This window comes from Lottia gigantea, assembly GCF_000327385.1.
Source record: "Lottia gigantea unplaced genomic scaffold LOTGIsca_61, whole genome shotgun sequence".
NCBI classification, from domain to species: Eukaryota; Metazoa; Mollusca; class Gastropoda; family Lottiidae; genus Lottia; species Lottia gigantea.
In genome coordinates this window covers 193475-260879 of record NW_008710086.1, presented here as the reverse complement: position 1 = coordinate 260879, position 67405 = coordinate 193475, and the positions used below count along the sequence as shown (strand labels likewise).

Genomic DNA, 67405 nt, shown 5'->3' with positions numbered 1-67405 from the left:
AAGTAAGATATTTATAGTAAGGGTATGTAGCAAGTCGAGTAAGATATTTATAGTAAAGGTATGTAGCTAGTCGAGTAAGATATTTATAGTAAGGGTATGTAGCTAGTCGAGTAAGATATTTATAGTAAGGGTATGTAGCTAGTCGAGTAAGATATTTATAGTAAGGGTATGTAGCAAGTCGAGTAAGATATGTATAGTAAGGGTATGTAGCTAGTCGAGTAAGATATGTATAGTAAGGGTATGTAGCTAGTCGAGTAAGATATTTATAGTAAGGGTATGTAGCAAGTCGAGTAAGATATGTATAGTAAGGGTATGTAGCTAGTCGAGTAAGATATGTATAGTAAGGGTATGTAGCTAGTCGAGTAAGATATTTATAGTAAGGGTATGTAGCAAGTCGAGTAAGATATGTATAGTAAGGGTATGAAGCAAGTCGAGTAAGATATTTATAGTAAGGGTATGTAGCTAGTCGAGTAAGATATGTATAGTAAGGGTATGTAGCTAGTCGAGTAAGATATGTATAGTAAGGGTATGTAGCAAGTCGAGTAAGATAACGGAGCTAGGGGACTTGAAGGGTATGTAGCAAGTCGAGTAAGATATTTATAGTAAGGGTATGTAGCAAGTCGAGTAAGATATTTATAGTAAGGGTATGTAGCAAGTCGAGTAAGATATTTATAGTAAGGGTATGTAGCAAGTCGAGTAAGATATGTATAGTAAGGGTATGTAGCTAGTCGAGTAAGATATGTATAGTAAGGGTATGTAGCAAGTCGAGTAAGATATGTATAGTAAGGGTATGTAGCAAGTCGAGTAAGATATTTATAGTAAGGGTATGTAGCAAGTCGAGTAAGATATTTATAGTAAGGGAATGTAGCAAGTCGAGTAAGATATGTATAGTAAGGGTATGTAGCTAGTCGAGTAAGATATGTATAGTAAGGGTATGTAGCAAGTCGAGTAAGATATGTATAGTAAGGGTATGTAGCAAGTCGAGTAAGATATTTATAGTAAGGGTATGTAGCAAGTCGAGTAAGATATTTATAGTAAGGGAATGTAGCAAGTCGAGTAAGATATGTATAGTAAGGGTATGTATAGAAGATATGAATGAAGTAACTAGAATGTTTATCAAGATAGAGTATGAATACGTTACATAATATAATATCAACTAGTTTTTATCATAACGGCCTTGTAATCCGATCTTACCTTCATAATCCATCTCACAGCATGTTAATTCAGTCCGTTGTTCAACTACAGGTATTTGAAATTTCCCAAATGTATTGTTACTACGTATTGCGTAGCCGCTCAGTACGTCTATAGGAAGATAGTTTTTTATTAGAGTGATATGGCCTATTGGGTGGCAATGCATTTTGTAGTTAATACATTTGGGGAATTTCCGATACCTCTGGTTCAAACTGAGTCCCAATTATGAAACTTCACATAAAATAATTATAATATTCTCTTTATCTAATTGGCCATTTACATAACAATATTGTCAAAAATCTGGATTTCATCGAAAATAAGCCCCCAACTGTCTTCTAGACAGTATTATTTCCGTCTTCAAGCTCATAGAGTTCAAAGGTTATTAGCTTGATATCCATAATAATAATTCGTAAGGCATGATAGTTAGAAATAGCATCAATATAAGGAGGCATTTGTTCGAGGCTCACAGGCTCTTCGACGGATTATTTTGAGAATGGCGAGAAAGGAATCAGCTTGAAAAATAACATACTCTTTAAGGTGCGGAATATCTCATTGAGATTTCAATTTCAATGACAACGTATTTAAAGTTTATGTCTATGAACGAGTAGTCCCCTTACAAACCGACAACGGATCTCTGTAAAAAAAAAGAGAATCAAAAAGACAAGCCTATAGTCTGGTATGATAGCCAGGTAAGATACAGTAGAAGGACCGCACGTGGCCTGTCTGGTTGATATAAACTAAGATCTCAGTTAACAGTCTGGTTACATCACGCTATCTCTATCACTGACAACACTAACGGGTTATATTTCTTCACTTTTCATTATAGAGAAGACGAGTTGAAATATTCACCAATATTAACACATTCAATATAACAACTACCATAGTTCACAGGCCTCCATCCCAAAATACAAAGTTAAAAAAAAAATGTAACAAAGTATAGAGTTATTATCAAACTAAGAGAGACTGAAAATCATTAACTTGTCCATTAAAATGTATTATAAAGGTGTCTCGGAATTCAGGATAACATACGATCAAAAACTTCCAGGGGACGGGGGGAGGGGGGACGGGCACTCATCTTGTTGAGCCACTGAAAAATAACATTTATATCAATGTTTACATTCAGTAGACAGTTGAAAAAAATCTATAGAGAGTACCTGCAGTCCACTCATCTTACAAAATTTCCATTATTGTACACTGCATGCCGTTGCCCGTCTTCAGTATAAATCTATTTCATCTCCACGTGCTATATGTCTGGTTATTAGAGACTATTATAACAGGTGTGTGGTTATCAAGATATAACAATAAGATATGTGTTTGTGTGTGTTGATAATACGGTATATTTCTACTGTCCGACACGCACCTGTTCGTTCAATAATATCAATAGCCTTCCATACCTCTCATTAGGTTAACTCGCTTTTCTTCTCGCTAATTTACCTCTTTGACCACTGCATGGCGTTGCCTGTCTCGACATTATATATAAAAATCTGCACAAGCAAGACAAATCAGTCAATAGAATGACAAAATCGAGAGTACTTGCTTTGTATTTTTACTTAGGTCGAAGTTTTCGAAGGAACTTTTGTGGTGCGATTGTGGAGAAAATATGATATTTTCTATGCTGAAATAAGTTGTATGTTCGAAGCTAACTAAGATATTTTATTCTGAAGCTTGAAACTTCTCTTGGTCAAGTACGGAGTAAAGTTTTTTTGCTGTCGTTACTTTCAGAATAGAGAATATAAAATGAATCTTACTATTATGCACCTATGCACCTTATCGGACTCGAGGTGGTTATCGGATTTAGTCGCATGTTGTTGTACGTCTACGTCGAAGCAAATTTAAGGAACGCTTGCGCCATTTTTTGGGCCAATCATTCGGAACTCAAAATCCTAATGCCACTGTCCTTATACAATTTCGCCCACCGCACAATTCGTGGCGTTGCCCGTCTTCGTTTTTCCAATCAGGTGGTGAAATTTCATTTCGCAAACAAGTAGGTAGGTAGATGACGAGTTAACGTTCTTTCCAGCGGATGCTGATATCGCAAACTATGTAGTTGTTGGTAGTCGTGGTAGTTGGTTGTTGGATTGGTTCAAATTGGATGATGTTGGTTTGGTAGTTGATAACATTTCGTTAACAGTATAGTGTCGTATTTTATACTCTACGGTGTATGACTGTTCACTACCTACCGGTAAATCATTGGTTGAACAGAGTAATAGTTGTCTCACCGTTTTAATTCACCAGCCAGTGAACTCATTAAACTCTAGTTAATACATATTGATAAGACGTTACTTGTTCTCACCCCCAGTCAGGATCACCCCGTCCCAGACCACCTCATGAATATTCAATAGGATAAACTCTAGTCACGTGATAGTAGGATATCTCTGGTGTGAATTCTATTATAACTGATTATTGTAAAAGAACAGTGAATCATTAACTACAGATTCTCGACAACAACTAATAAATAGTTAAATATCGTACGGAATCAGTCGGACATGTGATTATTATTTAAAGGAATTTGGGATTTGATTTAAACGCTAGTGGTTGAATGACGGTGAGTTATGTTCAGTAAGGGAGGGCTAACTTTTAAACATGTTTACTCGTGTGAAATTATACACCTTACTACAGAAAAATGATACACTTTAAATTCATCTTCTTTCTATTTTAAAAGAAAATTTCTTTATACTTTGTGATTTGAATTTTAAGTGAAAAATTAAAATCTGTTTTGGTGAAAATCGGTGTGTGTTTGCATCGATGAATTCGTGAATTGTGGATAGAGTGAGAGAAGGATATTAAAGGAATAAATGATGTAGTGTTCATTCATCCATTCTATTATTCTGTCAATCCACTATGTATAAGTGGGGTGTGTTTTGTATATTATGTATTTATTGCTTTACTGTGATGGGCCATTGTCAAGCCACGAGGGTCAGTCTCTCGGATATCGACGGCAAGGTAAGAACACTTTTCATTAATTTAAATCATCAGAACTTTACCGTTTATATATCTTATTATATTAGTATGATCTACTATAATCATCTCTCATACAAAACCATTTAATATGTACCCCATATCTTTGATTCCGAAAATGGAATTCCGTTTTGGAGAATCATTCTGTTATTGTCATCTAGATAATTATGTTTTCCAGGGGTATATTCCATTTAAAAGAAGGCGTGGGGGATAAGATGGATTGGACTAGCCACACTGATCTATAACTATGTACTCAGTGACGTGGAAAGCTTGTGGTTCTTGGGGGTTAATAAACTGTGTTATTAAATTGTTATTCAGTTAAATCCATCATAAGTTATAACAGGAACAGGCCGATAAGATGTAAAACTCCATTCATTTCATTAGTCCAATAAGATTCAGAACAGTTGGATATAAAACTATATTTCATTTCATTAGTTCAATAAGATACAGAACAGTAGGATATAAAACTCTATTTCATTTCATTAGTCTAATAAGATACAGAACAGTAGGATATAAAACTCTATTTCATTTCATTAGTCTAATAAGATACAGACCAGTAGGATATAAACTCCATTTCATTTCATTAGTTCAATAAGATATAAAAGGATATAAAACTCTATTTCATTTCATTAGTCCAATAAGATACAGAACAGTAGGATATAAAACTCTATTTCATTTCATTAGTCCAATAAGATACAGAACAGTAGGATATAAAACTCCATTTCATTTCATTAGTCCAATAAGATACAGAACAGTAGGATATAAAACTCTATTTCATTTCATTAGTTCAATAAGGTACAGAACAGTAGGATATAAAACTATATTTCATTTCATTAGTTCAATAAGATACAGAACAGTAGGATATAAAACTCTATTTCATTTCATTAGTCCAATAAGATACAGAACAGTAGGGTATAAAACTCCATTTCATTTCATTAGTTCAATAAGATACAGAACAGTAGGATATAAAACTCTACTTCATTTCATTAGTTCAATAAGATACAGAACAGTAGGGTATAAAACTCCATTTCATTTCATTAGTCCAATAAGGTACAGAACAGTAGGATATAAAACTATATTTCATTTCATTAGTCTAATAAGGTACAGAACAGTAGGATATAAAACTATATTTCATTTCATTAGTCCAATAAGATACAGAACAGTAGGATATAAAACTCTATTTCATTTCATTAGTTCAATAAGGTACAGAACAGTAGGATATAAAACTACATTTCATTTCATTAACCCAATAAGATGCCAATCTTTCATAAATTCTAAGGTGCAGAAAAACAAGACGTAAAACATTCTATCATTTCATCTAATAAAATTCATTTCAAGATTTATCTGTATGCAGTGAATAAATTTATCTATATTATAAAAGTTGTGCTGTCAATCTGTCCGGTAGATCTCAACAACTGATAGTATTTGTGGGTTTCAAGCTTATTACAACTATTGAGAGATTACACTTACTGACTCGCTATTACTGTTTCATCTATCCTCGACATCTAGGATAGAATCTTAATGGTTTTACAGTTAAAAAGAGAGAAATGAATGTTAGAATATTATATTAACTGATAAGATACAGGAGTCCAAGTCAGATACAAGCCCTGTTTCATTTTAAAATATGATTTATGTCCAATTTATGAAGATTTTTGATGATGTGCCAGAGGAAAATTTAATGGCATTAAAAAAAAGGGTTTGCTGTAATATAATGAAAAATGTTTAGATTTGTAATTTTCCATTGCCCAGCTTTTAGTAAAATATAAAGGTATTATAAGTATTACTGTTAATATTTGAGTTTAATCTAGTTTTTATGCTTATAATGAATATTAGAATTAATTTTCTTACGAGTCTATAGAAATATTGAGGGTTTTTCTACAAAAAATTCCAAATGAACACGAATATGAAAATTTCTATCTGGTAAATCATTTAATTCATTCACTCTTTTCGAAACTCCTGATGGCACTTCTCTTTTGAGGAGTCCACTTCTAAACAAAATTTACTCTCGATTTTGTCATACTCTGGACGAGATTTTGATTAACTCAATTGTCTTGCTTGTATGGATTTTTATTCCAGAATTATCCGCGTTTGAATGTTAAAAAGATGAGTCGTCTTTTCTTATGACACTGCAATATATAGAAAAGACATCTATAGCAATAGGAAAAAAAATTCTTATTTTAAGATATTTTTGAAGGAATTATGCGTTTTTCGTACATTTCTAAAACTTCTGAAGACTATTTACATACCCGAAAATAGAGCACTTGTCCCTTTAAGTATTGACCAATCAGATGACTGGAACTAAAAGCATCTTAAGTTAGGTTTTGGAGAATAAGGCGTCTGTATTGTAAGACTGCTTTTAGTTTCGACGGTTCATTTCAAGTTCTTTATTAATTACTACAGACTATACTGGGCTATTTATATACTAAATATATATACTAACTCATTAATGATAATGAAGACAATGTGTTTAATAATAAACACCGGGTGTTATTAATTGAGGTAAGGTGTGTTAACACTGACCACCTGGAGTGTTATAATTATTGGTTTATCTTATCATTTAGATTGTATAAAAGATAGAAAGTGTTCATATTATCTGTTAATCGAATCAACCAGTTCACCGTGATGAGAAACACATTAACTTTCTCTTTTCTTTCTCTATTTTATCTTGAAATGATGAAACCACTTGTAAACTACTGTTTTCCTACTTTTCATAGTAAATCGAAAGTAAATAATCATTCCTCTGTAAATTGGAAAAACAGCTTTAAAATAGGAATTGATATACACAAAGAGATAAAACAATATGCTATATTACAATGTATTATCTTTTAGTTGTCTGGAACCTTTGAAAGGGTTGTTTCTGCTCCTGGTTTGGCTCGTGAAAACGTTTTTTAAACAGAAGTCTATAACATTCATAACAATTATGATAGAATGATATATATTATCATATTGTTACAGGTATTCAGATGAGTTAGTGATAAAAGAATAGAGAGAATTATTTATAAACTTTAATTCTAGTTTTATATTATGATATTTTTTCATCGTCTATGATATATCATCTCGACTGTTGACGTGGATATCAGATAGTATAGATTAATTACAGAACTCAACGTAGTCGTAGAAACACACCAGGAGGCATTTGGCAGTAGCAAACCGAACTCCTCAATGGTTCGAGGTTGACAGACTGTTCACCTGCACGACTCTCAGATGTAATCTTACCTGGATGAGGATTCGAGCCCATGGCACCTACCAGCGTTCAAAAACTAGTTACTTCAGGGAAAGCACTGATGCCTTTTGTAATAAAAAAACATTATATAGATGCTGGCCTTTGTTATTTTGGGTAGGCTAATGTATATCACCAGGAAGGTGCCCACGACTTTAGCCCTATCCCCCTCCCACCCTCGCCCTTCCGCTCCCTACCCCCCCCCCCCCCCTTTACACACACAAACAAACGCCCCTATCTACCAACCCACACTACAACTCACTAAATATGACAAGTTTTATTTCACCTCACTATAACAATATTCATCTCTCTTGGCTAGACAATCCGCACCCCCCGGGGTAGTTAGAATGTAGACTTGTTAGCAACCCCCTACCCTGTAACCTTTCTATTCAAACTCACTGATACAGATAACACAGTGTATGTATATAAATGATAAATAAACAATTATAATAAAACCTCGATATCAGATTGCTATAAACTAGGCTGACATACAAGCTTGCTTTACATCTAATGTAATAACGACAAAAAGCATATTCATTCAAAAGTGCAGCTCATACGACTGTCCTGTAGTTTATATATGATTAAACCTAGTAAGTAAACGCAAGTCTATCAATGACACGCATACGACTGTCCTGTAGTTATATATGATTAAACTCTGTAAGTAAACGCAAGTATATCAATGACACGCATACGACTGTCCTGTACTTTATATCTCGTATATGATTAAACTTTATACGTAATCGCAAGTACATGTATATCAATGACACGCATACGACTCATTACTAACAGTTAGTTGTTACTAAAAAACACCTTATGATAATCTGTTACCTCTGTTTTGTGACCTAGGCCAGTGCTTTTATTGGGATTTTTAAATCTCAATCTCACTCTAACACTGTCCTGTAAAGTGGCGAGAATGGTTGTAACAATGCCCTAAATATTACGAAAGAACTGGCACATGATTGGGTTATACACTGTATATCGATGAGATTCGACTCGATTTTCTAATTTCTCTCCCGATATCAATAGTTCTTGTATTTCCAGAAAAATTAAACCAGATTACGACTTAAAAATCCCAAAACCACCTTCTTGAATACTGTATTTTAAATTCTGTTAATACTATTTCAATTTCCCTACCGATATCTAGTGTTTATACCATTCAGAAAATTGATCAGATTATGACATCACTCTTACAACAACAATTCACGCCAAAAATTTGAATTTTCAGATACGCATACAATGATTAGAAAATCCTTTTTTACTATTTTAACAACGTCGACCTCCAGCGACTACTCTATATATTGGGTTACCATTGATTGACAAAAACCCACCATGGACCGCTGACATTTACTGTTTATATATTTTCTCATGATGTAATAATACCCTGACAACTACGATTCTGTTTGATATCAAATAATTGAATTGTTATACATCAAATATAGGGTCCAAGACCCAAGTAGATACATATTTGGGTCAATTTTTCCATGTTTTTCAAGACTATTCTCGTCGATACCTCGCTCCTGATCTGTGAGTTCGCTTAGTGTAAGAAAATGCCCAAATTCCTAATAATGCACATATAACCCAATTCTCTACGCCGACAGATTCTTGGTGGAGGTGCAACAGATTTGATTAAGTGTTGTAACACTGTACTGTATATTCTCGTTTTTGACTTTTCACCTCTGCGCTGCGACCTCTATAACTGTGTGCGAACGTTTTAGTCCAAAAACATTTATCCTGATGAGGTTTTTATGTCCGAAACACGTGTCGGCAGTATGACATGAGATGTTGTCGATTATATTTACAGCTGTCTGGAATCTGGTGGAATGGTTTGGCACTAACCAGACCGCCACGTGTTATTCTGGCATTTATATCTTTAATTCCACAACATTTGGTTTTCTTCTACGCTTTTTTCTAGCCTGGATGTTTGGCACATTTCTGACACTTGTTTCAGGTGGCCACCAGTTCGACATATTTCTGTTGCGTCTACCGGCTTTATCTTGTATTTCATACCAACAGTTAACAATATACACCAACAGAAAACACGTACTTCTAAACGTAAATCATGATTTTGCTCACAGCTTACCTCTGCGTAGTAGCAGAGTGTGCCGTCAAAGTGTCACATATTTGACGATTTGTAAAGACTAAATAAGGCGATTCAGATATCGATTGCAATTGCAATAGATCAATATTTTGCTTGTCATATTCACATATTCATATATGCTAGTTGGATGGGTGTATGCAAGTTGGATGTTCTCCTAGTGATTAGGCCGGTAATTGAAGTATAACAGACAGACATACCTACTGTGTTTCTAGAATCTGAACTTAAAGAGATATTGATGACGAGACCTGGAACAGAACCTTGGCACGTGGCGTGATTCTGTCTTTCATTTACTTCCAGACATCGATACTGTTTTTATTCAGATTCACCTGACACTCTCGTACTTCCATTCTTTTTTTTTATTTATGGTTGATGTCTGGTGGTTGTGGTTCTGTGAGTTAGACGCCTGTTGGCTTAATCCATTGTTCAAAATAGTAGCCTACATTCCATCATGAACACATCTTCACGATGTAAGGAACTTCCATCTTTACAATATAGGGTACCTCTAAAGGTGGTTCAGTGAGTTTGAGGTTTGTTTGCTATCTTAGAAATCCAGGGCTTCGTCGCGGCATTGGTGTCAACATGGTACATTCCATCATGAATATGATTTGTACATTGTACCTGATTTTGGCGAACGGCCCCCAATAACATTCCATATTATCATAGTGCGTACTCATACAGCAATGGTGGCGAAACAATTCCAGTGTTGTTAACTTGACCTTGACGATATTTCTAGTCTGTATGTAAACAGGTTTATAAATTTAAAATGTTAAAAATCAAAACAGACATAATTATTTCACCAGTACCTTGTACTTGTACCAGGGTTCAATCCTTCTGTTTTATAATTAATCTGATTTTATATTCTATATATCATTAACAGCCACCCTACCTAGTTTAACATATGACTTATCTTTACATCTGTTTCGTCTGTCTTACAACACTAGTACACCATGGTTGGTGTAAATTCTTCTTACTGCCTAGTGGTGGTTCAGTCGGTTGAACGCCTGCTCGTCCGAGGCGTTTGATCTCGACTTAAAGGTGCGATTAGTCAATGCATGATTTTAGATGCAGATTTATCGATCTTCTATATCAATCAATAATCTATCACCGTATACCAACTTACCTTGTTTTTTCCAGCCTAGATTGACTATCGCAAGTTGTAAGGCTGTTTCGCGCGTTAAATAACCCCTTGACAATTAGAAATGGTAAAGAAGTGGGCACTTTGTTTTGATTGTGATTACAGATTTAGCGGTTAAGATTTGTTGCATTAATTTCGTTTGTTTAAATTTCGGGCAGATTACGCCAACCGAGCGACGATTTTACCAGAAAATGTTATTATGTTTGATGGATCGGTTCCAAACACCACGTGTTATCCGTGTGTTGAACAGACAACTTGGTTTCCCGCCATGTTTACAACATTAAACAATCTGGCACGTGCTCTGTAGAATAATTTCAGATGGCGAGTAAAAAAACACTCGTCTACCTGTTTTTAATAGTTGTACTTCGGCAAAACAAAACTAATTTACATCATCCACCTTCAGACAAATCTGCACTCGAACTTAACATCTTCTATCAGATTTATTGCATTGTGAAGCCTGTAAGAGTATATACCTGCATCTCTTGTAGTATCAGAGATTACTGTTATTATACCTACATAATGCTTTCCAGCTAGCCTAAACGTGTAATAATGTAAAACATTGTCTAGTCTGTATTTAAACGTAGGGATATCGGATGTTGTCTGGAGCTAACGAAGCGATTGTAACCCACAATTATAACACCATAGTCGTTTATTTGATACGCCACGCCCCTGTACTCTTCTTTATACCTAGTCTAACACTTTTACTTAAAGCCAAGGCAATTTATATAACTTCATATGAAATGATGAAATCGAATTTAATGTCGTCTTCAATTTACCTGTCCGTGCATCGTATCACGAATACAGGTTTTGACATGATCGTGTTGGACGTGGTTTGGACACGATGCTGTCAGTGATGCGGTCTGGGCGGTGAAATGACAGGTTATGCCATGTCGAGTCGAGCTAGCTAGTGGCATAATGTCAGTTTTCTGTGATAAAGTAGCGTTTAGATACAAGAAACCATTTTGGCCTGCGTATTCTGCATGTTGACAGTTGGAAATCGAAAAAGGGTGAACCATGGTCAATATTTGGCCCAATTCCCTCATGTACGATATATAACATGGTCTGTCCTTAATCGATCATCAACTCTGTATCACATTGGTTGTTCTTGATCTATATACAAAGCGTAACCCGTTTTTGTGGGTTCGATATTGACCTTGATCGTGAAGCGAAAGCGATAACGCACAGGTACATTGCTTTTTATTACAGTCTTATTATAAAATCTTCATCTGTATAAATTATTATCAAAATTGATCTGTCGTACGTAGGTAAAGCCGTAAGGTATATATTTTTAAACGTCTATATTGACATCAATTCGTACGAGACGAAATTCCATTTTTCTCTGTTGCTCGATTCTGTTGAATTCTGTAGCAACACGACTTTGTTATGAATGTTGAGATCCTCGTGGAATTTGGTTCATTTGACACTGCAAAGAGTTGTTCATCTTACTTATCTCGATTCTGAGAAAGAACAATTGGACATCAAACTTAATTTCATTTCATTAGTTCAATAAAATACAGAACAGTAGGATATAAAACTATATTTCATTTCATTAGTCCAATAAGATACAGAACAGTAGGACATAAAACTCTATTTCATTTCATTAGCTCAATAAGATACAGAACAGTAGGATATAAAACTTCATTTCATTTCATTAGTCCAATAAGATACAGAACAGTAGGATATAAAACTCTATTTCATTTCATTAGTCCAATAAGATACAGAACAGTAGGATATAAAACTTATTTCATTTCATTAGTCTAATAAGATACAGAACAGTAGGATATAAAACTCTATTTCATTTCATTAGTCCAATAAGATACAGAACAGTAGGATATAAAACTCTATTTCATTTCATTAGTCCAATAAGATACAGAACAGTAGGATATAAAACTACATTTCATTTCATTAGTTCAATAAGATATAGAACAGTAGGATATAAAACTTCATTTCATTTCATTAGTCCAATAAGATACAGAACAGTAGGATATAAAACTCTATTTCATTTCATTAGTCCAATAAGATACAGAACAGTAGGATATAAAACTCTATTTCATTTCATGTGCCAATAAGGCACAGAACAGTAGGATATAAAACTCCATTTCATTTCATTAGTCCAATAAGATACAGAACAGTAGGATATAAAACTCCATTTCATTTCATTAGTCCAATAAGATACAGAACAGTAGGATATAAAACTATATTTCATTTCATTAGTTCAATAAGATACAGAACAGTAGGATATAAAACTCTATTTCATTTCATGTGCCAATAAGGTACAGAGCAGTAGGATATAAAACTCCATTTCATTTCATTAGTCCAATAAGATACAGAACAGTAGGATATAAAACTCTATTTCATTTCATTAGTCCAATAAGATACAGAACATTAGGGTATAAAACTCTATTTCATTTCATCAGTCTAAATTGAAGCAGAAAAGTAGGGCTTTAAACAGCGTTCATTTCATAACAGCTTAATATGACTGACTTCATTTTTATTTCTATAGACGATTTAAAACCGTATAAAAACTAGAGGAAGAAAGTATTGTATTTTATAAATGATGAGAGTGATATGAGATTAATGATAAATAACATCGTTTAGTGACAACTGACTGATTTCACCAGAACGAACGATTTTATCAATAAAACCTCGATTTGGAGATAAAAATATACAGATCAGTAGATAATTAGTATCCAGGTGTTCTACCAGGTGTTGATATAGTCCGAGACTACTAGCCAGCAGGGGTGCATTCCTAATTTGAACGATGGCCCCTGATCTTGCAGCCCCCAATCTCATGGCGACCCAGATTACATGACACCCCTGATCTAACGGCGACCCAGATTACATGACACCTCTGATCTCATGGCGACCCAGATTACGTGACGCCCCTGATCTCACGACGCCCTACTGACCCAGTGAAGAGACACGACTCTTAATTGAAAACTCTATAAAAATGGAAATCACTTTGAATTTTAACTTTTGACATAGATCTTAATCTATTTAAACATTTTATTTTAAGAAAAAATCTTCTGAAATGGCGATGGTAAGTCTTTAGAAGTTCAGTTGAGGATTTAAATTCGTTTATCTTTGGTTCTGATGTGTTTTTCGTGTTTTGGGGGCTTTTCGTCAGAAAGATTCTAACTTGTGGGTATCTTTATTTAACATCATCTATAGTAATTAACTACTAAAGGTAGTCCAATTACAGCACATTCTATTTTGTAGTCCCAATAATATGATGATCGATAATGATCGATTACAATGTAGATGAAAACTTCATTTTGTGAAACTGAATTAAGAAGTTAAATATTCGCTTTAATAAGATTGTTGAAAATCGATCATAAAATTTAGATTATTTCTGACGATCAGCCCCCTGGTTTAATTTAATGTTTTTAAGTTTAACACATAGTTTATAAGTATTTTACAATTTTTATTTGTTCATCTAATTAAGCACACATCGCACTCTGTTAAAATACCCAGCACTTTATTTAAGTTCAATGATATTTTTATGTTATAATCCTTAAACGATATTTAGAGACAGAGATCACATTAAATAACAGATCACAATTGTATGGTATACTAGTCTTGAATTTACATGTACATCACGTTTCAGTAATTTACATTGTCATCAGTAGCTGAAAAAACACCTGGTGATGACAATGTAAATTGTTGAAACATTGTGTACAGTAAAACTCAGGAGTAGTATACCATATAAACTGATAATGACAATGTAAATTGTTGAAACGATGTGTACAATAAAACTCAGGAGTAGTATACTATATAAACTGATGATGACAATGTAAATTGTTGAAACGTTGTATACAGTAAAACTCAGGAGTAGTATATCATATAAACTGATAATGACAATGTAAATTGTTGAGACGATGTGTACAATAAAACCAAAGAGTTCTGTTATTTATTAAATTATGTCTGTTGAAAGCTAATATAAAACATTGTTCTAGAATAATTGTTTAATTTGCCCTATTGCCAAGGATCTCAAATCATTTGCATTTTGATTTTGACACTTTTCTTCTGTTTTATGTTGAAAAACATGCAAATTAAATCGATTTCGTAAATCAAACAGTATCAAATTTCTACTTCAGCGTAAAATTAGACTTGTGTAATTAGAATATAAAGATGTCAAGGGAATTTATTTTCTTGGAGATCTTCTTGTCATCAAAATAGTGAAATATACTGATTTTATTTTCAGAGCTTATTCCGATCTTTACGAGCGTCGACCTGTAAAGAGGATTGCAGCAATGCTAAATTTAGACCTGTGTGCGGTACGGACGGAATGACCTACAATTCAAGGTGTGAGCTGAAGAAAGCTAAGAAATGTGACGGTCGCAAGGTGAAGGTCAGAATGAAAGGACCTTGCCCAGGAGGTAGGTTAAAAATTTTTTTTCATTCGCTCTTGTACATAAATTCGGAATATTAATCAACATTTCCAATTCTTCCTGATATTTTGTGATATCAGCATCCACTGGAACTTTTACTTGTCATTTACCGATCGACCTTTCTTTCTGAGGTTTTAGAAATACGTGTAAGCAGCATGAGGGAGATCTATTAAATTAAGTAATAAAACCAATATCCCAAACCTCGAACAAAACATAACTATTTTTGTTATTCAACTCTCATGCCGCCATCATTTAGCCCACCAATAGATGGTAATACTTCCGGACGCGGTGAAGAGACGATGCTGAAACATCAAAAGTCTAAAATGTCTGCCCACACTAAGCAAGAAATATACAAACACTTGTATTGAAATGAGGTAATAAGATAACGGTGTACTGCAGGGCGCCGCTATTTGTCCTCTGTCATTATGCTATTGTATTAATGTATCTGTAATTTTCAAACAGTAATTTGTTTAATACATTTCTAGAAAGAACACGCGAAGCCCAATATTCCAAATCATCGTATAAACCTATTTCCAGCTGTCCCGGTGAGGTTTTCAATTTCATTTTAACTTAGATTATAATATGGCCCTAGCTAGGTGGACGATTTCATTCGATAAAACCATTAATAATTGAGGATTTTATTGTTTACCAGGTAATCTGATTGGTCAATCAATAAAATTGATTTTTATAATCCAATCAGATTACTGTACTTCATAAAATCAGAAGTTTATCTGAGAAAACCCAGGTGGACGAAAAACTATTCATAATCGACGATTTCGTTGTATAACTTGGACAGTTTACCAGGTCATCTGATTCGTCAGTCACTAGAAAATTGATTTTAAATTTAGTTTCATTATCCAATCAGTCATTTTATCGGGTAGACCATTATATTTGGAATAACTATTAATGATTGAGGATTTCATTGTTAAACGTAGACAGTTTAGCAGGACATATTCTCGGACTATATTGGAGTATGCACACCTGTGTTCCAGTAAATAAATACACAAAACTTTACAATGATTTAAATTGACTGACAACAATAACAACCTTCATCTACAAATACCACTTCAACTCTTCATATTCTCAATAGCTTTATTTCTAGTACCCTTCAACCACTACAAGTCTTTCCTTATCATTCCCGCATTTCTTAACAATTTCAACTTTTAAATTGGGTGTCAAAAACTAACTTGCTGTCATGAACATCACTTCAAACATTCTGAATGCAGCAAAAATTAAATTAGTTTTTGATTTGTCATTCCAAGTAACAAATACAGCAATTAAATTATAATTATATTATATTTTTTTATAAATCGAAATGTTTTTTGTTCGTTTATAAAAAATACTTTGATCCACTTGACATTCAGCTATCTCTGACATTTCCTTCTTCAAATATTTCTTTATGACCTAATTCGAATTGAAGCATACGAAGGCTCATAACCGCCATGCATAGGAGGACGTGCCACTCTGTAATTGCGAATGTGAATGTCCCACTCTTTCGAAGTTTATTATGTATATGGGTTTGACATCTATATATTCTTTCCGAACGTCTTAATAGTTACCGAAAGATACAACTGTCGTATTGACTGCATTCTCATCCAGTATGTTGCACCGAACACTGTATTTCATTTAGTTACATATCACTGATGCGGCTCTCTTTTGAAAGGTTACTTCATCTCTTTCAGTGGTATAACGCCCCCCGTCCCCCACACTTTGTCATAAACACACCAAAAAGTCTTAAATTTTGGATAATTGAGTCCATTGTTAGATTAATGACAGACTTCATAGCGACACAAGTTAAATCTTTTCACAGTATCGGTGATGGTAATTAAAAGTTTTACTTTCCGAGTCACTGAACGAGCAGAATAACACTCACTTGTATTGAAATGTTGTAAAATGATAACGGTGTACTGCAGGGCGCCGCTATTTGTCCTCTGTCATTATGCTATTGTATAAATGTATCTGTAATTTACAACCAGTAAACAACTTTGATTCGTTTTAAATGGTGTACACGAGGTCAATGTATCACCCCGTTTCCAATAAGCTGTCCTGATGAGGATTGTTTATCCGAAACGTATGTCGTCAGCATACATTAGCTCTCGTCAATTCAATAAAGATCAACATTATGGTACTTAAGGGAACTACGAGACTTTAATCGAAAGATTTCTTTTGTAACGCAAATGTACACAGAGATTTGTACATTTTTTTTCTTTCTCGGTACATTGTCATGTTAAGGTTTTACAAATTTGCAAAAAAGAAACCTCGCATCACGTTTGTTGTAATCACAGTCCTCCTACGACATCCAGATATTACGATATCGTGTGCAGCAGGCTTTAGGCAGGAGATATTTCACGCTGAAGAAAGAACAGATGTAATAGTTTGTTTTAATCTTTATTCACACCTGAAGTAGGTTTACCTGGAGATTAACACCTATTTGTAGTACTTACATAGCGGATTAGTCTCACTTCTTCACGACGGTAAATACACCCAGATGTTGTGTCGCTCAGGACGGCCAAATGTTAACTCTCTCGTACTCATATCCAGACCGAGTTGGCTTATGTAATGAGGTGGAGTGGAATTCTCAATACTTTCTGGCAAAAAAAATTAATGGAGTTTTAGGTTCTAAAGTTCTGAAATGAAAGGAACCTTTCTGATTGAAATTATATCTTGTGGAGTTCAAGCCTGTTATTCCTGTGCGTTTATGATATTGAATTAAATCTAATTCATTCTTTTTGTCTTTTATGTAAATCTATGTGGTCCCAGCAATACTACTTTCCACTTGTTACTTTTAGTAAATAACGATAAGAATTTCTTCTAGCATCTACCCAAGTCCTCATATTTAATGGTATTTTCCTTGGTATAACGTTTTAAATTATAATTGTATATCACAAAATTACCTCGTTGGATGTGCTTTTCGACAAATATTCAGATATCTTTTTCTGTAACAATATGTTCGGTATGTATCTCTGATATATTTAAATAAATACTGTTATCTGATACGAGAGGAATATATTATTTTTAAAACTTGGGTTCTACGTGCAGATATCTTACATATTTTACAGAGGCGAATAAAACTTTTAAAAATACCCTCTCTAGTTTGGTATTCGAGAAGAAAAGCTAAACGTGTGACAACTTTGAATGAGAAAAAAAATCGAGTCTGAAGACGCAGGTGCGACACTCAATGTCAATGTTTGGTCGCGTGCACGTGTTCGTTATGTAGGACTGGATATGGTGATAAGGGGCTAGTGGAAGCCACTCTATACATATAATATGTAGACTGTGGCCAGGGTGTATTGAGATATACAAATACTGTCAACTAGCAATGATGGTAATATATCGCCTTATCTTCATACAAAATACAACAGGTGCTTTCTATTAGTTATTCTTTATTTTACAGTCCGAGATACCGACTTCAATGAGAACCTGTATGTTCATAGTTTTATTGTCAAATCTGATAACCATCCCTAAACCATGACCCTACCTCTCTGCAGCACCAGGAAACTCTTTATTTGTCAGTCCGAGACTGGACTAACAGGCTAGACTGGACAACGATAACGAGATATTAATTTGACTTGGAGCTTATGATTCGATATTCAAATTTCCTTCTCAAGACGACAAATCCCCTTCTGCCCTTGTACTGTCTCAGGAATCCATTTGATACAAATAAATAATATTTTTGGGAATAACCATGCTCATGAGTTTAAGTCCCTCCATCTATGACTCCAAAAAAGGACGTAAAACTCCATTCATTTCATCCCCATCTATGACTACTGAGACACAACAAATAAACAACATGTACGTTCCAATTTGTTTTTCGATATTGATTCAACTTTTCTTGTATATCATTGAAGTCTTAATATTTATCGACTCAAAACAGTGTGTTAATTTCTTAATCTAATTTTAGATCCAACTGGTGGCTCTAAATGTCTGCGAGAGAAAGCCGAAGCCCTGGCGGCAATTGAACGGAAGAAAAATGACGAAGTTTTTGTACCAGCTTGTAATGATGACGGAACATTCGCTGAAGTCCAGTGCCATTCTGAAACCGGTTATTGTTGGTGTTTTACCAAAGATGGTCGACATATTCCAGGAACTTCTGTCAGTGGAAAAAGACCTAGATGCAGAGGTAGGCCAAAAATGAAAAAAAAATGATATCACACATTTACGTATTTCAATGACTAGACCTTTGGCCTAACTTCAAGGAGGATAACAAATAGGGATCAAACGGATCCTGTCTAACACCCAAAACCAAAACCTCAAGGCAATGATTTCATACATATAACAATAGGTTTTCGAGGATCAAATCTAACTGATTTAACCAGATTCAACGTTCCCATTTCAAGCTGAGTCGACTGAAATCTATCAATTTTCAAATCTTTTATCATTTTGCAACTGATTGACCTTGACAACCACGATACAGATTACAACAGTGCTGTGGTCAACTGTCATAGGGACTTGTTGAACACAGTCCACCGAGGACCCGTCACCTCCCAAAAATGAACAACAGGCATTTAATTGACTTACAGACGGGTCTCAGAATACAGGAGACCATATGTAAAAAAAAGGGACTTTCCCAGTGGAGGGCCCCCAACTCTAGTTGAACCACTGGCGACAACCGTTATACAGCTGATCATAGTGTTGATTCAATGGGACTGTATATCAGTCTTGCACATCTTGTTTTCATAAAACTCTTCAGACACAATGATATCAAAATGTGGTGATGTTCTAATCAGCTCGCCACAGGGAACAAATTACCAGATGCACGATTTGATTGTATCGTGGGTGTTAATGTCCATTTTAACCACAGAAACTGAGCTGAAATAAATGATCGCTACTTCTGGCACTTTGTACCTTATCAAGTTTTCATTTTATCTGACAATCTTCTCCATTCAAGAGGGGCGTTATCAACTGTAGCCACTTGTAATAGGCGTTAAAACTCGACATTGTGTACTATTTAATGCTCTGTTGGAATTTAACACTGAATGATAAACACATACTACACCTTTCTTATCCTCACTGATCAGAGAGTAACACAAAGGGCGATAATAGCTTCAGGTCATGTCGATCTTTCTGATTACAGACAACAATGGTTTGATTAAAATAAATAGCATTAGATACAATGAAAACAAGTCGTAATGTCAGATTGTTATCTAAATGGAAAAGTTACAATTTGTACAGTTTTATTCTTATCGAGTCTGTTAATCTAAAAACATGTTTTTGTGATACAAATGGTGAAATAGATCGAGTCTATGAATCTAAAACTATTTTTTGAGTTTCAGATTTTAAGATAGATGACATGGTTTATAGCTGGTTGACCTCGTATATCAAATTCTTTGCCAAAATGAAAGCAATTTGATTAAAATGCATATCAAGATTACTTCTTTCGTTCTTTCATACTTGGCTCTTCATTCGCCATTGAGTTTCATATAAATCGGAATGCCAAAAAAGAAGAAGAAAATCATTTTTAGATTTGCACAAGGTCAGACTGTGTTGTACCAATTAATGTGAATTGAGACTCAACCCCAGTCCGACCAGATTTTTCACAAACCGTATATCTCCAATCGTCTCTGGGTTGATGAAAATGATATATTTGTGATCAATTGCTCACAACCAGAGAAGTCGTTTAGTGTCCCTTTCTTTCCAAGCCGTTGTCTGACATAAATTAAGATTTTTAACTTGGCCTCTCCCTCATATTTTTGCACTATCAAGAATTACTGATATTGTTTATGTAATTTACAGGTAGAAAGAAAAGAAAACAGAAAGGTCGCTCCAGAAAAAGAAAAGGTAAAGTAAGAAAAAGTATGTTTACTAGACCACACCTTTAACCCCCCCCCCCCACCCTTCCCCTCTCACCCCTCACTCACTTAAAATACTTTTGACGATAATATAACCCGGCTAGTTCTCTGATCCATTACCAATAGCCTTGAAGGATCTCGAGCCATCACGAGAAATATCAATTTTTGCCCTACCTCTAAGTCTCTAACAAACAAGTTTATATGATTATAGCAATGTAGAAATATTAAAACAGAACGCTCTACAATTGTATATAGAATTAATTTAAACAGTGAAGCAATGGCAGAGCCAGGTTTACGTCCGCGGGGGCGGTGGGGGGGGGGGGGGATTTTAGCCCGAAAAACTTGCTTTCGGGGCCACGATGGGGAGGCGGGCGACTGCCCCCTCTGCTCCCCCCCTTTTGGCTCCGCCACTGCAGTGAAAATATTTTATAACTGATTATAGAAATGTATATTATATGTTCATGTTACTTAGACAATGTTGTGTTTTTCAGCATGTAACAGATCAGATAGACAGTCGTTTAACAGTGATCTAGTTCGTGTGTTCAGTGACGAGTACCGAAGGTGGACCAGTGTTCAGACGACAGTACCACCTTCTAGTGAGTATATATCTGAATCCTCGACCTGTACTGTTGTGAATAACACCTCTTGTGAGTTTAAAATTCAAAGATCTCTACAGGACATCACCTTTCTGATCCCCTTTTCTCCGTCAAAATCATTGCGAGGAAGAATTCGTCCAACTGACCTTAAACTGGTTTTCGGTGGGTTTACCTCAAATTCACCTTTTCATTAAGCCAAATCGATAAAGAAAAGTAAGACATTAACCTCCATTTCAACATGATTATTTCCAGAGGACGATAAGGGAGACACTGTCAACATTCAGAAGCAAATTGTCGACTGGAAATTCTCAGAACTGGACAGAAACAATGATGGATTACTGAGATTTAAAGAAATACGATCGTTTGCACGGATGGTTCGCAAACTGATCAAACCTCGTTCCTGTGCCAAAAGATTCTTAAAATATTGTGATTCTGATGGAAATAAAAGGATTGAGAAGAAAGAATGGACTCTGTGTCTCGGCGTTGATCTTAAATGTAGGTATAAACCATCTTTCATTTTTATTTCAAATCTGGGTCTTGTTTTCAAAACCTTACAATTTTCTTGTCTAGTTAACTTCTAGACATCTGATTGGACAATGGTATCACTCAATCAACCAATCAGAGTTCTTGTATGTATTTCTCAATTGTAATGGTTCTGAAAAAACAAGTAGAAATCTGATTGGACAATGGTATCACTGAAAATAATATCAACCAATCAGAGTTCTTGTATGTATTTCTCAATCGTAATGGTTCTGAAAATAGTCTAGAAATCTGATTGGTCAATGGTATCACTGTATTAAACATCAACCAATCAAAGTTCTTGTATGTTTATCTCAATCTTAATGGTTCTGAAAATAGCTCGAAATCTGATTGGTCAATATGTACAATCAGTGATAATTAGTTATAAAGATATTCATGTCCAAACAACTTAATCAGAAAGACAATATCATGATATCCAAACGTACCATATTGTTTAACTGTTTAACGCTTTGTGCTTCGTGCTTTGGCTGTATCCTAGCTTTCTGTATGATGTCTTGAACCCAATATATCCCTGCTCTGCTGGCTGAAAACTTGCAAACTGTAATAATTGTTATCTGAGAATCATCGTTGTGGAAGATCTACTCGTAACTCTTGAGAACTGTAGATGTTTCAGTCGCAGGCTGTGCTGTCAATGTGATCACTTGTTATTGATTCTGCTTTTTGGTAACGGGCACCTGTTTCTATAATAATATAATGCTTTTTTTCTAAGACCTTCATTTCTTGCTAACAAAATACAAGGCTTGTCTACACTGTCTAATTTTAATCTTAAAAATAAGTTTAGATAGCTCATCTGAAACCTGAAAACTGAAAACTTTGCGATCCTGAATATTGTTCATTTGGATTTTGTCCTTGTCGTCCCTTTCAGAGAATTCGAAAAACTATGAATACCAATATACTTTGAAAAAATGTTACTTCATGGTGATTTACCTTACGATTTATAACTGACAAGCTATCCTTTTATATCAGAACCGACAGAATGTAAAAATCTCAGAGTAGACAAGCCTTCTCATTTCTTCTCCTTCATCAGAATTAAATTACAATATCACAGGGACTCGATTATAACATCACAGGGACTTGATACAATCTCGAGGTCACTGTTCAGGGGAGATAACTGGTGTTGCTGTGAGTTCAGCTACTTCCGGTAGTTAGTAAGTGTAGTATATATCTTCTATAGTTATCTTTTTTTAAACGTGCTTCTCATATCAACTTTCGCTTTCGATTTATCTACCTTGCCTCTCCTATTATACAAAACTTTGGCTATGGTGGTTGGACCTTTGGCTTTTCTCTCGAGCTTCTTGAAGCCTCTTTCTCTGAGCCTTAATCTACATACTCAATACTTTCGTAGTGAAATATATAGGCTAGTAACTGCTATATATTCTGTATTGCGCTAACAGTCAAGCTATAGAGTACATTATACAGAAGTGATTAACTTCATGAGCTGAATAGCTGACAACGTTGATATCATATTGGTCCTACAAGCCCAAATTTTGAGGATGCAAAAAACCAAGCATCTTTATAAGCCAAATTAAGATATGTTGCTGGTAGTACATACTGCATTTCCACGTCATAGATCACGTGATATAAAAGATAACTGACAGAAGATATATGCTCAATCTATTTATAGTTTCATTTCAATTGTTCGTCTCTCTGAACTCAGATGGCCAGGCGGAAGATTCACCGTTAGATGTCGTGGGAAGAAATGAAGGTACTTCCGGTTTGTTGCTTTACTTTCATTTTATTGAATTGTGCTGAAAGTTTGCTGTGGCCTTCCCTCGGTCAGAATACTGGCCTCGTTTCCCCAAAGTCTGAAATTAAGAAAACTTTTTTGTTTTAAACGGGGTTCAGTTTCTAAAATGCTCACGAAAACTATGACCGGGGAGTAAATCGGTTATACTCTTACTTTGACGACAGTAGTCACCATCGTAATGATAAATGTACACCAGAATATAATAACCGAAATGGTTCTATGTTGTATTTAACTTTCATCACAATTCATCGTGCATGTGACCTTGATATTCCCTCGGACCCCGTTTCTCAAAATATCGTAGATTAACATACGAGCATAAACGTTATACCTCAATGAGTTGATAACTTAAAAAATAACGCTTTTTCTTGACTTAACGTGTAAGTTTAGTCGTACGGACTTTTGAGAAAAGGGGTCCTGATATCCCAATCAGCTTTGATTGATTCTTGTTGCATTTTGTTGGAGTATCTGTTGTATTCATTGACTTTGTTTGTTTCTTGTAATGCTGATTGTTACTCTACCATACGCCTTCTAGGAATACCTACCCCAAATCCCTACCCTGCATGCATGAAATTACCCTTATTCCAGCATCTGGTATTAAAACTCAGCCATTATCAACAGGAAGTAAAACTGTATTTCACCTTGTTCAGAATTAGATCCATTACACCAAAATGTTATGGTCTTGTCTAATATTCATTTGTATGGACCACAAATTTGCATACAACAGACTCAATAGTATAATTATAATAGCTGTCGTCAAAATTGTAATGTCAAAGGTCAAAGGTCAAAAATCGAAATTTTATTATTTTGACTTCTTTTGTTTAAAGACAAAATCTTACCATTTGTAATACAATTTTTCGCGCCAATTGTGAACTTCCGGTATTGTCGTTGTATTATCACCAGTCAAAACATCCCTTCACCAAAAATAGAACTGCACCATCGAACATTAGTCGTTTGATCATGGATTCGGAGAATGCACATGTACGTGTGATCTGAATTGTTGCATTACATAGAAAACTTCGCACCAACCCTAGTTTGTTAGCAGCTTTTTTTTTGCTTGGAAGATGGTTGCACAATCTAACTTCCCAGCACGATCATTTACACGTTCATTTCATGCATGATGGTGTTTGCATGAACTATTTTTGAACTATTTGTGTGCATGTATAAGCCCGCAGCTGCATGTTTGCTGTAGAATGGAACTATAGTCAATATGACTGACAAATTTTGAAGCAAAGTGCCTATTGTACCAGGAGCCCTGGCTGGATTGAAGAAAGCTTTTGTAATTGTGTATGCAATAATCGAGAATTCATTTGCATCATCGTACATAACTCGGTAAAGCTCATCAAAGTTCAGTGAAAGAAGAAAACTAATTATTATAATGTCGCATCGTAAAATTTAAATCAACATCGAATAAGGAACTTTGTAGACGCTGTAGAAATAGGATAATACAAACCGAGAGTTTAATTCATTGATACAAGCATGATAATATTTCAAAGGCGGGTAAGGGTGGGTCAAAAATTTGGGTGAGATAAAATTGTAATAAAGTAGAGAATATCTTGCTTTAGGAGAGTCCACATTTGCTTATGCCTTAAGGGTAATGAAGTGGTATGGTTCTGGTATCGACAGCCGTTTACTTGTAGTGATTTGTGCTTGTGCTTCGTAATGGAAAAGGTTATTTTATATGATTAGCAAATAGAGTGCTGAATGCTTCTAGAGTCTAGTTGGTTATATCGCTGACTATGATGCGTGTATACGGTATTGAATTAAAATTTGTCATGGAAGAACGTCGACGAGCATTTTAAGAAAAAGTAAAAGTAATTATCCACCCCCCGAATTATATCAACGCAATAACAATCTGTTCACAAGATTAAAAACTAAACTGAATTTATTTCTCTTGTAATCAAAGTTGATGCATTACGTCTACCATGGAAATCTTCACTTCCGTCAGCCTCGCTGACTCATTCGACGCCATCACGAAAAGAAGATCCATTTGTGAAGAAAGGTTATTCTCCATTTTTAACACCCACCAATAATTTCGGTTAGAATCTTCTATTTTCATATTTCACTTCAATAGATCGTCATAGAATTATTTATTCAACACGTCAAGCATTTATCTAATTACGCTATAACGTTACTGGCGGGTGACGTCATAGTTCATCTTATCGCGCTATTACGTTATCTGCAGGTACCCGCTTTTTAGATCAAAACAAGTAAATCATTTTATCAAAAGGAATTCTTTAACGTCTCTTCTTTATAATTCTATGGCGATCTGTTGGTAGGACTTACTCTTAGTATAACCACCACAAATCAACACAGTGGCGCTGTAGTGCATCCGGCTTTCGGACAAAATCTAGTAGTAACTTGCATTTAGTTTGTCATTGGAAGTGGGTTTTTATAATTTTGCTTGTTTGCCAATCGGTAAGTAGCTTTGAATAGAATTTCTTAAAAATCGGTTTGGCTGTAACACACAAACACGCTTGATTTGCACCCATTGTCGATGGATGGAGCGAAGTTGGTGAATAATGGAAAGATAAGGTCGGGTAAACAGCCAAGACAATGAAGATTTTGGTGGTTTTCCTAAGAATATTGGTCCTCAAGTCAATTTGAACGGATTGTTCCTCTAAAAAATCATGAGAAGGGGATAGAATACCAAAATGATGACTATTAAACTTCATCTTATACCTTGACTGCAATAGTCAACTTTCTTGTATCACCAAAGTTGCAACAATTTAGTCGGATGTAAGTTAGCGAATACAGCCAATCACAAACATCGACAGAAAGTCTGTAAACAATAAGTCATAAGGTTAACAGTCTTTCTGTCAAAGGCTATACTTGGATGTATTCACAATCCAATCAAATCGCTCCATTTACAATCGTCCATGATACAGGCATGGTGGCTATTGCAATCAAGGTATAAGACAGGGCTCGTAATAGCTTGGAAATATTCGTTCAGTAAGGATATAAGGACTGAAACGGAAACGGTTGTCGGTTTTGTTTCATAAAAGAAACAACTTCATTGTTAGAGGTATCGCATGCTGAATAGTCAAATAGAAATTTGCTTTTCTTATCAGAATCCCGAAGTTGTATGGATGAACAAAAAGTAGCTAAATTAAACCATCGTAATGAACCACAAGCTAATATCTATATACCGCGATGTACGGAAGATGGAAACTGGGATAAAGCTCAGTGCCATGAGGCCACCCAGTATTGCTGGTGCGTGGAGACCGTTAAGGGTACCCCCATACCGGGTACCTCCACCTATAAACAGGAACCCAACTGTACCATGCAACCTGAACGGGAAATGAAAGGTGAGCCATGATTATTCAAATTATAGATTGGACGGGATTACAAGAGAACACTTGTTTGATATCAAAACAAAGATTTTCTCCCCTTGTTGGGTATGGTTAAGCTATTCCATCTCTAAATCCATCTATTAAGTCTGCAGGGGGTAATGAATAGTTAGGATGGACTGGGAAGGGGGGGGGGGGGGGTATAAAAAGTATTGGTTAACACAATCTTACTAGCTAAAACAAAATAACCAAGTAAAACAGATACTCGGGCTCTTGATTTTCTTCAGCAATCTGACATAAACTGTATCTGATTATCATAAAACATCTGTAAGTAGTCATAGCTTTTATTTTAGGTTGTCCGTTTCAACAGAAGAGAAAATTTCTGATGGATTTGATGTCGGACCTGGCCGCGGAAATGGCTAAAATTAGAGGCAATAATAGCATTAATACGTAAGTTTAGATTTTATTCTTTTATGTTCATTCCTGTAATAGGATGAATTCCAACTAGTTTACTAAATCCGAAATTGTTTTAGGTATGTAGGTTTGTTAAAACGAAATCTCTTTAAGAGAGTCCACATAGCAAATATGGTTTATTTGGTACCTAGAGTTGTCAAGTTGACATCCATTATGTTCATTCTTTCAAGCACGCAATACTATTCAGAGAGTCCACATAGCTAATCAAGTATCGTTATTATTATGTTTGTGGACGCGACCTTCCTTTCAGAGAATCCTCAAAGCTATTAATTTTTATTTGATATTTAGGTTTGTCACTTCGAGATCTCTTTCAGAGAGTCCACATAGCTAATATGGTATTTATGTTTGTCACCTCGACATCCCTTCAGAGAGTCCATAATGTTTTGTATTTTGTTTTATCAACGAAGCATCTCATTCGGAGAGACTGCACATTCATAGCTGAATATTGTTAAACCTGTTTGACATACTGATAGATACAGTATAATATTAAATATTAATCGTTTTATGTCCAGGATTAGGGATAATTTCATATTTGACGAACCTTGTGAAACTGTGTTTTTATCGCTTCACGTCCTTATTCGGTTGAGATTGCATGAAAAGGGATATAACGTACTTTGTTTTGAAAGAATGTGCACACCTGTGGATTGCGAGTAAAAACACCTTTTGTTTGTGTGTTCAGATTATTCACGTTTTATCTAGGATCAATCAAACTGTGATGAAAGCGATTAATAATTCTATTCATGAGACTGCATATTTGTGGACAATACCTGGTATTGTATAAGACGATGTGGGCTGTATACTCTACAGATTAAAGTTTTAGTGGTTCAGTCAACTCGACCCTGTGAACAGCTAATTCATTTTAACTTCATTGCAAAAATACCTGTACCTAATAATTAGGGCACTTAAAAAGGATATTTAAACGAGCTATACCATTTTAGTTTTCCAAATAGAAAATTACCACTTAAATTAATTACCATTTAAAACTCTTAAATTAAACACGACAATTCCAAATGTAAAGTCTGTTTCGACAAGTTTCACAGTCCACAAGGTCAGACAATCAGTCGTGTTGTTAGTGATAGGTATTCTATGCGTCTAATTTCCCCTATTGATGATGATCAGTATTGGAAAGTCTTGAACTAAATTAAAAAATCCAGATTGGGATCCGTCAATAATTTGAACAAACGAGGTATTGATTCGACTGATTGTGGGACTAATTTAGATAAGGCTATGCTCATTCGATCTGGCTAGACCCCTTTTATGATAAATAACTTATTGATAGACGAATAAAAATAACAGATTATGAAAAATGTTTATGTCATAATAAATTTCATTCAATACCCCTGGCCTTTAGATCTCACACACCTGGCTTGCATTAAAATTTAAAAGTGTTGCAATGAATATCTTTAAGAAAGTGCCCTTTATATTGCTATACCATGTCATCATGAACATCACTGTTAAAAATATAAATATATCAATAGTTAGTATATCTGTCTCAAATTCACGATGATAATTTAAAAGAACGCCTATCTGATAATAGTTTATAATGGGTCAATTTGAAATATTTTATAAGTCGTTTATAAGTTACATACTAGGTCAGTAAATGAGCTGAAATACTGATGTCTTGTGATAAAGACCGTCGCACACTGACCAATCTTCTGAAGGAACCGTGTATGATTTTGTGAGAGTTTACAATTATCTGGACGCGTAGTTAGGAGTGCATCTATCAGTCTACTGCAGAGAACCGTCATGTCATGAGAAAGTGGTACGTTCCTGGAATACCTTTGCCTTACTTTTGAACTTGACCCCGACAAAACGACCAAATCACCCCTACATTAGTCGACAATGATCGTCAGAATGTCTTTCTATCAAACGATAACGTGCCAGATATTTCACGATAACTTCCAATAATTTACGTCGAATAAAATCGCCAAGTGTGCATTGGACTTTAGGTTAATTTTAAGCGGAATAAATCAAATTGAGTGCCCTTTTCGCTCATCAATCGAATGAAGTAACGAGGTAGTTTGATATGAATATTATTTGACAGTAGTTATATAGAAACTGTTAGAAACACGTGTCAGGTGTGACGAGTAGGGATTTGTAATGTTTATTGTAAGGATTAGGGAGGATTATCGACAAAAGAAAACTTTTCTTTACAACACGATTAATAGTACATAGCCAACTCACTCTTGACGATATGATTAGTGTGGGATTGTTGATATAGGGGATCCTTAGCGAGGCGGGGCATGCTTAATCTTTATTGCATATTGGGCAAAGCTGCACATTTTCACGAGGAGTGCAACACCCGGTTAATGAATATGATAAGTAGGAAAGTTCCTATTGCTGGGAGCCGTGACGTCACGACAGGGCAGAAATTTGCAATATTGGGTTTGAATTATATACAGATACATACATAGCTTTATCTTTGAAAATATATGAAGAATTTTTGATGTGATGTGTATATTTGTTTGTACATTGTTTTGAAATAAATACTTTTTAAACTATATGAAGAATTTTTTAGCCGTTGGTAGTATTTGATTTATTAATTTTGACGATTGTGGTATAATTTTATTGCTGCAGTAAGTTACATTGTCTAATGCAGTTATATCATTTAGGTTTTTTAACCTTACGTTTAACCCTACGTATATTGCATATTATTTCTTTGCCTACAATCTCAGGTCTTTAAGTCCACTTTGTATTAAAGCCACGAGTCTTGAATATTTGTAACTAGTCTTCAGAACTATTAAAAATGTACGAAAATTCTCTAATTCTTGTTATTCTCTCATCTGAATTTAATATTCGACTTTGACATTGGTTAATAATTACACTTGATTTCATTTATCAACTTTATTTTCCTGGACTGAGTACATTCTTTGAAAGAAACAAGTTTTGGCTATATTTGTCTGATAACTGATGGTACAGGAAGTATATCCGGTAAAAAGGACCAGTCGTCCTGTGAAGATGTTGTATTAAGGTGATATTAGTATTATGTAAGGATGTGATAGACCAGTGTTATATTTCAACACAGTACCTCTAGACTGTTGTTCTTATTGTTTGAAGTAAAGTTATTGTCCGGTTAAGGTCTAGCCGAGATATTGATTAACAGGGACATTGAACAAGTTCATTTGGTTTCTCCTTATTTTTTTTTCTCACTTAGTCCGGTTACAGCCAAGCTGATTACCTTACTTCCCACTTCTTAGATGTAATCTGTACAAACGTTGTATTATATTGTTTATATTTTTAGCGTCCCCCACGATACCAGTGTACCAATGAGTGATAGAATTGCTCAATGGAAGTTGTCTCGAGAGAAAGTGGCGGAATGGAAACTGGATCATCTAGACACCAACAGAAATAGGGTAAATACTTCAAATATCATGAAGGAAATTTTATGGTCGTTATGGAGAACTTGATAAATATAATAAATCTGCTTCTGGCATTTTGAATTGATCTGGTTACATCTCATGATTTTGACCATGCTTACTCTTTTCGAAACACCTGATCGTACTTCTCTTTGGAGGAGTTCACTACTATACAACTTTAACCATTCTTTAACCAGATTTTTGATAAACGGAATTGTCTTGCTTGCATAGATTTTTATTATGAAAATATTGAATTTATTACAAATTAATAATCAGGATACAGTAACAACCAGTTCTCTAGTCTCTTATTATGGTTTATTTTGAATATAATAAGATCGTGTATGATCAGAGCATTCTATAAATGAAACGTTAACGAGTATATTCGACTATTTACGTGTATATTCGAATCTTTCGGGAAAATAATATACAATAGCGACCAGTTCTCTATGATATATTTACTGCTTGTTTTATTATGAATATCTGATAAAACTGTATTTTATGATGGTCAACTACTTTCAGGTTTTAGAGCGGAAAGAATGGAAGAAATTTAGGAAAACTAATTTAAAAGATAAAAAATACCCCAGAAAATGCCGGCGTAATTTTCTGCGGTTTTGTGATATAGATAGTAATAAACAGGTGACAATGGACGAGTGGAAGGATTGTATGGGGTTAAATCGTAAGTAGTCGGATTTCAAGGGGTTAATTTCGTCCAGTATATTTGAAGTATTGTTGAAATATAACACACATGTAGGGTTTAGGTGGACAGGGGACAAATTATGACGAATGAAGAAAGTTGTATTTGTTACAATTTAGCCGTCCTATTGTTTGTAAAGCTCTGACCATTCCGGTCTATAGAGAACACTTATAGCTTCATTTACATCATTCTAATTTAAACCTAGGTTTGATTCTTGAAAGATATAAGAAAAATGTGACAAGAAATGATATTCTAGAGTTACAATCCTTTTGCATTCTGTTTTTAATTTGTTTTAAAGAATTTAATGGTTATAACATGCAATATTTCAAGTTTTTCAAATGCAGATAAATTCTAAACTTGTTCTGATCATTTTTTTTTTAGAAAATTACTACAATAGTTTACCTGCCAATCCTCAGCGAACAGGTAAAAATCCTTTCAGAGAGTACCTTCAAGATTAGGCTACACGACCCTTCAGACTAGGGTACAGTACCCTTCCGACTGAGGTACCCGACTCTTCAGACTAGGGTGACTACCGGATATGACGTGTGATTGTGGTGATATCCAGAGCTTTAAATGTTAAAGAAACTACGATTCAAGTGCCAAAGACCAATTTTAGGATTTAAATGTTTTGTGTATATTAATGTTGTGTTCGCTAGTATATTCTTTCTTATCTGCTTATCCACGTGGAGAAAACCGACATATACCCATCCAAACCGACATATACCCATCCAAACCGACATATACTTATCCAAACCGAGATATACCTATCCAAACCGACATATACCAATCCAAACTGAGATATACCTATCCAAACGAACCTATACCAATCCAAACCGACATAAACCCATCCAGATCGACATACCCCTTATTCAATATGCTTATCTAAACTGGGATGCTCTCATCTAGGCTGACATGAACCTATTCAATCAACAACCCTAACCGACAGATATGTACCAACCGCAATCCATAGGATGAATTGAAAATCTGGTGAACATTAAAAACACCCGATGGCATTTTGCATCTGGCGTTTTCATTTCGGTATCCTTTCATAGCGTCTACCGCGATGATAATGTTTTTATGGTATTTAGTTTAACTCGACATCCCGTTGAAGAGTCTACTAAGTTAATGATGGTTCATTGTTGTTATTTACTGCATCCATAGCTCTCTATCTAAACCTGTTAACAGAAAGTTTATTACTATGTAATATCGTCGTTAAAGTTGATTCATCAATGAGGTAGTGTTGTCGGTCGATTATTATTTTATTTTAGTGGACAATCATTTGCTTTAGCCGCTAGGTAGGATTGCTATAAAGGAGGTTTTTTTTAGCTTACAAGATTACCAGTGAATAAAGTCGTAGGGCCGTTATTCGTGAATGTCCCGGATGATTTCAGCAACAGATTCGAAGCCGTGTTTGGTGTTTTATATCCAAAATTGTCGTTTCAAGGCATAATTTTATTGTGTTTTTAAATTACCCCACAACATATTTAGTGTAGGATTGTTAATGTATCGAACACTTAAGGCATGCAGTTTAAAATAGTCTCTTGTTCCCGTATCTTCAAGTTGATTGTCTACATCCTCTATCAATCTAGGAAATAATTTAACTGTTTGGAATTGTGTAAACTATCTCTGTCGGACTGTAATTGACAATAGAAATGAATTAATTAAATATGAACACTGTTATAGATAATCTTTCAAAGGCATATTAGAAGCACAGGTTATAGATAAATAAGACAATTTTATGGATTCATACTTCTAGGATATGTGGGAACCACATTGAAACGTTGAAGTAAGAAATATTCTAGAAGTATCTATCTATATAATTGTCTTATTTAACTGTTATAAATACTATTATTAACTCTTTTCTAGATTTTAGTAACGTTTCAAATCACATGTATCTCTATAATAGTGTTATTATTTAATTAATATTCTCTCTACTTCTAATTGTTATTTTAAGATGATTGTGATGTGTTTATATAATCAACTATATGTTAATTAAGTCAATCAAATTGACGAACATTTGTACAAATTATAATATAATAAAATATATTAACTATTGTTTTAAATGAGACTAGAATATCACGGCGTTTCTTTTCTTTTCTTTTCATTCGCTTCCTCAATAACCTGAAGTTCCAGTGTCTTGTCCCGATGTAGGTCGTAACCCGCGATTAGATGTAGTACGGTGTCTAGTGAGGTGTACGGCGCTGAATAATCGATACAGTAGAAAATAGAAGAAATGAACGCACGAGCTACGGGTCTGAACACGGTGCAGACATAATTAACATCTACTGTTTTCTACTGTATCAATAATCACGCAACGAACACCGGACCTCGTCTATTCACAACTTTAACCTTAAGATTGTTTATATCATCGTGTTGTTTTCAATGTGCATAGAATTCTACTAACGGACCATAACTGTAACATTTCACTTCTCACACCCGTATAACTGGCAAGAGGGAACAGAGCTGCAGACTCAGGGGTGTATTTAGAATATGCCCGAGGAGAGGGCAAAAAAGAGAGGCAAGTCCCAGAATGACAACGGATTTCAGATGGTCTGTGATGATTTAGAGGGTTTAATTTTCATTTCTTAATAAACAAAATCACAGATCCAAGGGACGTGGGAGGCCAGACACCAAAGCCCTACGCTTAAATACACAGTATACAGTGACCACTATAGTAGAGTTATATCAATCAATTTGTTTACAAATATATTATATATTTTAATAAATCAAGACAATACAAAAACAAGAAATTAGTTGATAATTCATAAAAACCTTTTGTCCATCCATCATGAATATCAACACAGTATAGTCTATCGGTTGTCTGATTGGTCAAACACTGGAATTGTTGTTGAATCTAGTTTCATTAGCTAATCAGATATGTTTAAGTTACCGTCATCTGATTGGTCAATCACTCAAATTAATATTATTAGCCAATCAGATAAGTGTATCGTATGTCTTAGTAAAATGTTCCTGTCATTTGATTGGTCAATCACTCAAATTAATATTATTAGCCAATCAGATAAGTGTATCGTATGTCTTAGTAAAAATGTTCCAGTCATTTGATTGGTCAATCACTCAAAATTAATATCATTAGCCAATCAGATAAGTGTATCGTATGTCTTAGTAAAAAAATGTTCCAGTCATTTGATTGGTCAATCACTCAAATTAATATTATTAGCCAATCAGATAAGTGTATCGTATGTCTTAGTAAAATGTTCCTGTCATTTGATTGGTCAATCACTCAAACTGATTTTAATTCAGTATTTTCACCAATCGAGTTTCATTATCCAATCAGATCAGTTCATTTCACCAAAACTGATTTTATATTCCGCTCATGTATTTCCCCAATGAAGTTTAAAATTTAACAATTGACAAGGAGGTTAAATTAATTTAAATTGGGGGTTTTCTTGAATTTATAAACAAAGAGAGCTATAATATAAGGAATGATAGTAGTTAAAAACATCCAGCCTATATTCTCGTCTATTCGGTCTACAGCATGAGGGAAATTTCTCTCTAAATACGCTTCACCATCTCGATAGTTACACATCTCATCTAAAAAAAATCATAAAACAAAATTCTTCATCAATGTGTGTAACGAAACCCATTGACATCCAACTTATGAAATTCTAGTGCTTCACATAGAGACCATTATCAAGCTTGAAGGTGAATAAAAAGACAATTTATCATTGATTTCAGAAGTTTGGCATCCGAACGGAACTAGTTAAAGATGTGTGAGGGTTCCTGGAAAAGTTTGAAATTTAAGGCGATTTTGGAAATAACATTTTTCCATTTTTGTAAGGCCTGAAGGGCAAGACCACGCCACCCCACTAGTAACACATTTTCTATTTGTTAAGGATCGAGGGCAAGCTCCACCCCACCCCAATGGTAATAAACTTACCACTATCACAAGTTATATTAATATTAGTATATTCATTATACACTATTCTCTCTACACCGTATTTTACTGGAGTGATATAAGCTATCCAACTCAAGGAATCTGGTAACTCATCTGTCGGCCTGAAATATTTAAGATGGTTAAAATATATTGTACCAATATACATGTAGATCAGCAATTGAAAGAGCTAAGTTCACGGGCCCCACCTCTCAGAATGGAGGAGAGCCTATGCATATGAGAGCTTTTGGGGGAAGCGCCCGATCCACTCAACTCTCTCATCCACTCATCTAGTTGAGCCACTGCAAACTGCACCCTAAAGCCAAAGAGTATTTGCGATAAATTTTTGAATTTCAACCATCGTTAGACATGAAACATTACCTGCTATAATTGTACTCCGATACATATATGGTAAATATCTTTTGATTCTATATAATATAAAGGTTCATAGAATATAAAATCTTAACTAAGTTATATTAAATCAAAATATACTATACCTGAGTAGTCCGCTAGAAATGATGGAACTTAAAGCTATACCCAATGTCATCCCCATGTTTACCAAGTTAAAATCATAGACCAATCTTAACGCTATCAGCACCAAGGCCTCGACAGCGAAACATATCAACAAATTCACCCCGACAAACTGAGCAAAATACCCGAAATCTGAATACAGACCACAGGCCCTGAAATTACATCATATATTCAAATAGAATTGATAATTTTCTTCACCTGATATTCACTGGTTTCTGATTAAAGGCGGGCTAAAACAACTCTGACCCTAGCCGGCAACTCTGGCCCTACTCGAATTGGATATCGGCTTAAAATACCAAAATATCGCGCCTTCATCACGTTTGAGCGAGGGGTAGGGCTAGATTTTTTGGGGCTATCCGGACCTTTAAAAACAACCATGATCATTTTTACTCATGCCTCGTTCCAACACCTAACAGGTCTTCAAAGGCTCTGTACACAAATGCTCAGTACACAAAGGCTCTATAAATTGTTGAAACGTTGTGTACAATAAAACCCAAGAGTAGTATGTCATAGAACTAGGTTCTGTTAACATTTATGTATAGGACAATATGACGTAAAACTCCACTAATTCAATAACTAACTTACCAATAAGCTAGAACACCAGCTAATGTTAAACTGATGATATGAAATGGTAGGGTATGTAAGATATAGGCCAATAAAAAATGCCAACTTTTATAAAACCCATCACGAGTTTCTCGATAACTTATATCTCTCATTGCTGGAACTGAAACGAAACAATATTTCTATGAATCAAATAGTGAGAGGTCGAGTAGGTGCCACAGGGGGCTAAGCCAAGACAGCCCCTTTTTTGTTGGTCGTGCCCCCACCCGATAGCAGATCCCATGAGATGTTTTAAATCGCCAGTTTTGTGGTCTTTCTTGGATATTCTCAAAAACATAAGAATATATTTTTATTGGAGCACTGAAGTTATTTTTCTAGAATAAGTCCCCTGATCCCTTATTAAAAGTTGTGTACAACAGTGGCAAGACAGAAATTGTTTGATACTTACATAAGAATATATTGAGTAGGAAACCCTCCATATGAGCACAAGTAATTATCTGGTAAATCAGACCAGTTCTGTTCTGTATACCTCGCTGATTATTCTCCAGAGAACCGATCAGAATTACTGCCAGACAAATCATTGAAAACCCTCCAAATATTCTCGTTTTAAAGTTGGGTTTGTCGCGATACAAGTTTAGATTCATTCGTCTGAAAGAATCAATCTTCGGATGTACATTCATATTTCTGTTCGATTATAAATAACCCTATGTTAGCCGAAGATAACAATCCCGTGTGCTACAGGCTGTGCACGTTAAAGATACCTCGACAGTTGGAAATCGAATAAGAGCAGGCTTATGCTGCTGTCCTGGCAAAATTTCCCTCATTGCACCCTGCATGGCGTCTTTATTGGCCGACATGGTGCAGAAAAATAGGACGTAAAACTCCATTCATATCATTTCATTTTTTTTGCAGAAGATAACGAATCTTTTTGAATTCGTCTAAAAACCAATATAATTTTTTTTGAATTTCTGGTACCTGGCTTCATTTGCCTTGGTGAATTTTGTGAATTAATAAACATAAACATTCTCGGCCTTGTTTCGTTCCCCTACGTCTATTCGAACCATAGAATATGTGACACTTGCCTTTTGAAGACGTTCGATCAGGGTTTGTTTTCCTACGTCTATCGTTGGTGAATGTTAGTGATACCTACTTGTACATGGTCCAGATGGTTCGAAGGGTGCCGGGATTCTGACGTTCTTTAGAAGCAGGGAAGGCGATATATTTAGGGACTTTCTGACTGTCGTTCATGGAAGCCACCATGGCGTCGTGTTGGGGAGAATCACGATAGGCCATGATTAGATCCTGTATCCGAGTCTTGGTGTCTTCTTCTATCTTCTTTGTTCGTCTATCGATACTACATACATCAACTAGTAATATAATAAATAACATAATATACTATGTCGACTCTCTGAAAGGGATGATCAGTTGACAAACCAAATGAGACCAATGGGATCCTATGTCCCCACCCTATCATTGATCAATATCTTAACGGATTTGTGTTTTTAAATTTAATAGTATCAAAATAAATATCTTGTAAAAGAAATCGTTCAAAATTTTATTAGTAAATGGAATCATCGGGGTCCTTAACTGTGACTTGAAATCACGTACGATGGTCTTCCACCTTCAACCCACCACCCCCACCACCCTCAGCATGCATCTGATTTAAACAGTATACCTTTAAAAACAAATTATACTTGTACTGTTTCATAAGTACGATTAGAATTTGTGTCTTTCTAAACACGACGTTTCGACAAGATTCCACTGGGCGATATCAATCTATACTTACTGTAGTTATCTAGCGGGTTGGCATAAGCAGGACAGGGGAAGTTCAGCCTTGTAAAATGGGGGACCAGTTCATCAGCTCGTCCAAAATACACCAGCTCCCCCTGACACAGGATGGCAACCTGATCGAAATACTGGAAGATATCTGAACGCGGTTGATGAATTGTCATTAGAACTAGTTTCCCTGCTCGAGAGATATCGTTGATATTTTTAGTCAGATATCGAGCTGTAAAACTATCTAGTCCAGTTGTTGGTTCGTCCAGGATTAAAATTTCTGAAATAGAAACAGAAATGGAATCGTGCGAGATTACTCTCTGGTCCCGACCTATCTTATAGAAAGTAAAACGTTATTAAATACTTTAACCATTTAAAGACTACGTGACAGACGCAAAGTAAAAGGTGTCCCGAAAGCCACTAGCAACCAGCCTTCTATTTAAAAAATCTCTACAAACCTGGATCTTTAAGAAGTTGTACAGCTATTGATACTCGTCTCTTCTCTCCCCCTGACAGGCCTCGTATTACAGCGCCACCTATCAACGAGTCGGCAACTTTTATCAGTCCCATCTCTAGTATGACTTTATCAACCTAAATGATACCAAAAATACAAGATAAATAAAAAGCCCCATGTTTGCATCTGCATCATAGACAGAATGAAAATTCCGAGGATGCTTTCTCGAAAATGGTCTAAAACACTAGCGACTTCACAGACAGAAGCAGTTTTAGCAAATGATTAGCTATAAAGTCGTTTACCTTCTTCTCTCGAGCAGTTCTGGACATTTTCCTGGGCAGACAGAAATTAGCTGTATATCTAAGAGATTCTCTGACTGTAAGATGTGAGAAGAGTCGGTCAGCCTGCATGACGTAGCTAGTACAACTCTTCATCAGGTTCTGGTCACATCTATAATTTTTAAAATAGATATCCCCCATCACCTGACCGTCACATCTTTGTGATACTACGTCTAACAGTGAAGTTTTGCCGGATCCTGAAAAAAGTCAAATACTACCGTCAGTCAGTGACCCCAAGTGGGAAATATTACATCCCCAACCCTGAAATATTTGACTGTTGACGATAAAATTTTGCGGAATTATTATCTAATTTAAATTAAATTGGAGCCAACACATCCCTTAAAGTAGCTCAGTTCCATGCCCCCTCCCCCCCCACCCCCTCCTTTTAGAAACTTACCAGAGCTTCCAATAATAGCGGTGACCTCTCCACTATTTAAACTCATGTCGATATTCTTCAGAACAGTTTTCTCTACGGTGGGTCGAAAACACAAACCCTCATACCACGCCCCTTGGGTTTCCTTAACTTTATAAGACAAATTAACGATGTTGAGACGAGCAGCTTGAGATGTGGCTGTAGGATCTAACATCACTGGTTTGTTAGAGCAGTAGCTCGGTTTGTAGTCGACTATTGGTGTCGTCTCCATCTTGGCTAGTACTGGCTACCCTAAAATTAGAAAGGTTTTCAATGAACCGCTTTTGATTTATTGCCCTTGATTAAGACGAAAAACGTCAAGATTGATCGTGATAATTTTATGAAACGAAACCTGTTTTTAACACCAACAAAAAAATTTAAACCTCACCAACGATGTGATTGATACGTCCTCCACTCTGTATTCTGTTTTACTGTGGGTTGAAATGACCAACAATCATACGTTAATTACTGAATTATAATTAATACAAATTAATCGCCTGAATCGGGCACCAGCCTGTATCAAACAGGTCGCTAGGTGTGGATTATTCAACTACCCTAAAATACTTCGTCATTTTATATTCACTAGCTGGTGACAGCAACCACGTAAGTTCGTTTTATTTCATTTAGATGTACACAGATATTTTGTACTTTTACGAACTCAAATTTCTACTATTACACATTCACTGGTTTGTAAAATAATAAATTTGCTCCGATAGATCGATATTTGAGGATGTTTAACAAAAATTCTCATCGCGCAAACCATTGAAAGTGTAATTTTTGCAAAAATTTGAGAAAATCTCAGTTATAGTTGCTACATTGTTCATTAATATTAAAATAAATTTATTCAACAAACCTATTTCTTAGGGAATTACAAACTCTTGATATGTTTTTAGGCGCCAATATTTGTAAATAATATTATGATTAATCTACAAATGGGAAAACCCAGTTTAATTGCTTAATCGTAGGAATCATATCTTTAATATGGAATTGATTACGTCATTATCCTGGAGAAAACTGATACAGACTAGTGTTTAAGAAAGAGATTCCATCATCAGTACCAAATACATTGGAAATGAACGTAAAAATATTGGAAAGATAGTATAGTATTGAGTAAGGGGAGGTAATTACACTTAATAGTAGCAAGAAATCAAAAAAAGAAGAGTTTTACGTCCATTTATCTTATCCTGGCTGGTATGAAGACGTGCAACGTGACACAGCGTGCAATGCGGGGAAATTTGTATTGGGGACAGGAGCAAGAAATCAATTCAGACTTGTAAAATTACCGAACAGAAGAATAGACAAAAACATCCAGCCCGAGGAACCAATCGACATTGTCAGTAGGCGACGCTAATGGTCATTAACTCATACTATTAATATTAACCTAGCTTATAATGATCCATACTCGGCCTTTAATATCATCAACATGTCGACCCCTCATGAATATTCATTGCCCAATTAGCCTCATTAACATACTCGTTCGATATATAGAAATATTGTCTCGCGATAATCATTTGTTAATATTTTTTATTCATTTGATTATAACAGTATACTATAATACTGTATAGTATGATTATAAAACATTTTATTTCATTAGTCCAATAAGGTACAGAACAGTAGGATATAAAAATCCATTTCATTTCATTAGTCCAATAAGATACAGAACAGTAGGATATAAAACTTCATTTCATTAGTCCAATAAGATACAAGACAGTAGGATATAAAACTCCATTTCATTTCATTAGTCCAATAAGATACAGAACAGTAAGATAAAAAACTCTATTTCATTTCATTAGTCCAATAAGATACAGAACAGAAGGATATAAAACTCTATTTCATTTCATTAGTCCAATAAGATACAGAACTGTAGGATATAAAACTCCATTTCATTTCTTTAGCTCAATAAGGTACAGAACAGTATAATATTAAACTCCATTTCATTTCATTAGTTGAATAAGATATAGAACAGTAGGATATAAAACTCTATTTCATTTCATTAGCCCAATAAGATACAGAACAGTAGGATATAAAACTCTATTTCATTTCATTAGTCCAATAAGATATAGAACAGTAGGATATAAAATTCTATTTTATTTCATTAGTCCAATAAGATACAGAACAGTAGGATATAAAACTATATTTCATTTCATTAGTTCAATAAGATACATAACAGTAGGATATAAAACTATATTTCATTTCATTAGTCCAATAAGATATAGAACAGTAGGATATAAAATTCTATTTTATTTCATTAGTCCAATAAGATACAACACAGTAGGATATAAAACTATATTTCATTTCATTAGTTCAATAAGATACAGAACAATAGGATATAAAACTATATTTCATTTCATTAGTTCAATAAGATACATAACAGTAGGATATAAAACACCATTTCATTTCATTAGTTCAATAAGATACAGAACAGTGGGATATAAAACTCTATTTCAGTTCATTAGTTCAATAAGATACAGAACAGAAGTATATAAAACTCTATTCCATTTTATTTCATTAGTCCAATAAGATACAGAACAGTAGGATATAAAACTCTATTTCATTTCATTAGTCCAATAAGATACAGAACAGTAGAATATTAAACTCCATTTCATTTCATTAGTTGAATAAGATACAGAACAGTAGAATATTAAACTCCATTTCATTTCATTAGTTCAATAAGATACAGAACAGTAGGATATAAAACTATATTTCATTTCATTAGTTCAATAAGATACAGAACAGTAGGATATAAAACTATATTTCATTTCATTAGTTCAATAAGATACAGAACAGTAGAATATTAAACTCCATTTCATTTCATTAGTTCAATAAGATACAGAACAGTAGGATATAAAACTATATTTCATTTCATTAGTTCAATAAGATACAGAACAGTAGGATATAAAACTCTATTGCATTTCATTAGCTCAATAAGATACAGAACTGTAGGATATAAAACTCCATTTCATTTCATTAGCTCAATAAGATACAGAACAGTAGAATATTAAACTCCATTTCATTTCATTAGCTCAATAAGGTACAGAACAGTAGAATATTAAACTCCATTTCATTTCATTAGTCCAATAAGGTACAGAACAGTAGAATATTAAACTCCATTTCATTTCATTAGCTCAATAAGGTACAGAACAGTAGGATATAAAACTCCATTTCATTTCATTAGTTGAATAAGATACAGAACAGTAGGATATAAAACTCTATTTAATTTCATTAGTCCAATAAGATACAGAACAGAAGGATATAAAACTCCCATTTCATTTCATTAGTTGAATAAGATACAGAACAGTAGGATATAAAACTCTATTTAATTTCATTAGTCCAATAAGATACAGAACAGTAGGATATAAAACTCTATTTAATTTCATTAGTCCAATAAGATACAGAACAGTAGGATATAAAACAAACTAAACGAAACAACAAATCCAAAATAACAGTATAGAAAAATATAACTACCAGCTTATGCTGCAGAAATGTTTTTTCGTTTTCCCTTTTGAATATGGAACACCATTTTAGAGGATGTTTTCTATTTTAAGATTGGAGATGGACTCGGCGTATAATATAGACCCTACAACTAAACAACCTATTAATATCACAGTGAAGAATTTAAACTACTCTATAGAAATACCTGGAACCAAGCCCAGTAAACTACCCTGTCTTAGAAAGAAACAGGAAATAGTGCCACCTACCGAGAAGGTCATCATTGACGATGTCTCTTTTCATGTTAAAAGTGGTCAGATGTTGGCTATTATGGGCAGTTCAGGTCAGTATTCGTACATAACGAAATTTTCCGACAGCCTTTTTGCTATCTCACAATTTTCACTGTCTTCAAGAAACCTTCATAACGCAACTTCAATTGTTTTAAAATGTCTTTAGAGCGAGACTGGGGTAGCAAACCTGTAAGATTACAATTGATTTGAAAAAATTCAAAAAGATCTTTTTAGATCGGTAAACCTCCATCCCTTTATATTTACGTGACTTTATATTTAATGTGGTGAATGATTAATTTGAATTCCAGGAAGCGGTAAGACGTCTCTATTAAATGTATTATCATGTCGGAATGAAGGGGGTACGCTAACTGGTGATATAGAACTGAACGGTGTTAAACATACCAAACATATGATAGAACATTTCTCAGCCTACGTCAGACAAGATGATCGTCTGCTTCAATACCTCACAGTGAAAGAAACTCTGATGTTTGTGGCCAAATTAAAATTACCCTCGAAATTAACCCAGTTTGAGAAAGAAAGCAAGGTATCTATCAATGTTCTTGGTATGGGAAAGGGTTAACAGTTAGAATATAGTACAAACCATGTTTCCTAACCTTACAAATGGGTAGATCAAAACTACAAGCCACTCATAACGTTGCCAAAAGCCATCCATAACGTTACAAGAAAACGACCCACAACAAATACCCAAAGTTTAGTAACTTGCAAGAAACATGCCGTCACAAATACCCAAAGATTTTCGTAACGTTACAAGATACGGCTCGTCGGAACTTCCCAAATGTTCAGTGCAACTGTTTGTTTCTGGTTTCTGTTGATGGTAACACGACCTGTTAGAACCATTCAAAGGCTTTACCAACATCAGCAAATACTATTGTTTGTATAGTTATAGTATCAACACTTGTTCTGTTTGTGCAATGAACGTTTTTACATATATTTATATTTTAGGTGGACGAGGTTCTAACAGAGTTAGGTTTAAGTCACGTGTCTAACACAAGAGTAGGTGGCGCTAATATTCGGGGTATTTCCGGTGGTGAGAGAAGGAGAGTCAGTATAGGAATACAGCTACTTATGGATCCTAGTAAGTTTATATAGATAACAAGTAGACAAGCCAGATATATAAAAACACATCCACCCGGACTACAACCCTCACACGCAATCATTCACAAATTGTCAGCAGACCGATATATTTGCCGTAAAGTGTTGGTTATTTTCCATCCGGGTTTCTCCATTGTATTCCCTATCCAGAAACCTTTCAATGATGTGAAAATACTTGTTCTGGGTCCCTGTGGCGAGGGTGGAGCTAGGTGAACCCCTCCAACTCACCCAGTATAGTTACTGATGGCTACTTCTATTTCTATTATTCCAGGTGTATTGTTTCTAGATGAACCAACTTCCGGTCTCGATGCCTTCACAGCCAATCATCTGATACAAACACTTGAAGTCCTGACCAAAAAACAGAGAACTATTATCATGTCTATACATCAACCCAGGTAAACAATATAAAGGTCTCCAATATTAAAAAACCTGTTCAGAACCAGACAGTAGATAGAATAGAAGAGTCGTACAAATAGAAACTATAAATGTTCCCAATTTCTAGACATATCTGGAACTCCTCAACCAATCGTTCTCAAAAGTCATACAGGTGCTCGCAAACTTCTTTCATATTATCATATTAAGCCTCAAAAACTCACAGTTTTTCTTGTTGTTATTTTCAGGACTGATATATTTGAGCTGTTTCATATGGTACTGGTATTATCACGAGGTAAAACTGTGTATTTTGGTGAGGCTCCGGAAATGATTCAATATTTTACAGATCTTGGCTTCCCCTGTCCTCAGTTGACCAACCCTTCTGACTTTTACCGTAAGTACAACAAATACATAAATATATAAACTGTAGTTATCTGGGTAGAAATTGGAAATCGAAGTCTTGCATCCAACTTTAACTACCCCTTGATATCAGCAAGTTGTAATGGAGAAAGAAACAAAGGACCCACAGTTACACATTATTTTTCTAACCTTCTGTTTTTTCAGTTGATTTGGCGACGATTGATGTAACATCGGAAGAGAAGGAGAAAAGAACTTCGGAAGTTTTAAAGAATCTCTGCCAAGCTCAAAAAGATGCCCAGGAGAAGCAGGAAGCACCGGAACCAGTTAGTAAGGAACTCAGTGATCACACAGTAGCCGGTGCTATGAGGAATCATATTGGGTATCCCGGGTTTTTCACACAATCTTCTGTCCTAGCTAGGTAAGGTTCTATAAATATAGGCCAGTGGCCACACTGTAGCCGGTGCTATGAGGAATCATATTGGGTATCCCGGGTTTTTCACACAATCCTCAGTCCTAACTAGGTAAGGTTCTATAAATATAAGCCAGTGGCCACACTGTAGCCGGTGCTATGAGGAATCATATTGGGTATCCCGGGTTTTTCACACAATCCTCAGTCCTAACTAGGTAAGGTTCTATAAATATAGGCCAGTGATCACACAGTAGCCGGTGCTATGAGGAATCATATTGGGTATCCCGGGTTTTTCACACAATCTTCTGTCCTAACTAGGTAAGGTTCTATAAATATAGGCCAGTGGCCACACTGTAGCCGGTGCTATGAGGAATCATATTGGGTATCCCGGGTTTTTCACACAATCTTCTGTCCTAACTAGGTGAGGTTCTATAAATATAGGCCAGTGGCCGCGTCGCTTTTCAACGCAACTTCAAAATGTGTCTGTTGTATGTAATTACGGTTGATTTTTTCGTGTAAAAAACGCATAAAAGTAGGATTTAAGATTTATATTCTAAAGTATTTCCATGGGCACTTGCTTATAGAATGGATTCGAAAAATATTTTTCGGTGGCCCCCTCCAATCTAAGGTTCTGCAGCCGCAACCTCTATACACGTCTTGAATCTTGGGTTGCTGTGAAAGCAGATGACCAAACTCTCCACCAGTCGGTGTTCAGTTGCAAATAGACGAGATACGTTGCAGTTCATCTATAGAGTTAAGAATTGAAGAAGCACGTGTATGAGGTTAGGGTCGGCAGACACACGGCGTATATTTACTCTGTAACCCTCTTTTATCATTTCAGACGCCATTTTAAGAACAGTGTAATAGATTACTGGTGTTTATTAGCTCAGGGTATCCAGGCTTTACTCGTATCGTTAGTAGTAGGAGCTGTATTTTATCATATAGCTGGTGATCAACATGGTTTATACGACAGATTCGCTTTCTTCTTCACGCTCTGTGGTTTTTATGGTTATTCTATCTCTCAAGATGTTATCACACGCAGTAAGTCTACAGGCTGTTTTACCCCATCATCTTTTCTTTCAACACTGGAGCCACGATGATTCAGTGAATAAGCCCAGGGTTCCATACTAGCATTTGAGACAAACTGTGGCCCCGTGCGGAATAAACCGTGGCCCCGTACGGGCTGTACATGATAAAACATCTCGAAAGTTATAGTTAAACATTCCGTATCAACTTCCACCGATACAAAGGGAGATAACTATCGTTTTCAGATGACCTACTTTTATTGCTGCTTTCCAGGACATTGTTTTCAACAGTAGGATATTCTTACCTATATAGTATTTAAGTTATTTTTTATAACAAGATTGAATTGTATTTTTAGATGCTGTTGAAAGAAATTATTTATATTTTGAACTACAAGATAAGATGTATGGACATTTTGCTTATTACGTTGCCAAGGTAACGTTGTTTTCACCACCTCTAGTTCATAAAAATAAATGTCCCAACCCAATCAAAATGTAGATCAGGGCGAGCATCCTTGATTAGTAACATATGAAAAGAGAGAGAGAACTACACATTTCTGATGAAAATTAGAGTCTCAATGGTTATTTCTATCAGCTGGTCCTTGGCCAAACTTCTTGACATTGATTTTAAGAAAACAAGGAACCTGTCTTCTAGTACCTCCTCTCTTAAAAGAATTGTGAACAGACCAAACTTTGTATGTGTATTGAGAACACTGAATCAACGATTTGCACCTATTTTTCAATCAGACGTCTGTTTATGAATATTATTTTATTTTATTTCAGTTAACAGCCGAGTTTCCATTTCATATATTTTTTTCTGTGATATTTTTCATACCAGCGTATTTTATGGCTGATCTTAACGACGATACAGAAACGTATTTTAAACTGTTAGGTACCGTGTCGTTGTTGTTGTATTGTTGTCGGAGTTTGGCTGTGTTCGCCTCGACCACCCTACCTAACTATACCTTCGCCAGTATGTTGAGTAATATGATATCAGGTATACTAGTTCTAGTCAGTGGGTTCTTCATCAATCTCGATTCACTGGGTTCAGGTATGGTTTCTTACTTCTTACTCCCAATAACAAATTTATGAATCATTTGATACGGAGCCAGTTAATTAATTTCAGAAATTAGTCTTATTTAGCCAAAAGCTTCAATGTATTGGAGTGTTTCTCTTTCAGGCTCGGTATACTGTATACTATCACAAGAAACGTGGGTAAAATTCATTTCATTTATTCCTACAGTCATTCATTCATTCACTCATTCACTCATTCATTCATTCATTCATTCATTTCAGGGTTCCGATGGTTAGCTGATATATCCTACTATAGATGGGCGTTATCGGCAGCCGCTCACTTCGATATCAAGCCACGGAATTTTACTTGTGAGTTAGTCCAGAAAGAGTTCTGTATCTATACTGGAGAAGTGGCGCTGGAGAAATTCGCGATGGCAGACGATGAAATATGGGTGGCATTTACAGTAATATCAGCAAACGTTGTCGTGCTATTGGTGGCTGGATTTCTTGCGTTACGGTTTCTACCTCAACGACCGTACGAATATTAACTTATGTATCTCATCAAACTCTTTTGGAAGGCGTACTAACTTTAATATTTTATTGTAAATAGAAGGAATCGTTGTTCATCAACCACTCCCTCTCTAATCTGATCCCATTTTGTCCAGGTGAATTCGACTACATTGAAATATGCAATAAATGACAATGAATACTTCAAAATAGTTTTAATAGTCTGTGTTATGTTTTTATCATGAAATAATAAAAAAGATATGATGGAAGACCACTATTCTGTATGTAGTAATTCTATCAAGATAGTCGACCTAATATCAGGACACTGTAAGAATAAAAATACTTCTATCGACTGCTCGGTGTCAAGTCAAGATTTAAAAAAAAGTAGTCATTTTTCACAAGGTTAAACGATGTTTCTTCACTGTTTAAAAACCGATATTTTTTTCCAAGTAGTCATTATTATTCTAAATATAACGGTACATCATGTCGGAAACGTCTAAAAACCCATTTTTTTAAATCATTTATTGATCACGAACACGAATGAGAGCTAAATTTGTCTCAAAATGTACACATATTCCAACGTCATTTTGCACGTTAAAGAGATCCTCTTCAGAAAACAGTGATTTTGTCTCTAACTCGGCGGCACAGTGACTTCAATGCTTGAAGAAATACATAGTGTTTATTGCCATATTTCTTCTCGATCGTTTGATGATAAGTGTTGATTATAAATCTATACGATGAACTGATAAACCAATTCGTCTGGGAGCCTCATCCTTCAAGAGAATGTGTAGCAGTCCATACATCTCGAAATCATGTATATAATTACTTATCTAAGATATAACACTTGATGTAGGCTTGTTACTTGCCCTTGCCTCGAGGACCATAACTTCTTGTACTACTATTTCATATTTTCAGTATGTATACAAGATACTACTGAAGTGTAGGAAAACCTCGGATTTTAAACGATACCATAGACATGATAAAAATAAAGAAGAAATATCCGATCATTATTTCAAAATTTCTAGAAACATGGCCGAAAGCTCCTGGGTAGAAAACGTCGAGAAAAGCCTCCCCAGTTTGATAACCACAAGGTTCATCTGAAAACAAAATAAACAGAACTTTTTTAGTCGTCTTAATATAAGTTATAATAATTTTATAGGTCTATATAATTAATATATTGAACAGTGAAAATATCTTATTATTATAAATATTCTTCTATAATGTAATAAAAACGTATTGGCGGAAGTTCCTCAATATCCTAGTTGTTACCAACATTGGCCTGTGAATATCATTCTATTATGGGGGGTCACCATTGCTTACCTCGACGTAGAGAATAAGTAAATGACAACTGACTAAAAACTAAGGCCATTCTCTAAATCGTCCAAGTCCAAGCAGATTAGAAGATATACACATTGCTTTTTCAATTTCTCACAAACCAACACTTACCTTTAACACAAGTAAAATTCAGATTGTGGAACTCGTTTCCAACTACAATTTCTGCTGCATATTTAGGCAAAGACACGGTAGCTACCAGTTTTAAAACATAAGGCAGCGATTCATACGATCTGTTAGAAATATAAAAGGAAGTAATAACTTGACGAAATACAGGAATGATGTGGAACAACAAGCAATAGACTTACAGGATTCCTTAAGATGCAGGCACACGAACGGTCTTGGTCGGCAATTTATGTCCTGTTTAACTATATTATAAATCCTGTCGACAACTCGATAATCTTGTCTAGGAAGTGCGGGAACATGCGATTTTTTACTCAAGATTTTGGTCGGGGACCAAGACTGTTCCGTGTGCTCGCTCCCTGACGAGCAAAGTCGAATGTATCAAAGATTAGAGTGATAAGTGAATTTACATGGAAAGTCAAATGAAAAGACACATAATAAAGTTTAAGTTTGTGGTCCGAGGCCCAAGTGATCACGCAAGTAGAACAATATGCTTCTATTGTATAGAGAAAAAACACATTGTTTTATGTCATTGTGTTTTACTTTTAATTTTCTGAGCTTGATGAAGATTCGAACCAATAGCACCAAAAACCTGTTCTCACCTGATTAAGCCTGAAGATATGAGACAAGACAGTGATGTAAAGAGACTAGCGATGGTGTTGGCTATCTGTGGATTATGGCACAACCCTAGAATCAACACTGTTACAAACTCTCCAGTTATATGCATCATAGTAATAACAGCCGCGAACATCAGAAATAGAGTAACATCGTTCTGTAACCCACAAATCCTACAAAATATCAACAATATAGAGTAACATCATTCTGTAACCCTCTGACGTATATTACTGATTGTATTAGAGAGTGAGAGAGAGTGGTATACTGTGTGTGTGTGGTGGGAGGGCTGAACTAGAAACTGCTTTTGTCAGTTCAATGTTTTGCATGACCTATACATTTTCATATAGCCTCTCTTTCATATATTACTGATTATGATGCCTACTTACCAATACAAGCAAGAAGCGAAGGCAAAACTGGAGAGGATGATAAATGGTAAGATATGAAGAGTGTAGGCCAATATAAATAACACCACATTGTATAGACCATCTCGACATTCTCTATAATATACATCTCTTAATGGTGGAACTAGAATAATAATAATTGAAATAATCATAACAGGGGCGTCTCCAGAAAATACCTCTGGGTCTCGAGACGAGGCCGGAAGTTCCGAAGCCCCTAGGCCGGGAGACAAAGGGGTGCAATAAGCCAAAGGATTTCAGATGACCTGAGATTAATTTTGAGTATTTAGAGGGTTTGATATTCACCTCAAATAAAACCTCCTCAATGGCCGTTCCCTAAATATGCCACTAATAATAATGAAATGAGGTACAAACTATCAGAGGCCAGGTCTAATGAACCGATTGTTAAATTCTACGAAAGAAGATTTTTTGTAAGTGGTCAGATATCTTTCTATGAACTGTGGGAGTATTTGGTCCCATTCTGTGTCAGTTGCTTACCAGGGGTATTTAAGCGTAGAAAATATGAAAGAGGGTCTTCAAGATAGGAAACATAGATCAAGGTCTACTTACAGATCTGGACACAATTAATAATGGCAATAAATGGTGGGGAACTGACAGAATTATATAGAAGACCAGTTCTGTCCTGGATACTCTGTTGATCATACGTCATCGTGCCTAGAAACATGACGATAAATATAGAAAAGAGCGGGAAATTTCCAATTCTGGCCCCAAACATCATCTTGTCTCTCCATAGATTCACATAAAATCGACTGAAAATAAACAAATTGTATAATTATATATATAATTTTCAGTTAATGAAGGTCGACTAAGCAATTAAGGTGTGACATGCTTTTTCCAGGACACAGTATTAGCCTACGCTTTTTTTTAATTTCAAATTCTTAAGGGGGCTTTAACGTACATCTGGTACACTAAACTCTGATGATTTGCCTTTAATCTTAATATTCTGGACCTTTTCGTCACCCGGAACGATGAGAAAGGCGAAATATCTTATGTTCTTCATTCAAATTTGAATTTTGAACAGACTTTGGGTTGTACGAAGAAAAAGACGAAGCTTACCTAGTCAATGTGTAAAGAATACGACCAATTCCAGGACCGGAAGTAGATATATAGCTTGGTTTAGTGACGTCAGAGGTACCACGTGATATATTGTCCATCATGCTGAGATACTGATCGGAGTGTCTATATTTAGTAACAAGGTTGGTAACTCGTAATGAACAACTTACCTCCCTTTCAGGAGATCGTCTGTCTATACTACTTACATCAACTGTAAATATAAGAATTCGACTCGATGCGTTTAGCTATTTCTTAAATCTAACCCATTGTCTTTTTATTACTTGCCAGGGTCACGCAAATTCACGCTAATATTTGGAACTTAGGTTTATCAACTCGGCATCTCTTTCAGAGAGTTTACATACTTACTAACGTTTTTGTCGTATTCTTATTATTTTTCACTCACACTCAAATATAACATCAAATACTTACTGTAAATATCCATAGGATTAGCGTAGGTTGGACACGGGTAGTTGATACTGGTAAAATACGGTACCATCTCGGATTGTGGTCCATAGTAAGTTACCTCCCCTTGTGACAAAATGGCGACCTGATCAAACAGTTTAAGAATGTCGTATCGAGGTTGATGAACAGACATAATGACTATTTTACCAGAGTGGGCCAGATCCCTGAGGTTATTGACTACATAGCGAGCCGTGAAACTATCTAACCCAGTGGTTGGTTCGTCCAATAGGATGATTTCTGAAATAGATAGATCATAGGGTTTGAAAGCCGACATCAGGCAGTGGCTTCAAAATTGTTTTACCATTAGTAATTTTACCAACTCGCTAGAAAGATAGGTTGACAAATTACCTATGCTATCTCGACCTTCTCAGGATCGAACACATGATCTCGAGGCTGGGAAACTGTGTCTAAAGAATAACCATCTTGCTCCAAGCTGGATTTTTTTTAAATTGGACTCAAAGGAAAACTTTTTTCGGACCAAAGTTTTCCAAAGCTCAACTTAAAAAGGATAGAATAACAATATAAAGGAATCTCACGAGGGTCTTGTAATAGCTGAACAGCAATAGTTACTCGTCTTCTTTCACCTCCAGATATTCCTCTATTGATGGTAGCCCCGATCAATGAATCAGCTACTGATTTTAATCCTAGGTCCTGGATAACCTTATCTACCTGAAATATTCCACACGATCACCAGGTGAAGGTAAGTCAAACAATGGCGATTGTTTTATGAGTTCCGTGGCAAGCAGACCATTTGCAGCAGTGAAAACCTTGGATTGCAAATCCGCATGTTTATGTCGTCTTAGGGGTGCACATAGGGTGATAAGGTCGTCATCGTCAGAACATGGAAACAGACAGCAACAGCCAATTGGGGGCAACAATACAGTTGTAATTGGTCTTGTATCAACTGATTTAAGCGACTGATCGGGAGCAGCCTATCGGTTGTCTGCCAATAACTACTGAGTGACTAGTTGTACTCTGTTGTACGTTTCAGAGATTCATCTCCATATAAAAATATAGATATAATCTAACTTACCTCTTCGTTAACCTGTTTATGTGTTGTTTTACCGGGAAGTTTCAGAAAGGCTGTATATCTCAATGTTTCACGGACTGTTAGATTGGGCAGTAGTCGATCAGCCTGCATTACATAACACGACCTGGACCTCATCGACTTCTCAGAACAGATAGTATTATTAACATAAACATTACCATCCACTTCTCCTTCTGCTCTACCAGATATCACATCTAGTAATGACGTTTTACCAGACCCTGAAAACAACAACATAAAGACAGGTTGTCGGTCGAACATCAAAGATTGAATTTGTTTTGTAATGCATTGAGTTATTTATAAAGGTGGGTATAATATCCGTACAAGCAAGACAATTCCGTTAATCAAAATCTCATCCAAAGCATAGCAAGATGGAGAGTAAATGTTGTTTGGTAGTTGTCGTGTGTTATATAGGTATACCTGTCAGGCTCTCTTTATCACGTCCATGCGTTTTAGTATTGACTTCAAAGCAAGAAAATATGATGCCCCGAAAAGTGCTTTCCAAAATCATCACTTGAGTTGTACAAGTAAGAAAACAGACAGCGTTTAGATAAAGATGAGATGAGTTGAGGGTGGTTGAATAAGTATTTACACGTTCTTACTGAACTGTAGGCATTAGCACAGTGTTAAAATCATACTCTTCAGAATGTCAAGCTATGTGAACTGCGTCTAATACCTTGACTGCAAGAGCTACTTTTTTCTATCACGGAGGTTTGTAAATGTAGCGCTACCGAATAAGCCAATCATAGCCCTGGATTACATGCGCTCCCAAACTGTTTACGGTCTTTTTATCGAGGGCTCTGATTGGCTGTATTCGCTAGAGTACAATACAATCAAGTCGCTTAATTTACATGCTTCTGTGATACAAGAAAGGTGGATATTACAATCAAGGTATAAGACGTAGTTCGTTATATCCTGACAATGTGAAGATGTGGACAAACTATACAATACATCCGAACCTCAAACAAAAAGAAAGTACAAACCTGAACTTCCTGTAATGGCTGCCAGTTGTCCACTGGTAAAATACATATTCACATTCTTTAAAACTGTCTTCTTTATTTTCACCTCAAACCAGGATTTCTGCCACCAATAACCCTTGATATCGTCCACCTGATAGTTTAAATCCTTGATTGTCAAAGACGAGCGACCGTCGGACACCTGTCTGGGGTGACTGTTAACACCGTAATGTCGGTACTGGGCTGTAGGATTGAGATATTGTGTTGGTTCCATATTGTGTTTCAGTAGAATGCTATTCTTATATACGCCTTTATGTCTTATTTCTTAATTAATGAAACGTTACAAACCAAAATACTGTTAACGCTTCCGTGTCTCTTTTAAATCATTGAAATATTCATGAAGTACACAAAATTCATTATTTCATGAATTACGCATTGGGGTCTTTTTTATCAATGAAATTAATATCATAGACATACGCTCTTCACTAATCAACTAGAGCTCATTTCATGCTCATAGCCCGGACGGCTGGACAGTCTTACTGGAAATAGGGGATCAAAATTAACCATGAAGGTACATATCCATATTATTACATGTCGTCTCGTCAAGAAAGCGGATCACAGTTTTAAAACCAGGTGCTATATTCTCAAAAAGTTTTTAGAATAACTGATGTGATTTAGTAAAGCACTATCTAGAGGTTTATCTCCGTTCAACTTGTACAAGGTGCACGCACGGTAACTATGCAATAACCAGTCTCGTCAAGAACAAACCCGTTACACGTCACACTTCAAAGTTGAGACACAGAGCATAAAGACAGAAAGAAAAAAAAGAATAGTAAGGTTAATAATTATGACAATAAGATAAAATGTGATTATTGCGATGATTTCAAAGTCACTTTCTTTACGATAGTTAGTTCATTGACTGGTACAAAGATAACTACCAGGTAAACAGTGACAAGATAAGATGCAGACAGAAAATGTCAAACTTTTCCTCTAGAATTCATTCAGGTACAGCCCACGACAGTCCACGACGAGTTATCACAAACTGTATCTATCTATATCTACCACAATCCAGAAATCAAAGTCTAAAACACATGGAGAGAAATGATCTAACTTTCCTACAAGTTCATTAACAGTGATCACAAGGTGAAACAAATATCCAACCCGCGACACGCGACAAAATTCCAATTCATATACACTCTATATAAACAGCATACAGAACTGATATGTTTCTATCCAAATTCCAATCTATAAATTAAATCCTAAAGCTGATAGCATTAATATCAGATAAAAACCTGTTTTAACCACAATTTTAAGTCACAGTGCAAAAGCTGACAACAAAGGAATTTGCTATCGGTAAATTAAAGACTACAAGCGCACAAATCAAATGAGTTCAATCGCTATACTGGATTATATTAGATGGAAATAACAAAGACAGATGTTAATAGAGTGAGTTTGCTCGTTTTGTCCAGTGTACCCACCAAGGGCGACTCTGTCACATGATGTACTCTAAACGGCAAATAAACAAAAAACCCATATCACGTGAGTAAACATTTCTACCCCAGTCGCCTGTCAATGTGTCAATTCTATTTATAGTAACAGTTATATTATCAATTGAAAGTACGATTGATAACGTTTGTGTTTTACCTTGCTAGGTATATTTGTGGCTCGGTGAAAGTGTGTATTTTGTTAATTTATTAAAAATGGTGAAAAAAGTAAACGTGATAATTGCAATTGTGTGATATTGTTTTCTATAATGTTCAGATAGTTTAAGGATTCTACAAACGATCTCTACCCCGTGTATATCTATCGGGGAAACACTCCATTCAACATTCGGATTTTCAAGCCTTTGTATATCGGACAAACTTATTTCCTCTTTTTGCATTAATTCAACTCAACTAGGTAAATTGTTTTGTTAGATTAATACGTCCAAGTTTTTCTGGCATTACAATAACTACAAGATTTGAACTTGGATCACAATAATATTAATAGACGCTATATTAGTCTTTCACACATCAACAAAGGCAAGAAAATCTTTTGTTTAATTATCGACTGACTGCACTTTCATTCAAGAAACCGGTGCACTCATCGTCAGAGTTCTCATCATTGTTAATTATCAGTGCAACGTTTCACGCCAAATTATCAGATTATCAAGTTACCAGTATCAAGACGGATATAGATTTTGATGTAATTAGCTCACCATAATGAGTAAAAGTAAATGCAATCTGTAATGGTAAGTTATAACTTTCTATTTTTCGTCTTTTTCAGGCAACATTTGGAAAACCTTGGAGCAAAATATTTTTCATGTCAAATTACATAGTAGTTGAAGAGTTTAGGGGCCAATAATTATCACAAGGTCTAAGTGCGAGTGCAAGCTAAATGCGTCAAGAGAAGGTGGGGAGGGGGGCGGGTGGTGTACTGCGGGGGCGGAGTGGTTCTACTCAGGCCGTTTCAAGCGCCTCAAATTTCTGGGATACGAAATATATCTTCATCCAATTTTTTAAAATTCGATTCAATAAAATTTAAAAGCATGGATATAATCATATAGAATAATATTAATAATATAGATATGATAAAAATATAAGAAGATAAGAATATGTTAACAGTAAAACATGTTAAAAATTTGTAACAGTAACAGTTGTCGGTAGTTGTAGTGTTTATCAGCTTTCAGTTATTTTAACAATGTCGTCCTTCCTGAGCTGTTTCAGAGCCTTGCAAACTATAAGTATAGTATAGCTATAGGTTTAGCTTGTCATTGTGAAGATTGCTATCGGTTCAAAAAGACCAATGTCTGATTCACAGTGCAGTTCTTACCGGTAGCCTTTATCAATATGTGTCCTGTCTCAAGGTTAAGTTAGTAGATATGAACCGAGAAATCAGCGATACAGCAACTTTATCAGCTGAAATATCTCGATTGTTAATCACTAGAACATTCACTTAACACATATTGAAAAGATGGACATGTCTTTATGGGGCTTATTCTTGAAAATTTAACTTACGATGATTTTAGTGTTTCATTCGTCTGATTGGTCAATCACTAGAATCGATTTTAAATTAAGTTTTATTATCCAATCAGATCATTGTACTTAAAATATCTGGATTGTTTAGGAGGGTAGGGCCCATCACAAAAACAATGTCCATTGCACCATGCCTCAGATAGTCTGCCAGTGGAACAGTGGTTTTGTATGTTACACTAAACCTTCCTAACAAATTTTATCACACACACCCACACATATTTTCCTGGGAAATGGGTAAATCATCCGCCCTTAAAGCAGCCATGAGGATCGATTTGCAGATTTCAATTTCAAATTATCATATTCATATCCTAGAGAGTTATCATGCCCTTCCCGTAAAGATCATAAAAATATTCCCTCGTGCATGCTGACCTACTCTGAAAGGTTTCCAAAAGTATAGTAACAAATAAAGCTGATTAAATTATTACAATGAGCTGTTGCTGGTCAAATTATCGCTCAATGAATTCTGAAGTTCACCAAATCAAGATAGTCTCGACAATATTGTCAAAATATCTCAAAACTTCTATTAATTAAAACTGGACGGTACAATCACTTCAGTTGTCAGATTGACCAACGGAGTTTCCTTTTCTACAGATCAATAGTAAGACTTCATTGACAATTGTGTCAAAATATCTCAAAACTCTGATCATTTTAATGCTGGGCTGAACAATAAACATCAGCAGCATTGGTCTACTCTTTTACGATACCCAACTGTCGAGAGACACCTACAGCCTGTAGCACACAGGGCCTCCGTTTATTGGCTCCTGGAATTAACTGGATATCTCATTTTGCTTTCTTTTATCAAGATCGATAGCATGTCTTATCTTGTTATTTTGTAAGTTTGTTTGCATTGAGTAGGTATAAGAGGTGAAAGACGACTCCAGACCGTCTTTCGGATGGACTGCCACATGCATCTGGAAATAAATCGATGTACCTTTTCCCTTTCAGAACGACAGCATGACCTCAGTATATAATATTGAGTTTTCCATTAAACACAGTATCGATATCAACGTGGAGAATCTATCATACGTTATAGACCAACCTAATATTACCACCAGTCGTCTCCCCTGTCATACCACCGACCACAGCGCCACCACTAAAACTATTCTAGATGGAGTGTCGTTCCAGGCGAAATGCGGCCAGATGTTGGCTATTATGGGCAGCTCGGGTAGGTTCTTGTTACACTGGCACTACTGCCGTCAATCGATATATGGTCATAGAGAGTCTCAGGAAATGCAGAATAAGGTGTTAGTCCTAGTGATTTTTACTGATGAGGGTAACATTTATTGGTTTTGATTTGAGTTTGGGACCTGCTCGCTAGCCTGGATGTCGGTACTGATGAATATCGGAGAGGCTGGTCATTCGGTTGAGACAATAAACAGATGACATCTGCGGTATACAGACTGTGTATGATCCTTATAAATTTGAAAATTAAATGACTGGAGATTAATGCAAACCACAAGTACATGTCTGCTGTATGATCTTCTCTGCAAAACTAAATTTCAATCATTAATCCAAGCTGTTATAAAACTATAGGTTATAAAACAAGATTCTATGTCATATCATTGGAATTCCAGGAAGCGGTAAGACGTCTCTATTAAATGTTCTAGCCTGTAAGAATTCTACAGGTACAGTAACTGGCGATATAGAACTGAACGGTGTTAAACATACCAAACATATGATAGAACATTTCTCAGCCTACGTCAGACAAGATGATCGTCTGCTTCAGTTCCTGTCCGTCAAGGAAACTCTGATGTTTGTGGCCCAGTTGAAACTACCAACTAAATTATCTCGAGTTGAAATAGTACGGAAAGTGAGTAGTCTATTAATTTTGTCTAAGGGTACAATATTAAAGTTAAATGATGTCTTATGTTTCTATAAACAGACAATAGTACAAAAGTAGACCATCGCCAGGAATTAGCAGAAATCTATGACACTTTTTATTTCTTGCATTTCATTTCAGGTGGACGAGGTTATAGCTGAGCTAGGTTTAAGTCACGTGACTGCCACTAGAGTAGGGGGCGCTAATATTCGAGGTATTTCCGGTGGAGAGAGAAGAAGAGTCAGTATAGGAATACAGCTACTGATGGATCCTAGTGAGTTCCAGTAGCGTATTTGGCGGGAGGCCTTTCGACCATGGTATTTTGATGCGAACATAAAGCCCTCTCAGTTTACCTGCCCCCAGTCCCCAGGGCCTCAAGTAGTTTTGTTTGGCCCTTCGCTTTTTTGGCCTAATGAGCATACAGCCCGTGCAGAAAAGTTGGATGTAAAGCATCATTTCAATCATTTGAAAGGTCATGGCCTGGTAAATTCTCATTGCTTTCAGAGTTTAGGTAGTTAATAGCTAGAGAAGTTGTGGTATTCCGAGTTGGATATTCAGATACTCAACTGTTGAAACCGAACCAAACTGTTTTTCAAGATATGTATTATATTTTCAGGTATATTGTTGCTAGATGAACCTACTTCCGGTCTGGATTCGTTCACAGCTCATCATCTGATACAAACTTTATCCCGATTGGCTAAAAATCAACGAACTATACTTCTATCTATCCATCAACCAAGGTAAGGCTACATCTTGAAGGTGCCAAGGTTTCCTTCTATAGCTTACATATTTTATATAGCCTGACGGTTTCAATACAAGGTTAAAAGTAATACTTTATGATAAAGAGATTGTAAATAGGTTTTCTAAAACAATTGTATGTGTATCAGGGACACTGATAGAATCAATTTACATCATTTCAATTTCAGTCAGATGTCTGAGGCTCATGCAATTGTACTAAAACTAAGAGTAACGCTATCGTAAAGGGCCTTATATTATGATATACCAATGTTATGTTTTCAGATCAGATATATTTGAGTTGTTCGACAAGGTGTTAGTTTTATCAGTAGGGCAGACTGTATATTACGGCGAAACTAGAACTATGGTGGATTATTTTACTAGACTAGGTTATCCATGTCCAGAACTCACCAACCCATCAGATTATTACAGTAAGTATCTAGCTGCTACCGAAACATAAATATTGTAATATCTGTTTGACCAGTCGATAGAAACTTAATTTCATCCTTCTGTATCACATCTTAGTTTAGTTTTTGGGGTTTTTTATTTGCGTTGCTTTATTTTGCTTTAGGCGGTTTTTTTTTTTCAAAAAGGAAGTGAAGTCGCCGAGTCTACGCCCTTTATCTTTATGTATTGACCAAGCAGATTGGCATTAGCCCTCATTCTCGTGTTAATGTTTGTACATTGTATATTTTGCATCTTGTTAAATAGAAATATGGTTAAATCATTATTTTGTATTACAGTGGATCTAGCGACTATCGACGCTACCACGGACGAGACTGAGAGCAGAACGACGGAAGTAGTAGAGAATTTACTGGAGGCCTACAGACGCCAGGGGGAGGAGGTTCATACAGGATCTGATACCGAGGTAAATCAACACATTAAAGAATATATGATAGAGGGCGCCACTGAAATACAAGTTGGTTATCCTGGTTTCTTCCATCAGTTTACAGTACTAGCAAGGTTGGTTTTTATTGGATTCATTCCATATTAAGTACGAGGGGAAGCTGACAGTGAACGTTTCATGTACCCCCATTTCATCAAAGATGGAAGTTGGGTATATCCTGGTCCCGTATACTCGAAACGGTCTTAGCGCTAGGATTTCCAAGAATCAATGTTAGAAGATAAGAACCTAGGACATCCTAACACAAAGATCGTTTCGAGAATACGTGGCCTCGTTTCTTTCACCAGTTTGCAATACTAGGATTGTTCTTGTTAAACTGATTCCATAAGCATCATTTGATTTAAAGACCAATGGACTCCGTTATTCCCCAATTTCACCAAAGATGGGAGTTGGATATCCTGGTTTCTTCATCCAGTTAGTAATTCATCTAAGTACAAAGGGACGCTGGCTGCAGTGACCTCTGGAGATGTTGATCTAATTTGAAAGTCTTTCCAAAGTTCCACTTATTCAAAAAGAGTCAGCTTTTTATTTTCTTCGCTTGGGACGTTTTATTGTCTCAAGTCGCCATTTTGTTATTTTAGACGCTATTTTGTAATTTCAGACGCCATTTTGTGATTTTAGACGCCATTTTGTTATTTAATACGCCATTTTGTAATTTCAGACACCATTTTATAATGTCAGACGCCATTTTGTAATTTCAGACGCCATTTTGTAATTTCAGAATCTATTTTGTAATTTCAGACGCCATTTTGTAATTTCAGAATCTATTTTGTAATTTCAGACGCCATTTTAAGAACACAGTAATCAACCAATGGGCGTTGATAGTTCAGACGTTTGAAGCTGTATTTATGTCGCTAGTATTGGGAGTGGTGTTTTGGGAATTGACGTTAGATCAGAGAGGAATTAGAGATCGATATGGGTTTATGTTTATGATCACCATGATGTACCCTTTTACCAATACTCTAGATGTTATAGGACAGTGTGAGACCATTATATATTTTCTTGTGTTGTCAATCATTTCTAAAGCAGTTCACTAAAGAATGTAGTAAGCCTGTAGTAAAAGGATGGAACACAATTTACAGAAGAATGCTCTCAGATCATGGATGGCGAATGCAGTATCCCGTAAAGAAAATGGGAAAAGAAACATTCAGTTCTACAGTTTATATCTTATTGTACTATTTTTCTTGTAGGTCACGAAGAAAGAAAATATTTATATTTTGAGTTAGAAGACAAACTTTATGGATATTTCGCTTATTATTTTTCTAAAGTGAGTAATTATTGTATTCCTGACATATCGGTCATATTAAATTATTTCCTTTGTAAGCAACATAACACGGCGGCCAAAGACTGCTATTTTTCTATGTTTTTTCGATTTTACCGGACGTCTTGCTGACGTTGATTTCGTAACTTTCATAAGATATTACACACGATCTTGCTCTTTAAGAACAGAATACACCTAGCTTTAACCAGTCCCCTAGCTACTGGGGGTGGGGGTGAGGCGGTACCTTGACATTGCTCCTCCGGATATATTACTTGTCCCTCCGAACAATTATGTCTGCCGGTTGCGGGATTATCAATACAGTAGAAAATAGATACAAATACAAGAGGTACAGGTGCGGGTAGGCTGCTGTCACGATTGGCTCGCAATACTCTGTGATTTCCTTTGTCTTTCTTTCAGATAATAGCGGAACTTCCATTTCACTTCCTGTTCGTATCGTTATATTTTACTCCAGCTTATTTTATGACGGGGTTACAAGTAGACGTGATAATATTTTTTACTATGTTTGGGATTGTATTGTTACTGGTGTATGTGACTAGAAGCTGGGCCCTGGCCATGGCGATGATCTTTCCTAACTATACCTTGTCCAGTACTGTCAGTAATATTCTACTCGCTCTATTTAGCGTCTGTAGCGGATTCTATGTTAATTTAGAATCTATGCATTCAGGTAAGGAATTTCTTGTTTAATTTTATACGCCCTTATTTAAGTGGACATAAAAAGTGTCAAACGTTTTTACCCCAAAATATGTGTCAGAATGCACCAAACCGATTCTAGTTTTTAAACATTTCTGAAGGAAGAACCCTCTCAGACGTACCATGGGAGGTTCGCTCCTCTGTGTACGCTTCCATAGAGCTACCACAGTTTGAATCTCGATCCTCGACAATTGCAAAATTACTTCTCATTTCATTTGAAAAAACACGATGGATGGCCGATGTAACACCAATGTAACAACGATAGATCGTAAATCTCTATTTAATTTTATTTGTAGGAACGCGGTGGATGGCTGATGTTTCTCCAATAAGATGGGCGTTTGACAGTCTGAGCTTGGTGGAGTATGGGAACGTGACGTTCGCCTGTGGGCAGATTGATCCTAGATATTGTATTAAAACAGGAGAAGAAGCGTTGAAACTTTATGGATTCGATGGTGATCAGGTCTGGATGGCTGTAGTAATATTACTAGGAAATATCTGTGGCTATCAGTTAATGGCTATTCTAGCGTTCCGATTCATTCCTCAGAAACCATATGGATTTTAAATTTTGATAAAATCGTAAAAATTAAGTAAGGCAGCTGATAAAACCCAATAAATGGTTCTTCAAGCAACCCGAATCGTTCCACGGAAACAATTGAGATTTGATATAGATTGTTGTTTCGTTTTGAAATTGTTACATTGTTGTCTTAACGAGCTGATAAAATGGCGGTCAGAATCACCCGGTAAGAACCAGATGGATTTTAATTAATTAATTTAATTAGGTTGTCAAATTGTTTGGTTAGCCAAAACTCGGTCGAATGACTCGTCTGAAATTCAGATTCATTCCCCAAACTTCGTGGATTTTAAGTACAGTTTTTGCGTTTTTGAAGTGATACAATCATCGAATTGTAGAAGTTATGCAGTTGATATGATTCGTCTGGTAGAAACCATGTGGGTTTTAACAGGATTGTGGTTGCGTTTGGAAAATGTTATTCAGTTTTTGGTTAACCAGCTGATAAACTCGGTGGCTTTTCTAGCATACTGATTCTTACCTCGGAAACATAAACTATATCGACCTTGAGGTTTGTTATTGCGTCGGTAAAGTGATAATTCGTGTTACTTTGCTAACTAGCTGTTAAACCCGATAAATGACTCGGATTCCGATTCATCACTCAAAATCTTAATAAGTTTTGATGAAAATATTACGGTGTCTTGAAAGAAATACAATCGGATAATTTAATTCTTCATCAGCTGATAGAAACTAACAGTACAAGCATTAACAGTATATTTCATGTTTCAACGAAATGTGTATAAGTGTACGAGATCAGCGAACATCGTGCTCTGTTCCACCGCAATAAAATGGGCGATTTAATTTTTAAATGCAAATATAAATTTCATGCCATTTACTACTCCCATTAGCATGAAAGAACGTGAGGAATTTTTCTGCTAAATTATCCCCCTTTGACCGTTTCTAGATTTCAATTTTCAAGGGAAGTAACTCATTAAAGATTTTGTGGCATTTACTGCTGTATTGCAAATGTGATTTTCACTCAAAAAAGGAAAAAAGGAAAAGTTTGCAACTGGTGACAGTGATGTCTTCCTCATAGATCTTTCTCGGATTTTCCAGTGTTCACGTCATATCGGGGTATGATTACTCTTCTAGACACCTGATAACTCTTTTCATTGTCTTAATACTTCTTCATTTTTTCTGATATTGAATAGAGGCGGGTGTGGTTCCTGGCAGGGTTTGCTTACTCTTGTAGTCACCTAATATCACTTTTCATTATAGACTACGTACTCACTTACGGTTGATATGATATATATAATTGAAAAGTTCATCAGGTGCTATTAATGCATCGCCACCATCAATCAACATGTTGTTTAGATTTCGGGTTTCGTTGTGCGGTTTGGATCGTTTGTACTTGGTTTATTTATTAATACCCTACCAGCTGATAGAACATATTTTTAGCTACCCGTATCAAATTTGTATCAGGATACAATACAGGAACAATTCTGATGTGTTTGTTGGGCCTTTGTTATTAGTCCTTTTTCTTTTACTAAATTATCTCTCTTTGACTGCTTTAAAAAGCCATTTTTCAAGGGAAGTAACTTATCATAGATTTCTTGGAAATTCCCACAACTAATTAATATTAACGAGGAAAACTACAGGTCCTAGCATTAGTAGTTTTTATAACATTATATTTAAGAAAGAAACTGTAAGAATAACAACTTGTGTCGGGATCCGGCCTACTTCTCGGTATGATCTTTTTTTGGATGCTATCCCTCTAATAGGCACAGGTTCGCCATTTTCGGAGGCTATATCTATCAGAGGCTGGTATAGAGGCAGTGTTTTTGTCTACAGTGGACCTTTAAAATTTTTTTTTCCTCTTGAGATTATTCTCACTAGGACGTGGCGATCAGATCGGATGACATTGAGTTGCAGAATTTAATCTTATGAAGTGCTAAAGATTTCAGGTTCAAAATTAGAATTTGAATTTCAAGACGGGTATAATATTTTATATTTGAAAAGACCTGGAAATTTGGTGGTCCCTGGTGTGGAAAATAGGTGTGACTCTTCTCTTCCGCTAAAAACAAATATTTCATCATCGTCTTTTCTACCTTTTCTGAAATTAATCGAACATATCCTATACATCAAATCTAATTTGTCCATTGCTGCCTCCTCCGATATCTCTGCAGACGCGTGGTTCAGTCGTCTGCCACGTTACCTAGCAACGCCAGTCAATGTGTATAACGACCCTGGAATATCTAATAAATTTTCTGCCCACGCAAATTCTCGGTGATAATAGCCTCGATCAATCGATATATTTCGTCTAGTTTAGAAACAGTCTAAATATAACTATTGTGTAATAGACTTGAAGCGACTGGTTGTTCGAGTCTACGCAACCGTTTGGAATTTTCCTTTTTGTTATAACGTTGTTATGGAAACGCACAAAGCAATTATTTGCAAAGTGGTAAAATGTTCGGCTTTCATTAAACTATCGAGGATCAATTAATAATGAAATGGGCCCGATACTTCATTCAGTTTGGCTGATGATAACCAATTCACAGAGAATGAATCATAATTAATGAGATTCTAACCGAACTTTATCAATGAAAACTGGAAGAATTAATGGAAACTCAGTGAATTATTGGTATAAATTTTGCACGTTCATTGAGAAATGGAAGTTGACCTAGTTTAGACTGGGTGAATGAGTCAGAATGAGTCACTGTGTGATATCTTAGTAAACCACCGATAGCAACTAATAATTCTACTGTATTCCAGACTGATTATTACAGCTTCTTTGTACTGGCGTTTCTACGGGGGACAAGGGGGGGGAGGGGGGGGGGGGGGGCATGCCCCCAGAAAAGAGACTGACCCACCTTTACCCCACATTCTATTATCATTTTACGTAGGGAAAGTATCCCCCTTGGAATTTTGTGACCCCTGCTCATCCCCCACCACTGCTTCTTTGGTTAGAAATCTTTTGTAATGGTTGGGGTGGGGTTGTGGTCGGGGCTGGGTAAGCAAACCATCTAGATATATTTCAATTATTCAACTGAATCGTTGATATCAACTAACAATTTTACTGTATTCCAGACTGATTATTACTATTATAGCTTCTTCAGTGATTTATAAAGTAATCTTTGTATTTAGTAATGGTTGTATTTAGTAATGGTTGTATTTAGTAATGGTTTAGTAATGGTTGTATTTAGTAATGGTTGTATTTAGTTGGTTGGGTGCTGATGCATAGAAAATATAGTTTTTTTAATCATCTTTAATGTTAAACTCCGGTATCGACTAATAACTACTGTATTGTAGTATTGTAGTATTGTAGTATTGTAGACTGACTATTGCAGCTTTTCGGTGATTTAAAAATCTTTGTACTTCCACTGTGACTAGGAGAGCACTGGATAGAATTGTATATTGGTTTGGGTCCATTCAGTGTTTGTAGGTGGGAGGCGTAACGTGCATATAAATCCCCCAAAAATCTTACAAAAATAATATAGTATAATGTTTTATAAATTTGTATGTGTATCGGGGACACTGATAGCATCAATATGTATCATTTCAATTTTCATTCAGACATCTGTGGTTCCTGAAATTTGACTTTAACTAAATGTTTGATAATAGTTTTACAGTACCTTATTCTGTGATTTGTATTATATGTATTTTAAAATAGTTAGACCAGTGAGTTGTCTAAATTAATTTCTTGTTAAAAATTCGATTGTATATTTTTTTATTTAGATGTATTACTGAGTAAGTTTAGTGTTTGTTGGATTTCTAATTTTTTAAAATCATTTATTAAATTGTGTCTGTATGATTAATATATTAATGATTAAAATATTGTCGTCCTGTTTATTTCTCAGGACAGGTAGTTTATTTTTTCTTCTTAATCTGTGGAGGCACTGGTCGTAAATATTGTCCAATTTTTTTATGTTTTCCGAGGACACTGATAGCATCAATTTACCCCTTTTCAATTTTCAATTATACGTCTGTGGTTTCTGTAAGTCCACTAAAACTAAACTAAATGATGTCATTTATCGCGAAGTTCGTATGTGATGCAGCATTTTTTGCGTTAATTGGAATTGCAGGAACCTCAGACGTCTGTTATTGATGTTATCAATGTCCATGATACACATAAAAAATTTAGAAAAGCTCTTTACAATCTCTTTAAGTAATTATTATGAACAATCGCCACCGACCTCTCTTTCTTTCTAATTCTACGCAGACTTTTTGTTGACGGTTTTCTCAGTGTTTTATCAGCCAGGTTACATTCTAGTTTGATTTAATAGAATATTCAGATCATTGAGTATCTCAGCAATCACCTGAAACAGTGTTGGGGTCAGCAATCACCTGAAACAGTGTTAGGGTCAGCAATCACCTGAAACAGTGTTAGGGTCAGCAATCACCTGAAACAGTGGTGGGGTTTTCTATGTCCTGGTCAATAATAACAGAAGTGTCACTTTGTGGAATAAATATATTTTCAAATAGTTTTACATTG

General features: G+C 35.6%; 6 protein-coding genes across 6 annotated transcripts; 3 read left to right on the top strand and 3 right to left on the bottom strand.

Moving 5' to 3' along the window:
* Positions 1-121: 121 nt before the first annotated feature.
* Positions 122-899, bottom strand: LOTGIDRAFT_128397 (hypothetical protein; the record flags this gene model as incomplete). The annotated part of the gene is made up of 2 exons (XM_009064214.1): positions 122-462; positions 566-899. Coding segments are annotated over 2 exons (675 nt in total), but the record flags the coding sequence as incomplete, so codon positions are not given.
* Positions 900-14869: 13970 nt separating this feature from the next.
* Positions 14870-30833, top strand: LOTGIDRAFT_128394 (hypothetical protein; the record flags this gene model as incomplete). The annotated part of the gene is made up of 8 exons (XM_009064213.1): positions 14870-14981; positions 18937-19113; positions 20102-20164; positions 21646-21873; positions 23543-23623; positions 26734-26970; positions 27306-27402; positions 30704-30833. Coding segments are annotated over 8 exons (1125 nt in total), but the record flags the coding sequence as incomplete, so codon positions are not given.
* Positions 30834-35318: 4485 nt separating this feature from the next.
* Positions 35319-39615, bottom strand: LOTGIDRAFT_128361 (hypothetical protein; the record flags this gene model as incomplete). Its single annotated transcript, XM_009064212.1, has 9 exons — positions 35319-35485; positions 35861-36051; positions 36485-36623; positions 36909-37108; positions 37611-37827; positions 38247-38516; positions 38695-38827; positions 38993-39225; positions 39426-39615. 9 exons carry the CDS (start codon positions 39613-39615, stop codon positions 35319-35321), a joined length of 1740 nt encoding a protein of 579 aa, XP_009062460.1.
* A 3377-nt stretch (positions 39616-42992) lies between these two features.
* LOTGIDRAFT_128491 (hypothetical protein) lies at positions 42993-47997 on the top strand (the record flags this gene model as incomplete). The annotated part of the gene is made up of 10 exons (XM_009064211.1): positions 42993-43216; positions 43472-43703; positions 44123-44255; positions 44544-44667; positions 44893-45038; positions 45209-45422; positions 46255-46454; positions 46795-46871; positions 47219-47486; positions 47732-47997. 10 exons carry the CDS (start codon positions 42993-42995, stop codon positions 47995-47997), a joined length of 1884 nt encoding a protein of 627 aa, XP_009062459.1.
* An 889-nt stretch (positions 47998-48886) lies between these two features.
* LOTGIDRAFT_128295 (hypothetical protein) lies at positions 48887-54235 on the bottom strand (the record flags this gene model as incomplete). The annotated part of the gene is made up of 10 exons (XM_009064210.1): positions 48887-49074; positions 49403-49521; positions 50014-50199; positions 50413-50551; positions 50995-51194; positions 51502-51709; positions 51928-52197; positions 52497-52629; positions 53006-53226; positions 53989-54235. The coding sequence occupies 10 exons, from the start codon at positions 54233-54235 to the stop codon at positions 48887-48889; spliced, it is 1911 nt and encodes a 636-aa protein (XP_009062458.1).
* A 3694-nt stretch (positions 54236-57929) lies between these two features.
* LOTGIDRAFT_128489 (hypothetical protein) lies at positions 57930-62967 on the top strand (the record flags this gene model as incomplete). Its single annotated transcript, XM_009064209.1, has 10 exons — positions 57930-58144; positions 58554-58785; positions 58936-59068; positions 59411-59534; positions 59815-59960; positions 60273-60492; positions 61215-61414; positions 61624-61700; positions 62112-62379; positions 62702-62967. 10 exons carry the CDS (start codon positions 57930-57932, stop codon positions 62965-62967), a joined length of 1881 nt encoding a protein of 626 aa, XP_009062457.1.
* Positions 62968-67405: the final 4438 nt, after the last annotated feature.